The sequence below is a fragment of the Zingiber officinale genome, chromosome 6A, assembly GCF_018446385.1.
Source record: "Zingiber officinale cultivar Zhangliang chromosome 6A, Zo_v1.1, whole genome shotgun sequence".
Classification (NCBI taxonomy): Eukaryota; Viridiplantae; Streptophyta; class Magnoliopsida; order Zingiberales; family Zingiberaceae; genus Zingiber; species Zingiber officinale.
In genome coordinates, this window is record NC_055997.1 from 110,176,531 (window position 1) to 110,248,619 (window position 72,089).

The following is a 72,089-nucleotide window of genomic DNA, read 5'->3' on the forward strand; positions in this document are numbered from 1 at the left end:
AATAACTAAAATATCTAATTTCTAGTAACCTAGTGTAACTATCATGCTTCCTTTGTGCAAAAGCCTTGGTCAAAGGATCCGAAATGTTAGCATTGGTCGATACTCTACATAGTCTCACATCTCCACTATCGATGATCTCTCGAATGAGATGAAACCGCTGTAGTATCTAATGCCCAACACCACCATTTAAGTAAAATACATACCCTAACTGTGATTTGAAATCATCCTTATTAGTTTGGAAGCTTGCATCGCTATAACCCTTTACAGCGAGATCCTCATCACCTCCAAATATCAATAAATAATCTTTCGTTTTTCTCAAGTACTTAAGAATATTCTTGACTGTTGTACAGTGACCTTTAACTGGATCTGACTGGTATATACTCGTCATGCTTAATGTATATGAGATATCAGGGCGAGTACAAAGCATGACATACATGATAGACCTTATAGCAGATGCATAAGGAATTTGATCCATATGGTCTCTTTTCCCCCTAGAAGAGGAGGATTGAGCTTTCGAAAGACCCATACCATGTGACATCAGTAAAAATCTCTTTTTGAAATTCTGTATGACAAAATGATTTAGCACTTTGTCAATATCAGTACTCTGACTTAGACCAAGAAATCTGTTAGATCTATCTCTCTATATCTTGATGCCTAAAATGTAGGCGACTTCACCTAAGTTTTTTATTAAGAAACAATTTCTAAGCTAAGTCTTGACAAATTACAGTATAGGGATATCATTTTCAATGAGAAGTATGTCATCTGCATACAAAATGAGAAAAATGTGTTGATGCAATCAACCTAGGTTTGATCGATACGATCATGGTTTTGATGTGTGTGTCAAAGAGTTTAAGTTAAGCTTTCATATGTGTTTAATATGTGCGTTTGAGTCTTGCACGACTTGGTGAAATACACATGAGAAGCTTGGTGCATGCAGCTAAGCTTGGGAAGCTCATCCTAGGACTTGGATCTTTGAGTCGGTGAAAGATGGTGTGGAAGACATCCGAGGGACCGTCAGACGAGGAGCAACAGAGTGGAGCCGAGGGAAGCAGACTTCAAGACAGCGAGAAGGATGACACGAGAGGAGCCGCGGGCTCGAGTGCATCTGAGGGACGAAGGTCGAGGAAGGGGACTTCAAGGGCGACTCCGGAGAGGATGAGTGTGAGTGTATAACCAGGTGCAGTCGACTGGCAGCGAACAGAAGCATTCTGTTCGCTCAGCCAGCAGCGACCGGTCGACTGATAAATGACCGTTGGCATACCGTTGGTTCTGAGAAGTAGCCGTTGGCTACTTCCAACGGTAGCAACAGTCGACTGATGGTTTTGCCAGTTGACTGGTGCCGAGATGAGTTGATATGATGATCAACTCTCTCCTCTTATTTATAGGAAGCTTTGGGGCTTGAAGGAGGGAACATATACTTATTGAATAACTCCTAGTCTTTGCCCAAAGCTTCCAAGTCTACTCTCTTCCTCCCAAACCTAAACTTCATCATTGTAAAGAGGAAGAGATCCTTTGTGAGAGGTTTGCTCCACCGAGAAGGAGAAAGCTCTAGCCGGAGATGGTCGGGGATTGATCCACCGAAGGATCAAGGGTTCGTCCACATCAAGGACACGTCGTGGAGTAGGAGCAAGCAATCTCCGAAGCACGTTACATCGAGTTTGTTAGCGATTTGGTATTCTTTCTTTATTGTTTTTATTAGTTAGTTGTATTCCTCTTGCGCACTAACTTTGTAGGAGAAGCAATTGATTTGGGGGTGACCTAGCTATCCAACCCCCTTCAAGTCGGTCACCGATCACCTACAAAATAATTGTGCTTCCACTAACCCTTTTGTAGACACAAGGTTCATCTTCGTTATTTATGAAACCAAACGTATTGATTGCATCATTGAATTGAAGCTTTCAACTTCTAGAAAATTGTTTTAATCCATAAATAGACTTTTATAACTTACATACCTTTTCAGCATCCTTTGGATCTACAAAACCCTCAGGTTATATCATGTACACATCCTCGAGTAGATTTCTATTCAGAAATATAGTTTTGATATCCATCTATTAGATCTCATAATCATGATAAGCTGTAATAACAAGCATGATCCGAATAAACTTAAACATCGCAACTGGTGAAAAGGTTTTATTATAATATATACCATGAATCTACTTGAATCTTTTAGCTCTCAATCACCCTTTATAGGTATGCATATGACCATCCATGTCAGTCTTTTTCTTAAAGACCCACTTACACCCAATGAGTGTTATCCCTTCAGTTGGATCAACCAAAGTCTATACTTGGTTAGTGTATATGGATTCCATTTCGGACCTCATGATGTCTAGTCATTTCTCAGAATCTAGGCTCATTACAACTTCTTAATAGGATGTAGTCTCATTGAAATCAACAAGCATTACATCACCGTAGTTAGACAAGAGAATAGGATCTGTGTAGAGCTTGTTCTACTTGAAAAGGTTGTTGCTCTACAACTTCTTACGGTGTAACAAATTCATGATTCACAACACTTTGTGGTGCTTGTTTAATTTCCATCAAACCCTTAGTGCTAGTTTGTGCATCTTGAATTTCTTTAAGATCGACTTTACTCCCACTAGCTCTTCTAAAAATAAATTCTCTTTCTAGAAAAATATCATTTTTGGCGACAAATACTTTGTCTTGTGTGAGATTATAAAAGTAATATCCCTTCATTTTCTTCAGATATCATACAAAATAGCACTTATCAGATTTGGGTCCTAGTTTCTTTGAGACTTGACGTCGAACATAAGCCTCACAACCCCAAATCTTCATAAAAGACATCTTGGAACTCTTCCCAATTTATATCGTATTTGGTGTTTTTATAACTATCTTAAACAAAACATGGTTAAATGTGAAAGCAATAGTCTTTAGAACATATTCCCAGAAAGAAGTAGGAAGATCTATTTGACTCATTATTGATCGTACCACATCTAATAAAGTATAATTTCTCCTTTCTGATACACCATTCCACTGTGGTGTTCTAGATGGAGTGAATTGATATATATAATCCCACTCAATGAGATGATCACGAAACTGTTGGCTAAGATATTCCCCGTCTTGATATGATCAAAGCATTTTAATACGTTTTCCAAGTTGGTTGTGTACTTCATTCTTGAATTTTTAGAACTTTTCAAAGGATTCAGACTTTTGTTTCATAAGATACACATAGTCATATCTACTGAAATCATCAATAAAAGTAATGAAGTATTGATATCCTCCTCTAGATGCTATATTGAAAGGACCGCAAACATCAGTATGTATGAGTCATAACAAATCATTAGCTCTTTCGTTGTATCCACTAAAAGGAGTTTTGCCATCTTGCCTATTAGATAAGATTTGCATACCTTATATGATTCAAAATTAAATGAGTTCAAAAGTTCATCTTTATGGAGTTGTGATATGAAATTTTTATTTATGTGACCCAAGCGGCAATGCTAGAGATATGTTACTAGACTTTTTCTTCTTAAGATTGAGTTCAACAGTTCTCAACATGTTTAATATCTTAGAAAACAACTTGTCAATTTCATTAATGTTATAGTTCATAACAATTTGACTATAACCTTCTGGTAACGATTGCAGAACAAGGTCAGTGGTCAATTCTTAGCCCAATGAAAATCTCAATCTTTCAAGGTTCTCAACATGTCCAATCATTTTTAAGTATATGAGTTCATACAAGATTTCCTTCTTGCATTTTGCATAAAAAACAAAGTTTTAGATATCTCAAATCTCTCGTGTCTTGCCTACCTTTGATATAGTTGATTAAGATGTTCAACCATACCATAAGCATCCATGTTCTCATGTTACTTCTGAAGTCCATAAGCATCCATGTTCTCATGTTGCTTCTGAAGCTCAGAGTTCATGGTGGCAAGCAAAAGACATGACATATCTAATGCATCATCTTGATGCTTCTTATAAGCATCATTATCAGCACGAGTAGCAGTGGCGGTGGGTGGTTCAGGAATAGCTTGGTATAGGACATACAATTTTCGTTCTTGCTTAAGGACAATTCTTAAGTTTCTATACCAGTCCAGGAAATTAGCTCCATTAAGCTTGTCCTTATCAAGGACAGATCGCAAAGAGAGAGTATTCGACATATTAGACGACATGATGATATACAATAAGAAATACAAAAATAAGCACCATATTTCAATCATTTAATGAGACCTTTAATTAAATAATTCTCCCATTGAATTATAAAGCTTGGTAGGAGTAAGTCATAGAGATGAGCAATCGTAGTTTACTCACACTACTGGTTCCTTACCCAAAAGCAATAACATTCAAGTGGGACAAGATCCATATTATACCTTATCCTGAGTTTTCTTTAGCTAATCGTCCAAGACTTGTATAATTTAGATAAGCAACGTTTACCAATTACATCATATGCAACTCTTGTATAGTTAGGTGAACAAGACTATTTGTTCGTTTCCCATCGTATGAGATATGCCTCTAAGTTCTCTATCTAATTGAGGTAACTTAGTTAAGTCACACCCAAAGTCTAATAGTCATACATCATAATTGTCCTGTCACACTCTACCAAGATAAATCAAGTCACTTTGCTTTGACAAACCTGACTACAATTGATTGAGCTAGTAGTGAGTAACGAACTTTAGTAGACATATGAAAATGACCTAATTCTGATAAAACTACTAAACATGCATCACATACAAGTATGACATACAAGTATAGCTTGTATTTTATGATTTTCTCAAGCCAATGAAAAGATCAAATAGTCAACCTAGGGAATTACATCTTCTCCAAGCGCTCTCTTAGTTGTAGTGTGTCGTTGGCCTCCTCCCTTCTCAATCATTGTCCAATAGACTATCACTATTCTTAATTGTACATTACAAAATAACAAACCTCGAGTAACATTCGCGGGTAGTCTAATTTTACAACTGGAAATATAAAAAAGTGAAAGGTATGACTCACATGTCGTATTATGAATTACAATATTCATATGCACACAATCATCCAATTACATTAGGGTAAGGGGTCATAACTATGCACCATGGCTTACAACATTTGTAATAGATCTACGAAATAAATTTTATTATGATACTGAACACGATTTATGAGTCGCAATCCTACAGCAGTCCAGCTGTCAAAATTATTTTATCAATTCATTGAATGAGTTGTCGCTCTTAGTCCATAAAGATGAACCCGTGACCCTTGTAGCCATTGTTCAAAGTCATAATCTTTGTTGTTCTGAACGTGAGTTGCTTTCAATGTTTAGAGCAACCATCAAGTTGCTGTGATGAATTGTTGTACATGGATCAACAACCGTTTGCTATCCACAATTGGAGCAAACGTCCAGCAATAAATTGTCCACGGATCAACAACCGTTTGCTGTCTATAATTGGAGCAAACGTCCAGCAACAAGCTAAGTTGCTATTCACATTTTTTCAGGATTCATTCCCAATAAAAACGCTCATATAATCATGCAATCATAATAAACACATGTATATCACATATAAAATAGATCTACAACGAAATATACATATACGCAAGTGGCTTTGATACTATAATAGGAATTTTATGCATAAAATAACACATAACACAGTGGAAAAAGGATTCCTCCAAAGATCCTTGTGAATATCATATACTATATTTTTCTACATATTTCTATTCTATCAGATAGAATGATTACATTTGTTGTGTGGCCAAAGTAATCCCGGCAGCAACTTGTCTTTGGATACAAATCTCATCATGATCAAGTGTTCACACATCTACGGAATCCACACGAATACATTTCCCGTTCGTCGCACCAACACAGCTTCGAAGAAGAACCACCTTCAAGAAAATACAAAAGAATAGGAGGAAGAAGACAAGCAAAAAAAAAACTCTTCAAGAAAATACATAGCCAATTCCTTTTGTACTCATCCAAGGAATACAAAAAGTCTTTTGTCTTTTGGTCTTCTTTTGATTAATGCTCCATTAAATTTTTTAATAGACATTAATCCTAATGAATCATCATTAATTTTTTTAATGCATAATTAATCTCCATTAATCATTTTTAATGGGTTGAATTTTAATATAGTGGATTAACCATTAACACAATAAGTTAATCCATATCCATTAACTCAATAAATCTAATCATCTTATAATTGGCTCTTAGGGTTAATACTAATAGTAACATAATCTACAAGCATAAGACAACATAATCATATAGCAAGAAAAAAGATCTATCATGATACTAAAGATAAGCGACAATAAAGTCGCCCATAAAAGAGGAAGATGAAGGGTTGCTTATAAAGGAAGAAGAAGAAGAAGAAGAAGAAGAAGAAGAAGAAGAAGAAGAACTTTCATCTTAATAACTCTTACATGGAGAAAATCCTAAAACGTTGATTGCGGAACGACGACCATTTGCATTTCCGATTTAATATTGGTAGGTGGAAAACCTTCCTAAAATCGAGCAGGTCACCTCCATAGTTGGATTAGCAAATAAAAGTAGGCAGGTCTCGTCAGCTTTATCGACGACATTCAAAGAGATCTTCCTCAGATCCAATTCCAAAGCACTTCAGCAGCTCCTGCAATTGACAAGCCAGAGTTCCAATCGACGGTAAGAAAATCCCTAGATGTAAGGACTAGGGTAAGCATGAAGCTCCGAATTTATCTAGCGCAAAGTGGAGTGGAGTGGAGTGGAGTAGAAGAAATAAGAAATCAGCGAGTACATTGTCAATGCGTGAAGCTCCGAATTTATCTAGGGCAAAGTGAAGGACATTGTCAATGCTTGTTTGCTTGTCAATTCCTAGCTTATGTGGCTGAACGACATCCTCACCGTCGCGTCGAACTTATGTTTTATGATATATACTTAACGTAGTAGCACTTTCCGTTCTTTCTATCTTTATGATTTATACAGAAACAAGACCCATGCATGTTTTCATTTTGCTTGATGATTGGTATGCAGATGTTATCTTCACCGATCATGGAAGCAATTCCCATATCTCCTCTCTTTTAACGACTATCTTATTGATTATATTGTTGTCGTTGTTGCTTGTTTAGCTAAAACAGTCAAATCATGGCTGAAACAATGTGTCGGAGTTACTGGAGTACTTATTGAATTAAAATATGTTTATCCTCTTTAATTGCAAGTCTTATATTGGAGCAACTGGACGACTGCATGCAGTCCTATTTACATTAGACTGAGATTCTAACTCAGGCTAAGGGTGTGCTTCCAAAGCGAAAGAGAATTAAAGTTTGTTGTTTGTTCTCTAATTTGAATTGCTCAAAGTTGAGGTTGCTCCCTGCTTACATTTCTTTCTTGAATTAGAATAGAAAACATAAAAGAAGAATATATATGGAACTCAATAGAACATAGTTGCCTCAAGGTTTGCTTAACTTTATAGGGTAGCAATTGTGCAGGGTTATCCACCATTCAGTATTGTAGTTTTCCAGTTTAATTAACAGCTGCAATTTAATTATAGTAGGGGAAAACATATTAATTCTACGGTGTAGTGAATTTTTGCAATTAACCATCAGTTTTGTAACTGTGGCTTAATTACTTGAATTACAGAGTTTAATTAGCAGTTGCTGTTTATCATTCTGAAAAATACATAATACTACTTCAAATTCCACGACTGCGGCTTAATTACTTGAATTCCAGAGTTTAATTATCAGTTGCTGTTTATCATTCTGAAAAATACATAATACTTCTTCAAATTCCACAATGCACTAATAATTCATATATTTGCAAAAAAAAAGTCTAGCAACAATACTACTAATTTGATTAATAGGATAGAGTTGACGAAATCATAGCGTGTTTTACTCATAAAAGAGTTAGTATTATTCAAATGTTAGTATGATCTATATACTCTAAAAACATGTCGGAGAGTATATTCAAATTATAATATAGTTAAATTTAATGAAAAAAAGATTTAACAACTTTCAACATTTCATTTTCACAATACAAAGCTAGTCAAGTTTTCTATACTAAATACTCAACGAAGAAAAGAAAAGAGAAACTAGTGAATGGTTAGTTTATTGAATGAAATCTCGATCGGTGGTAGAAATATTGAGTTTCATTATAATCCAAAATCATAATGCATTTCAGATGAGAAACTAGAAACATCTTGTTTATTCACAAATTCAAGGAACATTGAGTTAATTATAAATGTAAATGTTAGTTATAAGAAATTAGATGATAATTTAGAAACTACTAATGTTGATGATGATGACAATTAAATCATAGGATTAAAACTATGATATAGTAGTTTTTAATAAAATTTGCATGGGATACTCGATCACATGCTATTGACACAAGTATCTAAACCTTGTTTCCTCTTCAATTTAACAATAATTAAGATGATTACTAAAATTGCACAGAAATCTCAATGTACTATATAGGAGCGGAGTCATAGATTCGAAATTATTGTCCCCAAGGTTGAGTTGGTTAGTGGAGAGCAAAATTGTTATCATATGATAAGTGTTCGAATTTCGATAAAGTCGAGTTAAATAAGCCGCCAACTTCATCTAGGCTCCGAGGCATTCAAGTTCTTCATCTAGTGAAGTGCACGAGTTAAAGGCTGATACGAGTGTATTTGTTTACTGAATTGTCGGCATAACTAAAGCGAAAAATATAAACGACTTGAGCTTATGGGATCGATCACTCGATCAACTTTAACTCTATCTGGGTTTAAATTAATCTCGCAACAGCAAGGACAGATTACAGAGCAGGGCTATAAATAGTCAAAGCCCATCGCTTAATCTCTCTCACTGAGCTTGAATGAGTTGATCAATTAACTGATTAATCACTTGCTAAAAGCGATGCACAACAGGCAGAATTTAAGGATGATAATTTTATCCGAATCTGATAGAAAATCTGACATCTAATCCGAATAAAGGATGTAGAAAGACTATTAATACCAGATATTCGACTCAAATATCTGATTAAATAATATATATACATATATTAAAGAAAATTTTTATTTTTATTGATATTAGGAGGAGACTATATAGATGTTTAATCTATTTTTTAATTATATATATATTTTTTAATAGGTTATTAATTTTAATATATTTTTATTAAATAATAATAGTAGGATAAAAAGAAGAAAAATTATAACTATAAAAAATATTCAATCATTTAATAGATATACCCACCGGAGATCCTATATATCTGATGGGTAGTAGAATTCTAACTCCCGCCTTCACCCTGAAGCAATGCCTCATCTTGGCGGTCTTGTTCACTGTGATATCAAGAACTGCTTGGGGGTGCAAGCCAAGTGATCCGGTGGCCATGCCGATGGTGGAGAGGCACGAGTGGTTGATGGCGCACCACGGGAGTGTCTACCACAATGACATGGAGAAACCATGCCACTTCCACATCTTCAAGTCCAACGTCAAGCTCATCAACTCATTCAACACCGCCGGGAAGCACAAGTACACACTGGGCGTCAACCAGTTCGCTGACATGACCAAACAGGAGTTCAAAGCTTCCCACACCGGCTTTAAAAACTATGATCGCAGCAAGGACGATCAGGAAGGGAAGATTCAGGCACAAGAACGTGTCGGCAACACCGATGAGCGTCGACTGGAGGACAGTAGGTGCAGTCACTCCAGTCAAAGATCAGGGGCAGTGTGGTATGCGTCATTTGGAGGCACAATTTAGTTAACTATCATTGCTCGAACTGAATCTGCGTTTGCACGAGGAAAACAGGTTGTGGCTGGGCGTTCTCTGCAGTGTCAGCCATGGAGGTGCCCTCCAGCGAGTTGATCTCCCTCTCCGAGCAGGACCTGATGGACTGCGCCGTTCACGGCAAGGACTATGGCTGCAACAACGGCCTCATGTACAATGTGTAGCAACAGGCGGCCCATAACCCTCCGCCGCCACATCAGTGGGTATGAGGATGTGCCAGCCAACGACAAAGTATCGCTTCGCAAGGCTGTGGCCCACCAGCCAGTGTCGGTGGCGGCGATAGAGGCCAGCGAGTTCCCCTTCCAGTTCTACAACGGTGGCATCTTCGGTACTGCAGCACTGATCTCGACCACATCTACAATTTGGTGGGTTTTTCATTCTGTCTTTATATGATTTTTCAGCACAGTTATATTGCTATGTATCTCATGTATTTCCTGATAATTTATAGTGATAACTGTCCTCACCATTAACATTTTTGGGCGAGAATTGTGCATGACAAAAAGCATCAAACCTAAGGATATCCGTAGTCATAAACTTCTTAAAAAATTTTATGTTCTGTCACATTATTATCACATCAAAAATTAAAAATCTTTTTTTTTTTTTTTAAATCATTCTCTATTATCATAAAACCTCTCTCTTTTAAAAATTTCATTTTTTTAATTCTCTCTTTATCCTCTCTCCATTATTTTTTTTATAAACTGGTACAGATTTATAAAAAAAACTATAAACCCCACCTATGTAATGGGGGAGTAGTTTATATTGAGAGATTTATAACATAAATTACATGATATAAAACTTCCACTGCATATGCCCTAATAATCAGCATAAAAAGATAATACCATTAAGTTTGTAACTGAAAGATAAAGGCCTAGGGTTATCTAAATTAGTCACCAGCTTTCCTTTTTTTTTCTTTTCAGGAAGTCGATAGATACAGCCAAACCCAAAAAAGTTGGCACTTGTCTTTATTGTTCTGGTGTTGTTCTTTGAATTGGGAATACAATGTTTCACATATTACACTTAAGTAACTAACAGATTCTAATGCCGAAAAGTATTAGATATTTGCTTAAAATGAAAAATCCAGAAAGGAAGGCACAATTTTAACTACAAGGACAAGCCATGAACAATCGATAAAATCAATCTGAGAGCCACGAAGTTACCGAATGAGAATTGCAGGTCTCGTCAGCTTTATCGACCACATTCAATGAGATCTTCCACGGATCCGATTCCATAAACGGAAGCACTTCAGCAACTTCTGCAATCGACAAGCCAGAGTTCTAATCGACCGTAAAAAATTCCCTAGATGTAAGGACTAGGGTATGCATGAAGCTCCGAATTTATCTAGGGAAAAGTGGAGTGGAGTGGAGTAGAAGAACTAAGAAACCAGCGAGAGTACCAAAATTTACCGAAAGAAAAATCCAAACTTTAGAGAAAAAGATTGCGAAATTGGGAGTGACCGGGTTCGGCGAGGTCTTGGAGTTGATAAGCAATGGGGAGCGTCCACTGGACGATTGCCCATTACAATTCTCCCCGTTCTTCCCTAAGTTGCAAAGATCAACGAACTAAAAACCACAGCAGCAAATATTCAGATCTAAAGATTTCCAAAAACAGCAAGAAGAAAAACAAAAAGAAGAAGAAGAAAAGCTGTTCCATCTCTGACAGATTGACGAGCTTGTTTACTATCTGGTCAGCAAGTAATTACCGATCTCGCAGTTTTATCATCAGAGAAGTCAAGTGCTTCGACCAACGTCTTCTCACCGTCCGCTCAGCAAAAACTCACTACGAAAACGAGGAGTTTCCACCAAAAGCAGCGAAATGAGAGAGACGGCGCATGGATCGGAAGCCCATGATGTATGATTTGGCTAGTTTGCATCATACCAGAAGAAATGGTTGGAGATTGAAATCCCAATAGAACAGAGGAAGGGGAAGAAGCAGAAGAAGAAGAAGAAGAAAGGAGTGGGCGGCGCAGCAGAGGAAGCTGTTAGAGGAGGAGCGGGAGCCGAGCGGAAGGCTAGGGTAGGGTAGCCGTATCAATGGGGTGGGCCCGGAAAGAGCCCACCTCGACGACCCCGGGTAAGGGCTCGCATGAGCCCAGGCCGGATGTTCTTATTTTTTTGTTTATTTAAATTTTTAATTATAATATTTTTTTAAAAAAAAATACATAATGTTGTTGAAACTCATCATTTCAGTGAATATTATTGAAAAACAATTTGATAGCAGTAATTAATAATGTTTATATTAAATATAATATTTAAATCAGGATAGTAAAAATAGCTTCGCATTAATTGGTTTGGCTCTATGCTAAAATAACCTTTCTAAAGATGGTGTTTTTCAAGAACAAACTCAACAGAAATAGTAATAAAAAATGAGTCTCCGCCTCCAGACAAGGCAAACCATTCACGATCATCCCCGCCGCTTGGCTATATCATCCTCCTCCCTCCCCCTTCCCTTCACTCCCACAAGGCTCTCCATCTAGCCGGCGCACAATGGAGGCCTTTGGCCGCTCTCTCCTCTTCCTCCTCCTCTTCTCTTTCTCACTCTCCGATGCCCTCTCAGACGTTGAAGTCGCCACCATCGCTCGTCGCCAACTCGCCGCCCTCTCTGAGAACCAAGGCCAGCTCCCAAAGGACCTCGAGTTTGACATCAAGATCGGCATTCGGATCGCCAACCCTCGCCTCCGTCGCGCCTACGTCGCCCTCCAAGCTTGGAAGGACGCGATCTACTCTGACCCCAAGAACTTCACCGGCGACTGGGTTGGCCCTGATATATGCAGCTACAACGGCGTTGTATGCGCCTCTGGGCTCGATGACTCCTCTGTTAATGTCGTTGCCGGCGTCGACCTCAACGGAGGCGATATCGCTGGGTACCTCCCCGCCGAGCTTGGCCTCCTGAATGATACCGCTCTGTTCCACATCAATTCGAACCGCTTCTGCGGCGTCATCCCGGAGAGTTTCTCCCAACTCAAGATCCTCCACGAGTTCGACGTCAGCAACAACCGGTTCGTCGGCCCATTCCCTAAGGTCGTCCTTCAGCTTTCGTCGCTCAGGTATCTTGATCTCCGGTTCAACGACTTTGAGGGCGCTCTGCCGCCGGAGCTCTTTGACAAGGACCTCGATGCCATATTCTTGAACGACAACCGCTTCACCTCTGGCATTCCGGAGAACTTCGGCAATTCCAAGGCCTCCGTCGTCGTGCTCGCCAACAACCAGCTCGGCGGCTGCATTCCGAGGAGCATCGGAAATATGGGAGCCACGCTCAATGAGCTCGTCATTCTTGACAATGGCCTCACCGGGTGCTTGCCGCTGGAGATGGGGCTGTTAGGTAATGCGACGGTGGTGGACGTCAGTCGAAATTCTCTCACCGGAGTACTGACGGCGAAGAGCTTTGAGGGGATGAGCAAGTTGAAGCAACTAGAAGTGTCGCATAACATCCTGACGGGGGTCGTTCCGGCAGGGCTCTGCAAGCTGCCCGATCTCGCAAGCTTCGGATTTGCATACAATTTTTTCAAGGGGGAGGCGGAGGAGTGCGTGCCGTCGATGAAGTCCAGGGTGGCGTATAATGATTCGAGCAACTGCCTCTCCGGAAGGCCCGGGCAGAAGTCGTCGAGGTTGTGCACTCCGGTGGTGAATCATCCTGTGGATTGTACTCGCTCCAAGTGCGGATGGCCGGCCGCTAACAAATCGTCGCCTCCGGTGAAACCCAACGCGCCGCCTGAAAGCCCAACTGCAAAGTTGCCGCCGCCGGTACCACGTGGTGCTTCTCCAGTGACACGTTTCCGCTCACCACCCCCACCGTCGATGGTGAGCTCACCGCCGGTACCTCCACCTGTACATTCTCCACCACCACCTGTACATTCACCACCGCCACCAGTCTACTCGTCGCCACCTCCACCACTTCATTCCCCGCCGCCGCCGCCAGTATCTTCACCACCCCCGCCTATCAACTCACCACCACCACCAGTTCACTCCCCTCCTCCGCCGATCTACTCACCACCACCACCACCAATCCACTCCCCTCCTCCTCCTCCTCTCTACTCACCACCACCACCACCCATCTACTCACCACCACCACCAATCCGCTCCCCGCCTCCTCCTCTCTACTCGCCACCACCCCCCGTCTACTCACCGCCACCTCCACCAGTAAATTCACCACCACCACCACCACCCGTCTACTCGCCGCCACCTCCACCAGTCCATTCACCACCACCACCCCCCGTCTACTCGCCGCCACCTCCGCCAGTCCATTCACCGCCGCCCCCAACACCTATCTACTCCCCACCTCCACCGGTCTACTCCCCGCCACCTCCCATCTACTCTCCACCTCCTCCAATCAGCTCCCCTCCACCACCAACCTATTCTCCGCCTCCACCACCAAAAGCTTCTCCCCCGCCACCGCCCATCTTTTCTCCTCCTCCCCCAGTTGTTTCTCCTCCACCCACTCCCACCACCGCTGCTCCACCGACTAACAATGACTTCCTTCCACCGGTAGGCGGATTGAGCTATGCATCACCACCCCCGCCAATTTACGAAGGGTACAATTAGTCATCCTTCGATTGCTTGCACACACAACCACTCAAAACGCGACCGATGTGGACGGCAATATCGAGAGAAGAAGAGAAGAATGCAATGCGCGACAGGCGGCAAGACAACGGAGTGTAATTAATCCATCTCTTATCCTCGTGCATGTAAAGGATTAATAATAACATTTTACATGCTCTTATGAGCACTAATTAACAAATAAATGTGTTTTAAGATATATATTAATTTGTTTTAAAAAATTGGCGAAAGGTAATTTCTTAAGCGTGTAATTTTTCTATCCAACAAGCATTAATCTTCGAGGATTAATAGACAAGTTAAATCGATATGAGAAATGATGTGATAATGCAACAATAACCATGCAAATGTATATTTACCCCTAGGGTGTAATCGAGTCTAATCAAATCTAATTCTTGAATGTTTGAATTTGACTTATTTTTAATCGAGCTGAGCTCGAGTTTTATTTAACAAATATATTCACGTCTCACGAGTTTATTCGAGTTTTTATCAAACCTAAACGAGTTTAATAAATATAAATTATAAATTTAAATATTCATTAAAAACTAAATTATATATTTAGAAAAAATTATAATATTCTTATTAAAATTTATAATTTTATTCTAATAAATATATTTAATATATTTTTCATAAGTAGAGTATAAAATATATAAATTTAATATCAAAACTTTTTTTTTCATTTAAAAGTTGATTTATGAGCTTATTAACGACCATGTTCACAAGTTAACAAGCCGAATATTGTGAAGCTTAAGCTTGTTTTGTTTATCTTAACGAGCCTCGTTAAATGAGCTTTTATCCAATCGAGTTTTGAATAGCTCATGAGAGCTTGGTTCATTTACACCCCTATTTACTCCATGCTATACGGTGGTAAGCATACCTTGGAATTTCCTAAATATCCCGAGTTGAAAACCAAAAAATTGATTTTTCATGTATAAATCATTGGGACCTAGCTGATCTAGAGATAATTTTTAGCCGAAGCTAACAGAATTTTTTTACAATATAATAAATATATTTAATAATAAAAAGTTCAATTCAATATATAAAAATAATAAAATATTAAATTAATAAATTATAAAATTACTATTAGACTATTGCTTATTGAAGCATTATATTAGTTAACACTTGGTAACATATTAACATTGGTTGTGGTTGTCAGATAAGAAAGAGGAGGTAATTATATTATGTGTCTTTTTATCTTTTGAAAACACTATAATATTTACTCATTTTCAATTGTTGAAAAGATATCTTTCTCGATATATATGACTAAATTATCATTCATTCACTCATCTCTCATTCTGTTATGTAAATCAGTCTTTATCATCTTCATTACAGAAAATACTTTTTCAACAAAAAAAAAAAATAGTTGCAACTGGTAAACTTAATGCTATCTCAATCAGACGATAAACTAATGGATAAACTTGATTTTTTAGAGTTTCAATTATTTTTTTAGCAAGACTTCCAAAAACTTCAATTCTAGACAAATTTGGATCTTATAGTATAGTATGAGTAAAATTCTCAGGTTATTGCTCAATAACTATATAATTAATTGTTGAGAAGCCCTCAGGATATAAATCACAAAGACAAACTAGTTTCTGAAGACATATTATACAACTAAGTAATTTTGTGTCAATTCTAAAATGCGAGTATTCATCTCTTTAACTAAATCAACAACCTAACATTGTAATTTGTAACAATAATAATTAATAAGTAAAGAAAATCTTATTGTCGAATATAATTAATAAAATTACATTTTTAGAAATAATGTCTGATAGAAAATCTCCACACAATAATAATGTAAATTGGTGATGATTTGCCTTCTACGTCTACTATGACCACCAATCAAACAATTGTCTTTCATATTCGGCGTTTGGATCTCATTCAACTCACAAAATGTATTGACTTTATTGTATACCATCCTTCTTCCCTAAATATTTGGAATTGATCTTTCACACTCTCAATCAGACTTATGACTTGGACGTATTTTGATCCTTTTGTTGTAAGACAAGTGACAACTCATGTGTCATTTTCAATATCATCTTCACCAAGTGCAAAATGAAAACAAAATCATAAATCTCTATTTTCTGAATCAAACTTTTGGCAACCCCTCTACTATAAAAAAAACTAGAATCAACACAAATATTCTCCAACACTTGTGTCACCGAAGGCCACATAGTCAATGTCAAGTAGTGTGATCCCCAACAAGTATCTCATGGCCTTACTAAATTAGTTTCTTGATTTTTGCCACTGCTAGTATTAATCTCTCCACCCTCCAACATTGCAACAATCCTATCATGTTCAATTTGTTGGTGCAATTTCTCCTGGATCAAGGTTGACCAAGTTAACTAAGCTAGAGTTGGCTTAAGCTTGAGTCTTAATGTTTGAGTTTTGATGTTTAACAATATATGGAGATTACAGGTGCAATTGTCCATATGGGAGATTCACGGTCAAAGGTTGACTAGAAGAATCAAGTAAGTCAAGATTGACTGGATATTTGACTAGGAAATCTTAATCGGAGGTTAGGCAAGGGCAAGACCAATGGAAAGGTTGGCAGAAGATAAAGATCCAAGTGGGTCAGTGTTGATTGGACACCGGTTTAGAAAGCCCCAGTGAGTGAAGTCGGACGGTGAGAAAGTTCTGGTGAGTGAAGCCAGAAAGTTTGGAAAATCTTGGTAAGTGAACTTAGGTGATGAGATATCTTGGTGAGTGAAGCCAGGTGAAAAAATTATAATGAGTGAAGCTAGGTGATGAAAAGTCCAGATAAGTGAAGTCAAGTGACATGTCCTAGTGAGTGAAACAAGGCAGTAAGAAAATCCTAGTGAGTGAAGCCAAGTGACATCTGGTGTTTGGAAGTCTAACTGGGTCATGGAGGACTGGATACTTGACACGAGACGATTAGTCCAAGTGGGTCAAGGTTGATCGGACACTTGGCACGGGGGAAAAGTTTAAGTGGGGCAAAGGTTGACCGAACACTTGGCACAAAGAGAAAAGTCCAAGTAGATCAAAGGACTGACAGGACATTTGGTCACGAAATCCCAGTATGTTAAGGTTGATCAGATGTTAGGCAATGATGAGTCCATACAGGTCACAGTTGACTGGATGCTAGATTTGGGAACCCTAGACTTAAGTTTCAGGAAGTTAGGATTGGTCAATTGATCGATCGATCAATTGAACCAGGTCACAATTGATCAGTTGACCGATTGGGAGAGTGTTGTGAGCAAAGGCAGCCTAATCAATCACCGATTGGGGGAAAATTTCATAAGCACAGAAAGGTTCCCAATCGATCAGCCAATCGATTGGGCTACTCCCCAATCGATCAGTTGATCGATTGTGGATAGATTTCTTGCAATGATGCGAGGAAGCCGAAATTGATTGGTCAATCGATTCTGGGGTCTTCTGTAAGAGCACAAAAGGTTCCTAGATCGATCAGTCGATCAATCCAACTACTCCCGATCGACCAATTGATTGGGAGATGACTGTTGCGCAGGATGTAGGGTTTCGACGGCTGTGATCGCTAGGATCTGACGTGCCAATTGATTAGGAGCAAACTCAATCATTCGGGAGCCCTAAAAAGGCAGATATAAAGGTGACGACGAGTTCAAATGAAAGAAGACTTTAAGTGATTATTCTCTACCATTGTCGTTGGTTCTTAAAGCTTCTTGGAGATAAGTGTTGTTGCACTTCCAAAATTCAAGAGGTGATTATAAGCTACAAGAGAGTAAGTAAGAAGGAGTTTTTATTGTATTTATATACATTTACTGTTGGAGCAATCCCAATGGTCCGTGCGACCATGTGTTTTGGTGTTTGGGCAAAGGGTTTAAGTTAGGTTCACCCTTGTATTTGATATGTGTATTTGAGTTGTGCAGGTTTGCAGGATACACATGTGACTCAGGTTGATGGCTTCGGGTCTGGTGAAGGATGGAGCATCTGAGGGACCATGGACAAGGCAGCGAGGACAAGGGCCGAGGGAAGCGACTTCGAGGCATACGCGAAGGATGGCATTGGGGACGAGCCGCGGGCTTGAATGCATCCGAGGGACGAGAGCCAAAGGAAGTAGGCTTGAAGGTAAAAGGTCAAAGCTGCAAAGGAAGCATCAAGTGAGTCATAAGGGTGAGGGTACGAGTGCACGAGAGATTGTACTCGGAGTAAAATCCTAGTTTTTAGGGTTTTACTGTAGCGCTACTGTAGCAGTACTGTAAACATGCAGTCGACTGGTGCAGTCGACTGGGGCAGTCGACTGGCAGCGAACAGAATGTCTCTGTTCGTATGGAATCGAGCCGTTGGGATGTAACGGTCGAATTTCCACTGAGGGCAGTCGACTGCATGTTTTGGCAGTCGACTGGTAGGCGGGGTTTTCCAACCCGTGGCCTATAAAACCAAAGCTTGGGAGCTTGGTTTGAGTTGACGAAATAGAGGTGGTTAATCTCTATTAGTAGTCTACTTGTGCCCTAGCGTCAAAAGAGTTCTTGTGAGGGTTGTGGTGAGGTTTCTCCACCCACAAGGAGCTACGTGAGCTAGCCGGAGTTTGCCGGGGAGTAATCCACCAAAGGATCGGGATCGTCCACCTTACGGACAGCCGTGGAGTAGGAGCCCTAATCTCCGAACCACGTTAAACGATCGTGTCAATTGGTTTGCTTGTCTTTCTCATTCTTAGTCTTTAGCTTTCGTATTTATATTTGTATTGTTTGTATTCCGCTGTGCTAACAAATACGTAGGAATCGAGTATTTGGGGGTGTCGTCTATCCAACCCCCCTTCAAGCCGGCCGTCCGATCCCCAACATTTACTTCTTGTTTTGAGTTGTATTCTTGTTTTGATTTGTATTCTTGTGTGAGCTTGTACGAGGTTTCTCCACCTCCGGATTATTCCAAGGAGTGTTTTCATAGTGGTAATTGTGCTCGAGTGCGAATTTTTAGATTAGTCACCTCTTCTTAAGGTGGATACCAAGTAAATCCTTTATGTTAGCATTGAGAAGTTTGCTTCGAGTATTTTCGCTGTAAAAGATCATCATCGACGAAGCGAGCGAGCTATTCTCCCCTCTAGTTTCAGAGTGCCCCAATACAATTTGCCTAAGTTGATATCTCCTTTTACATGATGCTCCAGTCGTATTCACAATCATAGAGACATAATTAAAAAAAATACTCACATTGAGATTACTTTTGGCAACAACAACAATAACTAACTGTAATTGGTGAGAAAAATAATGAATATACCTTGCATATGAATTTTCTTGCAAAATGATAGATTTCAACCCATTGAATTCACCTGCATATTTGAAACTCCATCATATCCTTGAACTCTTAGTTTGGATAATGATAATCCATGTTTCACAAATAAAACATCAATATCATCCATCAAAGAATAAGAGTTAGTGTCAGATACATGTACAATTGCAAGGAATTGTTTAATCACATGTCATCTTTTGTTCACATATCTCAAAATAACTCTCATTTGCTCCTTCATTAAAATGTCTCGAGACTCATAATCATTAAGGAGAAAACATTGTTTCCAATATCTTCAATTATGGAAAGTGTGATCTCAAATGCATAAGCACGCGTAAATTGTTTTTGAATTGCTACAGAAATTTTTTGATTGTTTCCAGGAGCATTTTGATTAACAATCTTGGAAACTTCCTCATTTCGTTGACTATACCATTGAAGCAATTCAAGAAAGTTTCCTCTATTTAAAGAACTACTGGACTTATCATGTCCATGGAAAAACAATCCCTACTTCAAAAGAAATCACATAACATCCAACATTATTATTAAACGGGTGTGATGAGAAACCTCCATATCTCGCCCATGTACTCATAATATATTTGAAACATTATGTCTTTGATCCTAAAAAGTTTCAAACTACACTCTAGTATGATTGTGACAACTATCCACAACACCATTATGCAAATTAAATATTTCTAATGTATTTTCCAATTAATGAATCCTATTTTTACAAAAGCATCATCTTTATATCAACCTCCTTTATATGATGGTTTAAAAAGACAACACCATAAGCAAAATATTATATCTTTTGATATGTTATATTCTAGCCATGTTTATATTTTATACCAATTATCATGGAAACTCCTTTCTTGATTACCAAAAGATCTTTTTGGGTGCATATACCCAATTGGTTAATAAGACGCCCTAATTAAGTATTCTCTTCTAACTTGATCTCGAATATAAATATTAAACTCTTTAATTAGTTATCGTAATCCTAGATTACTAACAATATCATTTAAATCTAATTTCATACAAAGAATGATTTTCCACGGTTTCACTAATATTAGGATCATTAGAAGAACCTCACTACGAAAACATTTATGTTTAAAAATCTCTCCATAATCTACATAAATAAATAATTAAAAATAAAGTCATATACATTATGTAATTAAATCAACATTCATAATTAATGTAAAATTAAAATTAAATAAATAAATATAATTGTTTAAATTATAGTTCCCTAATTTCAATTTAAAATTTAAAATTTTTTCAATCACAACAACTAGAAATTTATAATTTAAAATTTTTAATTTCTATATTTTAGAATTCAAACCCTAAGCCCCTAATTTAAATTGAAATAAAAAATTAATACTAAATTTCTAATAACCATATATCCTAAATACCCAACTAACCAAATTGATTTTATGCACCTTTAAATTTAAATACACAATACAATTATTTAATTAACAATATCAAAATGATAAGAATAATAAAAAAATAACCTTAGATTATGAATGAACAATGGGCAATGGGAAATAAATATGAAGTTTTTTTATGAGTCTTGGCAGATTGAGCACTGAGCAGTTTGAGTAGTGGTGGTTGGGCCCGCTAGGCAGTGGATCGATGATAGCAAAGAGAAAAAGATAGTCGAGAGGCAGACAAGGAGAGCACTGGAGAACAGTTGAACATGGGTTCTAAAATCTTATTTTGGAATGATAAATCGGTCAAACTAAGGGAATGAGAGAGTCAAATAGGAATTGAATTGTTGGCCCGGGTGTAACTTACCGACTGCAAAGTTAATAAGATGACCCTTTTTTTTAACATATATAAGGAGTTAGTAGAACGATCCACTAACCCATTATAAAAAAAAAAAAAGGCAATGAAAACCACGAAGACAAAAGCTTAGAACAATCCACTAACTCCTTTATAAAAAAAAAAACGGCGACAAAAAACCACGAAGACAAAAGCTTATTCTTCCCCATGGTCATGGCTCATCGCTCACGGTTGGGACTCCGTCTCTTGGTAAGGGCTGAGGGCAGTCGACCCCACCACAACCTCCATGACTCCTTCTCTAGTGGATCTTCGGTGTAGATTATTGTCATTTGCACTTCTAGATTTATCTTGGTGTCCGAAGGAAAATCTATGTCGGGTTGAGTCGGTCACCTTCAAAACTAGTTGGATAACTTGAATATGTAGAAATTTTAAGGAGGGTATACTCTTTGATTGCAGGCAATTCACCCCAGTAGTAATTTCAGTATGTCAACGATACACATGTATACACGATTTAGAATTATCTAATTATCTAATAGTATATTTGATATACTTTATGTCACATGTTAATATTCACATGCTATTTTCCGTAGATGAAAAGTGAAGGATATATGTTATACTTTGCTACTTTGGTACATAAACATAACATAATATGTGTTTACTTGTGTATCAATTCAATCTAGAAAGAAATTCACAGAATCTTTTTAGGTGCAAAAAAAGATTCTCTTTGGTAAATGTATTATCCTTTTCTATCCAAATCCAATTGAAAATGGTGATATTTTTGATGGAGAAAAAATAGGGCTGGTTTATGTAAAGTGTAGAGCGAAAGACCAGAGGTCACGCTCGCACACAAGTCAACTTAGTTCAGTGCAAATTCGGACCCTGAATTTGCACCCCCTACGCACCCACGCATGAAAGAAAGCCTCTCACCATATATTTGTTCACAACTTCAATGTATGTGAATCAATATAAACCAATAAAAAGACCTTGAAATTTCCAATGTGGGACTAAAGTCTCATTCACAATGAAGCTTCTTCTCTTCCACCTCTTTCTCCATTCACACTTATTCAACATGATCTAGATTTATCATTTTCCGTCCATATTGTTAGAAATTATGTTAAAATCATTCAATTATAATACATCTTATATATTCTTCTCAACAAAATTAAAGTTCAATAAATTATGATTCATAACTATGATTTAGACTTCAAGACAAGACTCCAAAAATTTCAAATAAATATCTACTCTATCATATAAAATTTTTTCTTTCAAACTTACTTTTTCTAGTTTTTGTTGAGTCATAAAACTAAGATTATGAAAGTGTTTTTACTCGGAGAACCCTTTAATTTAGCTTGCCTTTGTTAAATCATAGCGGTTCTAATATGAATATGGAATTTCCATTGATAGGTTCGTAGAATCTGAACAAGTGAATTTCTATACATATAATATAAATATATAATGTATAAATAGTTTAAAATAATAAATAAATAATTAGATAAGAGTCATCTTAAAAAATAAAAATTTGTGTCGATAAGAAAAATTAAAGAAAGATGAGCTGATCTGATATTTTTAAGCATTATCAGACTATCATAAAAAATAGATTTTATTTTATTTTTTAATTCGTATCATTAGGTCAGAGTAAATCAAACACGGAAGCTTTGAAGTTTTGAGTACTTTTTTATTATTTTTACATGTATGTTGAGATCATTTACATGTGTTTCGTTGCTTGAGTAGTACAAGATGAAATTATCATAGGATCAATTTAAAGGAGTTTCTTGGGAGAATATTCAAGCAATTTCAAATGATACAACCAGTTAAAACGTTTAGTCCGAGGGCATCTTCAATAGTTAAATTTCTCCATAAAATATTTTTTTAATTTTTAATATATGACATCAATGTCACATCAAAAATAAAAAAAATCTATTACTCTCCACAATCAAAAAAATCTTCAACTAACTTTTTTATTGGTCCTATATTACAAATCGCATATCTTCATTTATTATTTTTTTTCATTTAATATCTATCTCTATATAATTTTTACTTAATATTTTAATTAATTGATCTTTAATTTAATTTATTTATAATTTTTAATTAATAAATTAATTAACTTATGATTTTTAATTTAATTTAATTTAATTTATATTTTTTATTTAATATTTAATTATCTTATGAATTTTAATTTAATTATAGTCATTTGTATTTTTTAAACTTATCAAATATATTTATTTTCCAAATATATTTATTTTAAAAAGAAAAGAGTACAATTTTCACCATTCATGAAATAAAATATTATAATTAAATACTTCATAAAATTATTTTTTAATTATTTAAAAAGTCAAACATGCAATATTTGTTTTTCAATAATTAATAGCTCAATTTGCAAGAGAAAGGAACAGGTTTAAAAGAACTTGCTTTTGAACTAAAAACTCAAAATCTCACCTCCACACTCGTTAAAGCATTTTTGTTGAGCTTTTTTAATTTTACCAATCTTTTAAAAAATTTACATTGGAGATGCTCTCATGTCAACAAAACATAGTTACGTTATTGTTTAGAGGGATCACTTACTTGTAAAATAGTTTGAAAAAAAATATTACAAATAATAATTTCCTCTTCCATTTCTAAGCTTAGTGAGAGGCCCTCATGAAATATTAATTATGGGATGAGAGTTAATTATACAATGGAGAGCATGTTTCATTACTTTGATATTTCATGTCCTGTCTGGAAATAGCTAACAGAAGGGGACAAAATTATTTATAAAATAAATAAATATCTTAAATGTGTGCAATTAAAAATAATAAAATGAAATAAAATGAAATGACCTTGTATTTTACTGTCAAGAAAAAAAATCACATTTTTCGTAATGATATGATATTTTCTATTTTAGATTAACTACTTATATATATTTATTTCTAAATTTTATCCAAAATACTTTATATCAATAGAGATATCTTCCATCTTATAAATCTACTGATTTAATCATTAGTCGATTGATCAAATCAGTCAAATCAAACAAATGAATCTGACTTGATTTTGTTCAATTTTGATCATCATCAGTGGACTGATATCAGCCCTCTATCGATTGATGTCATCAATTAAGTCTAACAACCAAATCCACTTGCTTCTATTTAGTTTTTAAAGTCATTAGTCGACTAATCAAACCCATCAACCGACTAGTTCCATCAGTCAAGTCTAACAATTAAATCGACTTATTTCTGTTCAGTTTCTAAAGTCATCAGTTGACTGATCAAAATCATCAGTCAACTGATACTTGATTTTGAAAAACATAGATCTTTGAACATGCTCCATTTTGCAATAAAAATTATCTCGTTTTTATATCTGAATCAAAAGTTATGACATTCTAAAGTTTGTTTTGTCTCGTTTCTGTCAACTTCCTATTGGACTTCCGACTACTAAGTGTTTGGTCAACCGTGACCTACTTGGACTTTCTATCTCGTGTCAAGTATTCATCTCCCAATTGATCCACTTTAGATTTTCCATCTCGTGTCAAGTGTTCATCTTCCAGATGAACCATTTTGGGCTTAACCTAATTCCCAACTAGGTCTTCCACCGCCTAGCCCCGCTACGACTTCAATTACCTAGTCCTCAACTATGACTTTTATTGCCTAGTTCTCAACTAGGTCTTCCACCGCCTAACCCCTCTAGGACTTCCATTACCTAGTTCCCAACTAGATCTTCCACCTCTTAGCTCTATTAGAACTTCTATTGCCTAGTTCTCAACTAGGTCTTCCACCATCTAACCTTGTTAGGACTTCCATTATGTAGCTCCCAATTAGGTTTTTCATTGTCTAACCTCGTTGAGATTTCCATTGTCTAGTCGCACTAGAACTTTAACTGTCTAGTCTCACTAGGACTTGCACTAGACTTGCACTGCATATTGATCAAGCTTCGCGAAACCTCAACTCGAGTTAACTCGAGCTTGATTAACTTGGTCAACCCTGACCAAAGGTCGATTGCACCAACAGAGGTCACTCCTCTTAGGTCGCCCTTGACTTACTCTGGGTCTTCCCTCAAGCATTCGATCAATCGATGTTACTCCTCTCCTCTAAGAATTTTTTACTATTTAGGATTCACTCTCTAGGATTTTCACCAAGTATCCAGTCACCTTTGACATATTTGGATTTTTTTTCACTTAGAGTTTACTTCTCTGGGAGCCCCCACCTACTTCGTTCAAGGCCACTATTCCACCTAATGATATTGTCCACATTAAACCTAAGTCCTCATAAATTTTTTTTTAGGATCTACCTAAAAGATTTTATATTAATAGAGATATTTTTCATCTTAGAAATTTATGATTTTTTTATGTATTTCTAATATGGATTTCGATCATATTCCCAACATTTACTTTATTTTTCATTAGCACTCTCTAACTAAAGAACATAAATTAGTAGTAAGCGGAAGGATGAGTTTTTCAAATGTTGAGGGTTCGATTCTTACGCAGCGCAAATAAATGTCTACGGCGCTCGAATCATTCGTGGTGTTGGACCATCCTAGTGGCCCATCTATGCTTCTTGGATTTACCTGGTGGCTAGGGGAAACTTCTGTAGGACCGGGACCACCTCGTAGAAAAATCTGAAGACCTGAATTTGAAAAAAAAAATAACAAGTGACACAAGCTCTTGGTGCTATGATACGATTGTAAGATGTGGAACGAGTTCTCTAGATAACGCGAGGGTTTAAATCTCACCAAAGTCACTTTACAACCGAAGAATTTGAAAAACTTATAATGTTGGACCGTTTGTTAGCACTCATCTATACCTTTTGATTTATTCCGATAGTCAATAAAAAATTCTCAAGGGGCCGGATCAATCATCTCCCGATTATATGCGCTAAAAATTTGAATTACTAAAAAAAACAAGTGGCGCGAGTGCACATTAAAAAAATATATATACAGATAATGTTACAAACAAAAAAAAGAACAAGTGAACAAAAATAAACTCGACCAGCATTAATACAAAGCTTGCTTAGGGTTGACAATGGGCTTAGTGGGATGCATTTTCGATGAGTATTATCGCATTTAAAATTTTGTTAACCCACTGTTCAATATTCTTTTTTAAATATAAAATTATAATTTGACTTTAGAGGAGTTAACTTGAAGGTGTCCAATAAGGTACAGTGGTTGTGTATATATATATAGAGGTCTTGTATTAACTTCTTAAACTTCAAAGAGATCTTCTCATTTAATTTCAATTCGTTGACTAGGAGTGTTTAATGGGGCAGTACGGCGGCGGTTTCGACGGAATGCAATACAACGGCGGAGGCAACGTGGAGGCAGCGGCGCCGCCGAAGGTTCTTCCGCCCAATGGCTACGCCGTAGAAGGATCTCCAGCCATTCTGAAAATCATCGATCTCGTCATCCGCGGCGCCGCCATCTTGTTGACGTTGATATCGGCGGCGGTGATGGGGGCCGCCAAGCAGACGGTCACAATCAACGGTTACAACGGCTACAGAGAGGTCGAAGTAAAGTCAACCCAATCCGCCGCCTTCGTGTAAGTAGTTCACAAAAAAAAAAATTACATTTTACCCCTTGTCTCTTATTAACTAGTCGTGTGGACCTCACTGGACTGAAATTTTCAAAATGAACCTTAAAATATTCAAATTTACTTGTTGCATGCAGATACTTCTTGGTGATCAACCCGCTGGTGTTCGCTTACTCGGTGGGCTCGCTGGTGGCGTCGATCCTCAGGCGAGCAGGCGGAGGCGGCGGCTTGAAGTTGCTGTTGGTCATCGGCGATGTGGTGGCGGTGGCGATGCTGTTCTCGGCCAATGGCGCGGCGGTGGCCATCACCGCGTTGCTGGAGAACGGCCAGAAGAGCGAGCTGGGAGGTTGGGGCAAGATGTGTTTTGCATACGATGGATTCTGTAGCCGCCTCGTCGCCGCCGTCGTCCTCTCCACCTTGACCGCCACCCTCTACGTCGTCCTGGCAGTGCTCGGCGCCGTCGCCCTCCGGGGATCTAATTAATCAATTACGTCGTGTTAAAATCGCTATTGTCTTTTAATTAATTTCATTTTGTGGTCTGTGCGTGGACAATCTTTTAATTGATGTATGGAGGTGATCTTTTTTATTAAAAAATACCTTCAGTTTTCTTATTTTAAATCTGTTATTATTTTACAAAAATTAAAAGGACGTTTTTATTTCCGAAATAGTCAAAGGATTCCTCCTCATTTTATATCAAAAGAGCACCTCAATCCATACAACTGTCCAGTAAGAGGATTCATCTCCGAGTTAAATCTTGAATTGGTCGAGTGTGTTATATAATTACGAATTATATTGTTGCAACATAGATAAATAAATTTAAAATTAAAATTATTGGGAGTCTTTAAAAAAGTTTTAAATGATATTTTTTTAGTATGAAACTATATTGTTATGATTTCCATTTCATAACTAATTATAGATATACGAACGAGGTTCGAATTTATATATTATGTGACCTATGATTTAATCGAGTCAAAAATGATAACTTTTTAAAGTTTAAGATTTAATATTTACGTAGCAGCAACTATCAAATTAGAGATAGATTCAATAATTAGAGTTGAGGGGCTTGAACTTAATGTAATAAATTATATACTATTATGAAAAATATAATAAATTATATAGATATATAACCAAAAAAATCATTACATTATACTATTCAATAAAGTTGTGCCTTATGAAATTTTAAAACATAAAATTCACCTATAATAGAATCTACATTTATATCTTTAATTAAATCTCATTCAATATAGAGTGTCAAACAATCTTCAAGAAAAATCATCTTCCACTTTATTATAAAGTGTCGTCTTCATATGCTTCATTGCTAAAAAGTCTTGCTAGCTCAGTAGTGGCAGTCAAAATAGATAACATCAAAATAAGATAAATCAATCTAGTCAACATTACATATATACCTTTGACCGCCCACTATTAGTCAATTGCTGACACAACTCAATAAGTGAAAACCCCTTAAAGTTTTGCATCATACCAAATTTATAATGTACCAATTCATAAAACTCTAAAGTAATGATATCTTGATTTGTGAAATCTACAGGATAAAACTTCTTGGCAAGAATTTGTAAATATCATCACTGATAATTGAGTTAAATAAATTTATAAGATCTAAAGTTGATCTAAGAAAAAGAAGTTCACTAATGACTCATTGAACTGAATATTTAACTCCATCAAGATAATAAAATCTATTGCTATATTAAAAACATCAAAGTGGTAATGATGTTCAACTATAGTTTGTTAATGAGAATGACTGATCTTATATGGGCAATCAAGGTCAGACACATCAATTTTATTTCTCAAACAAAAAACTTTCACTTTATGAAGAAATTCTTCCTACTTGCATTCTTTAAGTTTTTGTAGTAGACACAAATGTAATAGCAGTTAAAATATCTTGAGATTTTCTTTAAAGAATTTGACAAAGAGTATATGTTGTTTTCATAATTTTATGAATTAAGTGCAAAATGAATATAAATTCAAAACTTGTCATGTTTTTGTTTTTGAACTTCAGTCTTAATTCTTTTATTTGGAGAATATTCACTAAGAACTTCAAAAACTTTACAAGTTGCAACGTACATACCTATCAAGCTTTTTACTAAGTCATATTGAGAACTCAAACGAGTAGCTTCTGTCCATTATAAATTACCAATCTGATTGGCCCTACTTCTAGAATCACATTCTTCAATTACCAATATATGTTATATTTCATTTCTTTGTGCAATATATATGTAACTCAGCAATACAATTAGTAGAAGAAGTGATAATATTAACAATATTGTCCAAATAAGAAAAGAATTCCCAAGTGACACTAACATCCTTGACTGCAGAAACTAATGTTTAGTTGTAGTTGATAGGCAAAACAATGGACATAGTATGCATAAGAACAATCTTTGAGAAATATAATAATATATGAAGTTCATTTCATGTGACATGCATATTGAAAACATCATCATATCCTTAGCCACTAATTTTCTTAACTTGTAGGTCATGAAGCACAAGAATATTTGATATTTCTTTTTTCAGATTAAGTAGTATCACTAACACTTTTGATGACAAAAAAATATTTCTGTGAAAATCTCATGATTGTTCACAAAACTTAAGATAATATTCATTTGCTCCTGTTTAGATATATCTCGTGATTCATCAACAAGAATACAAAAGAATTTATCTTCAACTTTTTTCACGAAACATCTAGCGTACTCTATTAGCCATAATATGTAAAATATCTTTATGAATTTCTGGAGCGATATATTGGCCAATTTTTGGAGTATTATGAAGTACAACTTTATTAATTTCCACACTTATTTTTGCAAAATATCACTAATTTAAAAAAAAAATCTCATGATTAGATAAAGATATAGATTCATCATTATCTCTAAAGGTACAACCTTGAAATGCTAGCTAGGGAATAGTGACAATAGGTCCTCAACGATTTTCCTCATTTTCCTCTTTAGCTTGAATGTGCATCATATTATCAATATGTTGAGAGAGTCTCATCAAATTTTAAGTCTTTCTCTTACACAGTATGAGGTGAAGAAGTTGCAGAACTAACATAGGTAAGAAATGCACATATTTTTTTTTCTTGGTTTATCCTTTTACAATTGTTAAATCTTTAATTGATCAGTGTCAAAATATTAGATGAATTAATATCATTTTGAAAAAGAAAATAATAAAAACAATATACCTTATTTGTGTTAGAATCCTTTGTACGGCTAGAGAGGGGGGTGTGAATAGCCGACCCCAAACTTTCGCGTTTCTTCCTACGATTAGGTTAGTGCAGCGGAAATACAACGTAGAAAGAAAACAGGAGAAGAAAGACAAACCATATAACGAGGTTCGGAGATGATACTCCTACTCCTCGGCGTGTCCGTAAGGTGGACGAGCCCTGTCAATCCGTCGGTGGATGAATCCCCGGAAACCCGGCTAAAATATACTCCTTCTGGGTGGAGAAACCTCGCCACAAAATCTTGCAACAGCAAGCAAGGAGTACACGAGATACAACAAGAAATACAAGACAATATGAATGCAACAACACTAGCTTGCCTTCTCGTTGTCGACTGAAGTCCCAGATGAAGCAACAACTTCACGGACGGATGCCAACAAGCAACTCAGCAGCAGCTGATCCAGTCGTGGAATGAAGCTCACGCGAAGCTTCGGAGAAGAGCTCAACAAAGCTCAAGCACAGCTCGCGAGAAGAAAGAAGAGGATCGGTCGGCTGACCTCCACCCATCCTTATACGGCGGAAGACGATCAGGCATAGTCAGTGGCGGCAGAACCGAACCCGATCGGTCTATGGACCGATCAGGCCGATCGGTCCCCCGATCGACGTTAGTGCACGTAACCTTCAGCGTACTCGATCGTGCGGACCGATCAGCTACCGGATCGGTCCACGCACCGATCCCAGCCTGGCCGTGCTTCCGCGACATCGTCTCGATCGGTCCCGCATCGATCAGATCGATCGGCCGTGGACCGATCACCGCTTTCTTTGCGCGATCGGTCACCGATCGATCGAACAGAGTTTTGATCGATCGGTCACCGACCGATCGTAGCAAACAGATCATCGGATCGGTCTAGTGACCGATCCGAGCTTGGTTTTGCCCAAACCAAGTCCCAAGACTTCAAACCAATATCCGGTCAACCTCGACCTATTGGTACTTCATCCCTAGCATCTGGTCACCCTTGACTGCTAGAACTCCTCGCCAAGTGTCCGGTCAATCCTTTGACCTTCTTGGACTTTCCAACACCGTAAGTCCGATCATCCCCGATCCATCTGGATTTTCCTTGCCGGCTTTACTCACGACTTTCCACCGGCTTCACTCACCAGATTTCCACCGCCTAACATCAGTTAGGACTTTCTCACCGCTGGCTTCACTTACCAGACTTTCCAACCGCCTAACATCCCGTTAGGACTTTCCCAGTCGGCTTCACTCACTGGACTTTCCAACTGCCTAACATCCCAGTTAGGACTTTCCCTCGTGCCAAGCTCCCTGCTTGGACTTCTCCGTGCCAAGTCTCCATACTTGGACTTTTCCCGTGCCAAGTCTCCATACTTGGACTTTTCGCGTGCCAAGCTCCCTGCTTGGACTTTTCCAGAATCAGGTCAACCAGGTCAACCCTGACCTACGGTTGCACCAATAATCTCCCAAACATCTATTCTTGTCCCACATCAAGAATAGAACTCTCTCACGAGTGTCAAACATCAACATGCAACACAACTAGGTCAACCTCGACCTAAGGTTGCACCGACAATCTCCCCAAGTCAAACATCAAAATACAACTCGAGTCACGTCAACTCGAGTCGGGTCAACCAGGTCAACCTTGACCTAAGGTTGCACCAACAATTTGTTGAAGATAAATACTCTAACCAATGAAATTTCTAGAATTATTTTTTTTTTAAATCGATGATTTTGACTTCTAAATTTTGTAGTCGGATACTCCAATATATCAGGTTGATAAGGTCTCATCTTTATATATGAACGTCTTATCTCATCTCATATATTAACATGATATTCACGTATTTATTTTTTTTCTCGAATCTCATTCAATACAAATAGAGGATCACTGATAATCTTCACTAGAAGAATAAATTGAAGTAATTTAAACACTAGAATAAGAAGACTAACTAGATTAATGTTCTATTGTAGTAAGAATTAAAGTGCTTTCATTAATTTTACAATCTCTCTTTTTAAAGAAAGAAGATATTAATGTCTTTAGCTTTTTTGTAAATAGTTCAAATTATATCCCTAAATAAATAATCAAATAATAGTTCATTAATGGCTCAAAGTACAATAATCTTTTGGGTAAATTATAATCTTATTCTAAAATAAAATCCTAAAAGCTAAAGGCAATGGAATTGAAAAATAATGGTATTATTCAATAAAATAATGATCAGGAGTTGTTGGTATATCTTTTTCACCCCACCAACAGTAAGGGCACGAAAAGAAAACTTGATCGGACCCAGAGGGCCGCTAAGGTGGCGGTTCCACCTTTTGCAACGAAAAGAAAACTTGATTGAAAAAGTTAGTAATTTGAGGCGGATAACATTGCAAAGGGACAAGGAAATAATGCACAGGGATCGTGAAATTGGATATTTACGCCGACAATAAGATTTCATAATGCAATATCTTCAATTAAGCTCCACTCCAAGTCAGATTCCTCCTGATTCTGGTGATAGTACTGGTAAAGACGATGATGCTGAGAGTGATGGTGATGGTTCTTCATGATTTTTTTTATGTATGAATGTTATTTGTTTCAAAATTACTATTATTTAGCATTTGTTATTTGATTGAGTTTATAAATTCTTCATTTTTTTTTATTTTTGATTAGTAGTATTAATTCGTTTCAAATAGGATTAGTGAGGCTAAAGAAAACAGTGGAAATTAAAAATCCATGTCGGATATCAAGTAAATCTTTACATATTAAGTTTTATATTAATTTATATGATTTTTTTTTTGTTAAAAATGATATTATTTGTTTGTTTTTTTTCTAATGCGGGAAAAGAAGAAGAGAGTATGGAAGAAGAAGGAAGTGTCTACCATGGAAGAGAGTATGGAAGGAGAAGGAAATGTTTACCATGGAAGAAGAAGATGATCTCCTTTTATATCTTTCCATCCTGTTGAGACTTATTGAATATTTTGGATTATTTTGTGAATTTTATTATAGGATATTTTGTGAAATTGTTTATTATGGCAAAAGGCGAATACGCTCGTTCCAGCGCCCTCGTCAACCCGTCCCAGGATCAACACGGAGGAAGTAAATCACGGGCGACTTCTAACCTTCAAATAGTGACTAATATATACATAAGGGAGGTATTTACCTCACCTTTATCGAGATTCGAACCCCAGATCTTATTGTGTTTTGTGAAATTATTTATGATACATGTAGAAGTTGGTTTGGATGTTGAATTTTTTGCATTGGTTATGTTGTATATGGTTTTGTAACGTGGAATTTAGTTAATTGGATATTTTATGATCTTACTTCGTTGTTGTTACTTGTTTCTTTGTGTATTGTTTTATTTGAAATTATGTCGTACATAGGTTTCTTTGAAAATATGTTATCAATTAATGTAGAAATGGGGAGGTTATGTGAAAAATGTTTTTGTTTTGCGACATATTTTACAACGAATACTTTTCGTCGCAAAATTACCATACCTACAGTGTATCTTAAATTTGCAATGAAAATAGTTTCCGTTGCAAATCTTAAACGAAAAGGGATTTGTCGCTGATTTTCAACGAGAATATATTTCTTGCAGAAATTTGCGACAAATCCCGCTTTCGTTGTAAATCTATGATGAATCTCATTTTCATTGTAAATCTGTGACTAAAAAGGGATTCGACGCTTTGGCAAAACCAACGCTGCAACGTGCAATGCTTTGGCAATTAACAACGGAGCGGTGGCATGCTTTGGCTGCTCGACGGCGACCATGACAACAGGAATTGGGAGGCGATTGCGAACATGATATACTAGAAAAGAGAAAAGAAAATATTATAGATTTAGGATTACCTGTTCAGTTGTCCTGTAATGTCCTCAGAGAGATACGCATGCGTCACGAGGATCAGTGCGACGATGTAGTGGTGGAGTCACTCCACGGTTGGACAGAGCCGAGCGATGCGCCTTCGCGGTGTCGTCGGATGGCACACGCTGCGTGTTGGAGATTAGGAGCGAATCGAGCGACGTGATATACATAAAACAGAGAATAAGATGTTTCACTTAAAAATGTTCTTTCGGCCTGTTGGGCTGGGTTATAGTCTGTGACGGATTCAAGAATTCATGTATAGCGGGATGAATTTTACATGAAATAAGGGATGATATTTTCTATCTCCATCGATAAAACCTCATACTACTAGGGATTCCATCACCAACAAAAGAAGAAGGGTGATCGTCGATACCGCCCCCCTCTGGATCCGCCCTTAGCTATAGTCCAATATAACACTTAAATAGATTCATCTTCAGGAGCCGATCCCTGATAAAAAAAAATGGATCAGGATGAATTACTCAATTATGATCAAATTATGACTATGATTTTTTCTTGAAGTCATCGTCCTGTAAAATTATAATTTAGATTGGAACGGCAGCTCCCGACAATATTAGAGATGTGTTATTTTACAAAACAAATTTCAACAAAAAAAAAAAAAAAACGCCCATTTGGCTTTTGCCCATCATTATTTATTCATCATCAACCATTAACTACCTTCACAAAACAAACCACAATGATTAATTTCAATACAACAAATAATTAATTAATTATTTAGATCTACGTAGGTTGACGGCCCCGAAAACCACCAGCAGCACGTAGGCGGCGGCGGCGACTGTGGAGAGCCCGACGCCGACGTTGACTCTGCTGCAGAACCCGCCGTAGACATGGCATATCTTCGTCCATCCCGCCAGCTTCACCTGCCCGTTCGCCAGCACCACGCTGATCGCGGCGGCCGCCCCGTTCGCCGAGAGCAGCAGCGCCGCCGCCGCCACGTCGCCGACCGTCAGCAGCAACTGCACGCCGCTCAACTCGGCTCTGTTCAGGATCGCCGTCGCCAGCGAGGCCACCGAGTAGACGAACACCACCGGGTTCGCCACCAAGAAGTATCTGTTACAATTAATAATATATTAAAAATATACAATTTTTTTTAATAGATACGAAAGGATCTATGCCCTCGGTGAAGGTTGAAAGAACTCGTCTCACACGAAAGCAGAGGAGTAGGTCGACTTGGTCGTGTAGGGCCCATTGTAGACCGTGGCGCCGATGATAGGGTCATAGTTGACGACGAGTGAGATATTCTCCCTCTCCCTGGCAACGCCCATCACCACCGTCGATACGAACGTCAGCACGATGACGAGGCCACGGAGGACAAGGCCGATCGTGAACAACGTTGACGTCGGAGATCCGGCGGCAACGTACCTGGGAGGAGGAGTCGTCATTTGCTTCGCCGACGAATACTCCACGTTGCCACCGCCGGACTCGTAATGCACTCCTTCGAAACCACCATTAGGTGTGTATGACTGGTCCATCAAGTAATGGAGAAATGAGAGAGAAGAAGACTTATGGTAAAGTATACTCGATGTCGATCGAGGCACCATCAATTAATATATAGAGGCGGATGCATTGACTTAAGGATGAAGTCAAAGTCAACCTTGCATCATTCATGCGCTCTTCCATCTCGGGACGGACTGTCGTTGGCCTCACGTTTTTGGAACCCTTTTTTTTCTCCACTTCACAACCAACGGCTAGTTTTTTCATTATTTTTCACGAAGAAGAATATCGTGATCTGTAGACTGTAGTTGATCCATTTTTTTTAAAAAAATCTTCCGTTATTGTCAAAGTCAACCAGTTGACCCAGCGGGATGCCAGCTGCAATTAAGTTCCAGGTAATTAATGCCCATCGTGTGTATCAATGCACCTCGACTTGAGTTTGTGTAGGAGACGATTAAAAAAATGTTCAACTTAAATTAAAATATTTAAGCTTCTTTCAATTTGAATGTTGACGAAATCATGCATCGGATCTAAGATGATTTAAGAATAATTAATTTTGATCATTAATTAACTAGTGATTTACATCAATTTCACTTACAATTTAAATGCTATTGCAAGGGCTCTTCATGAAAAACACTATTACTTTAGTTGTCACTGCCAAGTGATTAGTGTGGGAGGAGTTTTTTTTCTAGAATATACGTTCATCGAAAATTAATCTATGATCTATTGTAATAAATCTGTTACCCTCTAGTCAACTGAATATCCTCATAGGTCATGAAACATGAGACATCAAACATTCAAAATATGATTCTATATATTTAGATCGAGCTAAGACCTTACCAATGTTGGGATGTATACTATAAATCTAGCTTTTTGTACGAACATCTGTTTTGAAATATTTTGAAATGAGAATTACTTTGGTCAAATGTCTACATTTTATATTTATATTTATGTCAATGCAGTTATCCATTTAATTTATATTGTAGATAATATGGTGTGTGATGTCACACAGAATATCATGTTATCGGTTCCTTATAAATTATAAATAGTAGCTTACAACCAAGATGGATAGGGACAAACCATTGAAACGGTTGTAGTGTAATTTGGTATTAGTTTGTCTTAACTATAAAATTATACTAGTACACTATGTGTGTATTGAGCAGGACCATTTGAGGTTGTTCGATTTATACTGACTATATAAAAGAACAGAACCTCAATTATTATGAATGTGCGTGCTCTTAATCCCTATATAATAACAAGCACATATACTTAGTATTTATTTCTTTAACTTATCAATAGGTGAGATTTATCCGTTAAATCAATAGACTCGATAAGTTGGAAAATAATACTCTTCATATGGTGTGTTGTTGATTATAAAAGGAAATTGTGTCCTAATTATTTAGGTTACGTTGATGATGTCCCCTTGAGAAGCTCATAAGGATTATCATGTAAATCATGTAGATGGACTTAGTCCGGCATGATAATAAAGTTGAGTGGTACTACTCTTGGACTCAGATGTTAATTAACTGAGTTATCAGTAACTCATTTAATTAACGGACATATGATATCTTAAACACGGGGACATTAACACATTCATAATAAGAATGAGCTCATATTGTAATATGAGGTTTGTGCGGTAGTTCAATGATAACCCTTTAGTGGTATGAGTTATTATTGATAGACTTGAGTTGGATGTTCGGGGCAAACACGGGAAATCCAAGCCCATCGAGAGACCTAAATCAATTCCTCCTCTAGGTCCCTGTTGTAGCCTCTATATATAAAATATCTCATCCACCCATCCATAACCGGGTTTGGTTTAACTTAACTTGGTTTGGTTTAACTTAGTTTGTTTAGATTTTTTCTAAACAAAATTTTGTTAATTTTTCTTTCCTGTTAACCGACGGCAAATCTATAAAAAGGAGTAGTATGTGACCCCTAAAACCTAACTTTCTAATTCTCCACAACTCCCTTCTCTCCTTGTGGTTGCCGCCCCTCTTCCCTTGAAAGGGCCGACGGCACAACCAATTCTCTTCTCTCCTTGTGGCCGGCGCCACCTTCTTCCCCACCTAGGGCCGGCGCCAACCTCTCCCTTGCAAAGGGCTGGCAGTTTCCTCCTCCACCTTGGCTAGGGCCGATGGTTCCCCTTTTCCCTTGGTGACCAACGCCTCTTCCCATCCATTGGTGGCCAGCGACTTGAAGAAGAGGAGGAAGAGAAGAAGAAGAAGAAGAAGAAGAGGAAGAAGAAGGAAGAAGATTAGAAGGTGCCCCATCCTAGAGACTCCTTTTGTGGGCGACGATTTGGAAGAGAAGAAAAGAAGGGTGGTGTTGTCTTGGTAGATCGTCACCCATACGACGTCCAAGAAGAGGAGAGAAATACGACAGAAAATCAAGAGGTCTTTAGCTACGAAGAAAGGTACAACTAATTCTTTAATTCCGCTACGTAATTGTTTTTGTTTTCTTCGTGTCGATTTTGGATATCGATTTTGAATACCAACACAAGAGGCCAACGATCTTGTACTTCAATCAAGGTGTGCTTTGATCATTCAAGAACTTGCTTGATTGATCAAACACATGTTTGATCGAACGTGCGAGTTGCTAGGAATAGTTTTGTACTTAGTTTTTTGTATGAAAAATTTAAACAGAACGAAATTTCAGCACTCTTCAGCCAATCCGTGATGAGCAAGCGTCACTAAAACATATAAAATATTTTGATGACCCAAAATCGTTAAAAGAAAATAAATGAAGAAAGACAACAAAAGAGGTAAATTGCGTAATAAATGAAGACAAGACAAAAAAAAAACGCTTAAATTACAAATGCTTAGGGTTTATCTTATTAAATTATACTCAAAAAGAACAATCTAGACTTACTAGTAATCAATCATTGATAATATAAATTATGAAAAAATTAAAATCATTTAATCTTATGAAGGAAGACAACGAAAGAGGATTGAAGACAAGACAAAAAAAAACACTTAAATTACAAATGCTTAGGGTTTATCTCATTAAATAATACTCAAAAAAACAGTATAGACTTACTAGTAATCAATCATTGATAATATAAATTATGAAAAAATTAATAATTATAATTTCAAGTATATCTCTTGCACTTCTAACCTGATATAGTTATGATATAATTATAGCTCCAAATAGTTATCATCGGTTTCCAAGGAGTAACTCAAATTCCAAGAATCACTTTAATTTTCAACACCTCACACATCAACTTTTCCGTTAACTTGTCAATAAGTTAAATTTAGAGGCCCAATTTGAGAAATTTGACATGTTTTTTTTAAAAAAAATTACATATATTATTATTAATTAAGATAAATGGCTATTTGCAATTTTTTACTTTTGATATAATCAAGCACGCAAGTGTCCTATAATATGATATAAGAGATAAAATTCTATAATAATCAACTAAATTGCAGAGGTAGAATCTTATCCTCTTTTTTCAATCAATTTTTATTTTATTTTATGTTTGTTTTTCTTGATAAATTAATTATTAATTTGATTGTTTTATTATTTCAGTTTAATCTTTACAAAGGCCCATCTTACTATATTGCTTTCCTATCACGTCTTTGCTCACCAAATAATTTTTAATTTTTTTTCTCTGATATGTGTATGTTTTTTTAAATAATTAATTTATTTTTCAATAATAAATTTTCTCATTGGCTAGGTAGTCGGCGGTTCCTTGCTTCTTCATCTTACCAATCTTTTTTTTTTAAATAATAAATGCTTTCTTTACTTCTACGTCTTCTACCCGTCGTTTTGTTTCATTTCTTTGGGGCCCGGAAATTATTCACCAATAGCAATTTAGATAAGCCTCTGAGAAAGAAATGAAATCCCGTTAAACCGTTATTAAACAATTCGAAAGATAACAACGAAATTTCACTCTGCCCCTCACCATTTATTAAATTTGCCCTTCACCTATGGCTTCATAAAGATACCATTTTACCCCTATAAATATAATATTATATATATGTATATATTCAAATTTGTTTATTTATTTATAATAAATTATTTAATTGATACATTGAATTAACAAACAAAGTTTAAGTAAGTCAAATATTAAACTTACCCACAAATGTTTAATTTATTTAAGGTGGAATTAGGAACTCTAAGTGTGACATTGATATATTTTAATCTACAAGAGGTGAAGTAAAAATTTAATGAAACTTTAGTGGGCAAAAGTGAAAAATTCTCAATTAACTTTTTCCAGCCTTTTGTTTGTTTTTTCCAGCGTATAGCTACGAATTTATAAATCTCGTGATAATTGAATACTTTCCCCACCGGCGCGTTCTGCTGCTCCGTCGATCCATGGCGAGCGCTGCCGCCCATCCCGACGACTCCCGCCTAGGGTTCGGAAAGATGGAGTTCGGGTATTGATTCTTCCTCCTTCCTCGATTTAGCTTTGTCCCCTTGTGGCTTTTGATTTGAGTTGATTTGATCGATTCGATTTATTTTTTTGGGGAAAAAATGGATTCCTTGCAGGTGCATCCACTACAGGAGGCGATGCAAGATCCGAGCCCCTTGTTGCAACGAGGTTTTCAATTGCCGCCACTGCCACAATGAAACCGCCGTAAAATTCGGTCTTTTTGCATTATTTAAAAATTGTATTTTTCTCGATCCGTCCCATTTTGATTTATTATTATTCGCTGGCCGCAGAGACACGAACTTTGCCGTCAGGATGTCCAGCAAGTAAATGTCTATCGTCTTCTCCAGTGTATATGTTGGATTTTCTGTTTGTTGTTTGAATTTGGATTGTGTTTTGTAGGTTATTTGCTTGGTCTGCGACACCGAGCAGCCGGTATGGGATATAGATTTAAAGTTACTTTTGATTGAGCTGAAGAATGGTATAAGCGCATGCTTGATGCTCTCTTTTTGTTCAGGTTGGACAAGCGTGCTCTAACTGCGGGGTCAATATGGGGGAATATTACTGTGATGTGTGCAAATTCTTTGACGATGATGTGAGATTCAATTTTGTTGCGTAAACATTAAGTGGAAAGCAGCTCAGGCTTGACAATGTTTGACCCTTGTTGTTGTAGGTGGAAAAGGGTCAATATCACTGCAATGATTGTGGAATCTGTAGGTAGTAAGTAGTGCTGTAATGTTTCATATTGTATTTTTTTTTCCCATTCTTTCTAGTGTGGTCGGTTGATGAAATTTTGTTGAGCAGAGTTGGAGGTAGAGAGAATTTCTTCCACTGCAAGAAGTGTGGTATGCTAGCACCATCCAATATTTTGCAGCTAGCTTATTTCATTGTTTCATCGTGATTAATGGATCAAGAATGCTGAGTCTTCACTCTTCAGCTCCAGAAAAAATGGACTTGAATGGAATATGTATTGGTTGGGAATAAAGTTATAGAAACCCATTTGACCTTGAAACCCAAGCCTATTTTTTTAATTCTGTTTCTTCTCAGACAGCTATATTGTATTTCAAATTTGACCATAATAGACTAACAAGAGAAAGACACTTTTGACATCAGCCTTGGAGCATACATTCCTTCCCTAAAGCCACTATCGTGCTTAATAAAGACATGCATCTTAACTAGATGTGGCTCTTCTACTTCTCACGAACAGTAGTAGCTACATATTTTGATTTGAAACTAGATTATTGTTGCTGTGCCAAAATGATTTATTGTCCATTCCTATGTTCTATGCTCTCTTTGGAGAGTAGTAGCTAACAATTAGTTCCCTGAGGAATTCTGGAAGAATTTGGTTGGAATTTGAATTCACATTTGCTTAGAGAAAAACAAAATTTTTGAGGCCTGCAAAACATATAAAACAGCAGAAAAACTCTTATATTTATTTAGAAAATATAAACATGAACACTCCATCAGTCATTCGAGTATAGTTTACCCAAGTAATTAGCTGTTTGGTATAATATGAGCTGGTTGTCTAGTTATTTTGTTGTACTTCCTTAAGGTTTTTGAGGAGTTCAGAGAACATGAATTATATGGGTTCTACAACAATCAGTAAGAGTTTTGTGGGGTACATAACTCGTAGACATCATCTGAGAACTTGTCTCTGGTACATACACATCTTCTGAGTCAAGGTGGGACAATAATTGCATTGAATCAGTTGAAAACTTTCCTATAGATTATGTAATGTGATGCACTACTTCGTACAACTGGAGTTAATCTCTTCACCATAACACTGAGATTATTGGATCAATCTAATAAACTATATGCCATTTTGTATCGTTGCTTGAATTACATGATGCCAAATTAACTAGTTTAAAAATACTAATTCGTACATGCAATTTTGTCTGTTTGTTGTATGCCCACGTGATAATAGTTTTAATGTTTGTGGTAGTGGTTCCATGCTTTTAGTTACAATGTGAGTTCTTTGCCTAGTTGTATGAGTTGTTTCCTACTAAGAAGTAAACTGATGCAGGATCTTGCTACTCAACTGAATTACTCAATAAGCATTTTTGCATAGAGAATTCAATGAGGCACAATTGTCCCATCTGTTATGAGGTTTGTGAACATGCGGTTTGGGACAAACCAAAATTGTCACTCAAAAACCTTAGTTGTGAAATATCCACTACATTTGTTAATATTTTGATAATTGAATCTGCTTTGCAGTATCTTTTCGATTCATTGAAAGAGACAAGAGTTCTAAATTGCGGGCACACCCTTCATATGGACTGTTATAGTGAGATGTTGACACATAATAAGTATGCCCCTCACCTCTTCTCGTGCCTTGCGCTCAGTTGCATTCTTTTTAACTAAGATACTAAATCTGTTTGTTTCTGACATGTCACTAGATACTCTTGTCCAGTATGCTCTAAGTCAGTTTGCGACATGTCAAAGTACTGGAAAAAATTAGACGAAGAGGTATGATGATGACATTTGATGTTGTACAAGTTTTCTTCCTACATCCTTTCCACTATCTAAGTACATCCTATGTCGTGTGTAGAATTCACTTAATTTTTTGCGATATTTGTTAGTCAAGTTTAAAACTGTCTTAAAAAACATAACATAGAAGCAAATAGTTTTATTGGATTGATGGTTGTTTAATTACCATACTCCATGTGGAAAGGCACTGAAAAAGGCATTTTTTCTTGTTCTCGATGTTTTAATTTTGTTACTGCTTTGGCTTAATGATTTAGGTAATTAGTATTGATTGGGCCCATAGGATTCTCTTCTGGTGCATATACTTTATACTTATTTTCTAATATTCATTTTATTTGATGGTTTTGATAAATAATGTTTCTTCTTCTCCTTTTGCATCAAAAGCTTAAAATGTTTTTACTGGTTCCTTGTATTTTGTGTCTAGCTTGAGACACTGCGCATATTAAAGCTGAAACAATTTTTACTGCTTTGAGATTTCTTTTATCTGGGCTGTATCTTTTGCTTGTTATTTTTTCACTTGTGTACATGTCTGGAACAAAAAAAAATTATTTTGGGGATCGACAATTTTTGTCTCCATATGTTTGGTTTTTATCACATAAACATTATTTGTATTATTGTATTTATGTCTCTTAATCTAGAATAAAATCTTCCTATGAGCTCTATTAGTAACTAGTCCTGTGGAAGTACACTATACTAACAAGGGAGCTTCTACATTTTGCAGATAGCAACAACGATCATGCCTGACGAGTATCGCTACAAGGTTCATTTTTGTTATATCTGCCACAACATAGTTGAATGTTCCTTTTTGTTATAAATGATAATTCTTTTTTTGCCACCTTTTGAGGATGCCTACGGTGTTTCCATAGATTCCCTACCCATTTAAATCAGGTTTAGGTGTCCTAATAACCCGAGTTTGAGTTCGATTTGAATAGTGATGTTATACACACATGCCAATCTAGAGTCTGATTAAAATCACAGAATTCTCGTGTTCGGTTTCCTATTTACATAAATGGATAAAATCATATCTGCGTTCTGATAGTATAAGAAAATGCTGATACTCGTACTCATATGATTGTCTTCGCCTACAGTAGCCTGTTATTCTTTCACCTTTTCAACTTCTGCACTACATTGCTGCTAAAGGGAAAAAAATAATGCTGGATCCATCCGGCTATTTGCTCTCATACTTTATACTTGTGTTGGTTAACACCGACACTTTGATTCAACGTTCATCTCATCTTTCCAATTTGCAAGCTGTTATAAACTCTACATTGCATATTTGTTTGTGGAAGGTATTGTAAGCTGTGTTAAATTTCTCAACCTGCATAACAATAATACCTGACTCCCTTTTTGAGTGCAGGTTTGGATTCTTTGCAATGACTGTAACGATGTTTCGGAAGTGCTGTTCCACATCGTAGGACACAAGTGCAACCACTGCAAATCCTACAACACCAGGACAATCTCTACTCCACCTGTTCCTGCTCTGTAGCCTCTCCTTCCTCATCATAAGCACGAAGAATTTAAGAACATTTATTCAAGGAATTTTATCCCTTGATACAAATCAGAAGAGGCCATTCCTTTATTCTGCCTCCACATTGAAACTACTTCTGTTTGAATTTGATTCCTTTTTTTTAAAAGAAAAAAGGATTAATTTTATATTTTCATTACTAATTCAAGTGTCTCTTTATTTTGCATCTGATTTTATAGGTTGCACTTTTTTTTCACCGGGATTTTAGTGCTGGGTAATGAAGAATACCATTTTCACTTTGCTCTTGAGGAGTTCTCAATTTATCTATTTATTTATCATTTCCACTCATTAGAATTTAACAAATTCCACATAGATAAGTGCAGCTGATTAACTTAAAAAAAAACTAGTGGCGAAATTGGTCGTGATCTTCTCCTCTCCTTCCAAGTAAACAACGTCAGTGTAGAAAAAGCAACCCAGCTGCAATTTATGATGCAGCATTTTTCTTCTCCACCGGTAATTTTTTTTTTGGTAATTTAAATATCCAGTTAGTCTAGAAATGATCGACTTGATTCCAAGGCTATTAGTATAAATTAAAACGGTAAATCTAAATGGTTAGTGGTCGGCTAGAAAATAAATCTAAAGGGTAATATATATCATTTTAGAAATATAATTAATCATTAATATATATAGAGAGATAATTTTTAAAAATTAAATATGAAATTAGGTGAGAAAAGATATAATTAATTTGTTATAATATTATTTGAATATCTTTCATAATAATGACCTTAAAAATTATAAAAAAATTCATTATAACTAAACATATTTTAAGCATTTGGCAGTGTCCAAATTAAAAAGCGTATATGAAGTTCCAACATCATAAAATTTTCAAAACTCAAATATAATATGTTCATAAAATTTAAACTCTTATTCGATAGGGAACTCGATCACATGCGCAGAAGTTTGCCCTTCGATAATATATTATAGTTTATGTTACGGCCTACGTTTTATATTTATTTTAAATCCATTAAACCAAGTCGAGTTCCGGCCGGTTTTATGAAGTTCAGTATAACAGCAAATTACCGAATAAATTTTTAAAAGATCTAAATCCCGTATTCTAATTTTAAAATTATTTTATGTTTAAAAACTCACTGTTTTTAATATAATTGATTAAATTTATGTTTAAGATTATAGATATAATAAGTAAAATTAGACTAACACATAAAACTTAGTTTTGTATCATTCTGAACTCTTTAAATCTATAAATAGGTTTCAGCCAAATCCAAACTAAAACTGACTAATTGATCTAAAGAACTCGGAATAATATGAAATCAGATCTCATCAAGTACTTTTGATTATATACACGCTTTCAAATATTAATTTGACATACTATAATGAACGTAATGATTTTTTCATTATGAATTGATTCGATTCATGTTGAAAATACTGCTTTTAGTATAGTTTGTCAAATTGATATTTGAGGATATGAATATTATTATAAAAATTAGACGAACACATAATACATAATTTCATTTCATTCCTAACTCTCTAGATCTATCAGTCGATTTTGATTTAGATTTTGTCAAAATCGGCTGATGGACCTAGAGAGTTTGAAATGATATGAAACTAAATCTCATGTATTCATCTAATTTTTAATTATATTTATGTCATCAAATATCAATTTAGAATATTATATTTTTTTCAAGTCGAATCAAAAATTTTAATTATTAAAAAAAATTAATGGATTGCTAATGTAGCAATGGATTAAATTTTTTAATAATTAAAAAATTTGATTCAAATTGAAAAATATAGTGAATCAAATTAATATTCAAAGATACAAATATAATTAAGAGAATTAGATGAATACATAGAATTTAATTTCATATCATTCACTCTCTAAATTCATTTGTTGATTTCAATTAAATCTATGTTAAAATTAATTAATGGACTTAGAGAATTTGAAATGATGTGAAACTATGCCTCATAATTCATCTAATTCTACTGATTATATCTATTTTCTCAAACATCAATTTGACACGTTATATTGAGAGTAATATTTTTTTTTTTTGAATACGAATTACTTTCTAGATCTATAAATCAATTTTTGTCAAAACTTACTAATAAATTAAAGAACTCGAAATTATATGAAATCGTCAGATTTTTTGATTACATCAATCATACTACATTGATAATAATAATTTTTTAAAATATAAAATAAATTCTTAACTGATTACTACGTTGTAACAATGAATTAAGAAATTTACTGTGTTGATAAATAATATCCCAAATCGATTATTATAATATAGTAATCAATTGCTACACTAACAGAGATAAAAAATAGTATCGAATATGTGATTTAATAACTTTAAATTAAAATTCGTGATTTAAATATTTTAGAAACTTACGTAGTAATTTGCCGGTATCACTATAACAGAGATAAAAAATAGTATCGAATATGTGATTTAATAACTTTAAATTAAAATTCGTGATTTAAATATTTTAGAAACTTACGTAGTAATTTGCCAGTATCAACCATAGTGAGAAACCGGACCGGTAGGTTCGTTGCTTTATCTCCTCTGTTGGATTCAAATTTCAAATCTGGAAGCAAACAAACAAGCGGAGAAACTGCAGGGCGTTGCGGCTCTTCGTCCTCGACGCTCACATTGGAAAGACGGCGAATCCAGCGGACGAGGGATAGGGCTTATGGAGATCGGGGCGGAGGCGGCGGAGGGGCTGGGGAGATCCGATATCTTCCACGTCGTCAAGGAGATCCTCGGGTTTGTTCTCTACATCCACCACCAGATCCCCTCGTAAGCTTCCGAAACCCTAAACCCCCTCATTTGTTTGCTTCTTATGGTTCTTTTCGCTTGCAATTTCTTTTCCTTCTGATTGTTGTTAGAAGGGATAGTTCGAACATCTTCTTTGATCGGGATAACCAACTAACCAAGTGTGCAATCGGGTGTAGGATTGTCGAACGTCGTGTATATTTGTGCGGAAATTTCATAGTTTTAGCCTTCTTTTAGTTCTTGATTGTGATTAGGTTTTGCTGCAGAGGTTGGGGACCTTTCTTCAATTCAGGATTGGGTTCCTTGGAATCTCTTTGGTTTGCGGAGATTTGTGCTGTAAAAGTAGAAATTTGAAAAGCTGAACTGTTCCCTACTATGCTGTGTTTGAAGACTACAACTAATCACCAACACCATCCTATGTTACTGGGTTACTGGTTTCGTAATCCCTCTCACCTAAAAAGTCCACTCAATGATGATGATTTACTCCCTTCATCTCATCCTGAGGCTGGGGTGATTGGGTGATCTGTCACCATTTACCACATGGGTTACTGATTTCGTTCTTTTACATAAAGCATGAAAATATCAACTAGGTTACAATTTTTGGATTACAAAGAGCTACTGGGTGGGTGAGGGAGGGCATGGTTAAGAACCTTTCATTTCTATTCCATTGTATGATAACTTCTGATACCACCATCACTTTTTTTTCCTCTTTGAATATCTTACGTGGACGAAGAAATTTCTTACAATAAACACACAAATGCAACTAAATACAAACTAATGTAGTAAACAAAATTATAATCAAATATCTCTTGTTTGTTTTGTTATATAGGATGCTCAATGTAGCCCAACAATGTAACAATACTTTCTCTGGATCCACTAGTGAACGAAACTTCGATAAAACCCATCCACCAATTAGTTGACTATTTTGTTATCTTCCAGTTGACTACTTGTTGCCTTCTACTCCATTGCTCCATTATAGCCCTTCAAAATTCAAGTGTTGTTATAGCTTTATCCGCATCTTAGGTCATTCACAAATACCTATTTTAGAATTGCTATTATCATTTTCAGTCGACTAGCAAACATTTTGGTTGTTGATAAATAACTTAAGTCGATTGGTTAGTCGATTGATAAATATTATATTTGCTTGCAATTAACCTGAGTCGATGGGCTAATGGACTCTACCAATTGATTGATATCCTCATCAGACCAGTCAACTACTTCAAACTTTATATTCATCCAAACTACAACTTTGTAGTTTTAGGTTCTTCAATCAACTACAATTACACTATCAATCGATTGCAAATACCCCAAATTTGTCTAAACAATGCTCCTCTTCACCAGTTGACTTGCACTCTAATTCTATTCATACCAAGGTTGAATCCATGTCGTGCCAAGAGACTCTAAATCTATGGGACTTTCACATTTGCTTAGTACAAGTCAACCTTGACTTATTAGAACCTTCTTGTGCCAAGGGATTCCTTGTTTTCAAAATTTCCAATGCCTAGAAACTATTACTATGGGACTTCAACTTTGTTTAGCATTCAATCACTCTTGACTTTCCAAGACTTTCATCATTATCAAGTTCACCATTGTCAAGCATCTAATCCTCCTAGACCTGCTTAAATTTCCTCACTTGCTCAACATCCGGTTCTTCTTAACCTCTTAGAACTTACTTCACTACTAAGCATCCAGCAATTTTTTCACGGCTTGGACTTCTTTACTTGCCCAACATCCAATCCTCTTTGGCCGTTAGGACTTCCTTCGTCGTCAAACATCTAGTCAACATCGACCCACTTAATTTTTTTTCCAAATTCAAGTATCCAATCACCTTAACCTACTCGTCACATCTTCTCTAATCATCCATCATATTAGTCAAACACAAATATATTGTTCGAATATCAAAATCCAATTTGTACCATTGTTAACTTAAACCAAGAGCTAATTGCACCAACAATAATGTGCTATTGTGATAAATCAGTTAGAAGAAGGCCAGAGATCTCTAGCAAAGTTTCATATTTTCTTTTTATTGCATAATAGAAACTATACTACTTGGCGCAGAGTGTTAATCAGGATGAAGCTTAACCTTTTGTAACTCTACACCAATTGAACATCCTTGTCTGTTATTTGGTGTGAGCATGCGGACCACTTAGCATTAGATAAATGATATGTTTTGTCAGTTTTGCTAAAAGTGGATTTGCAACTTTACAAGACTTAAATTCCTTATCAATTGAACATGAATCAAAAAATTTCTTGATGTTCCTCTTCCTGTTCAGGATTCTGCAGCACATTGAAAATGAATATGAAGCTCTGAAGGAAGACTATAAAACTTTGGTAGGTGAAATATTCAGTGTGTGCTGGACAGGTTCTCATGTGGTCAATTTATTTCATCTGATGAAGCTTCTTATTTTAGGAAGAGACATGTCTTTCACCAAATGCAACAAAGGCATCTGATAGGCGGAAACATAACCTAAGGAAAAGAGAGATTAAGCAAGGGATAAGAAGGATGGAAAAAGTGACATGTAAAATTTCTGCTTTACTTTCAGCACTTCAACTAGCTCTAGACGAAATGCCCGACATACAAGAAGTTATTTTGGTTCTTGGAGGAAGTCTTATAAGGCCTCAACATGTGTATCAGCTAGTATTCAATGGAGGAAAACTTGATTTTGGTAGAGCTACTGAATCCACCAAGAGTAAAGTTGCAGATTTCATTGCCAAAAAGGTTGGTCTTTTGTGTAACTATATAGCTAGTTGTTCATTTGCATTTCTTAACTCTGCTAACTTGATTTTCACGACCAGTCTATTAGAGCTTTAATATCAGCTGGTGTAGGAAGCTTTTCTTTAATAGGTTTGCCACTTAATTTGCCTATTTTCTACTCTAATGAAGATAACAGTAAGCACTCCCACTTAGCATCAACTCTGAGTTCTTTGTAGGCCCATCTAAGCTGTTCTTGTTGGTCAGAAGTTACTCAACTTTCAGACTGCCGCTCCATTTTTTGCCTAAGCGTGATTTTAGATTTAGCAGCAAGGTAACTCAATATCCTATACTATTGATAATATGCCGATATTATATCCGTCAATTCTGTCTCAGATTGTAAAAACTTTTAACTTGTTTGCATCATTACAGGTAGTACCGCTCAAATTACATATAAAGTGCAAGGTTCCAATACCTCCCACTAGCAGTTCAGACAATACATCACTAGCTTCTATCTCTACATGTCCGAATTCAAATGAAAATGATGTGATGTGGTAAGTAGACCCCAACTTGTTAAGCATTTGTTTTACCTGTAGTTACGTGAAGCATCAATCTCATTTAGTCATCTTTTCCTCGAATTTATAAGATTGACATCATACTTTTTCATGAAGAGAAACTTAGCCACTAGATGATTGCCGCTAGTGTTAATTCTAATGGAAAAAACGTTAACAGTATTAAAGAGAAATTCAACCCACACCATCTTCCTACTCTGTGCTGATTGCGTTTCTCTGCATTCCATTGCAATTGTTCATCTGCAAGTTGATCTGACAAGTTCATCTTTTATAGGTTTCAGTGCAAACATGCTATCAAGGGATTGGCATGCAGGGTTCCCTCAGAATGCTAGAAGTTCAATTTCTTTCATAACAGACACATCTGTATTTTTTTTCTCTCCTCTGTCTTGTTGTCCCTAGAGCCTTGGATGAACGGGCATAAGAATTCTCTGGCTTCACTGACCCCATCTCTATTCGTAGCTACATGTTCATTCTGGATAAAAATGAACTATAATTACTCATATTTTTGTAAATTGAATAACAGAATGAATGATTGATGAGTCAAGGAACCAGGATAGCATTGTAGATTGCATATTAAACCAGTGTGTCTTGTCCACGAGAGAAGGTTTAAGTGTTTTTTTACCAATGGTACAAAATGTTTTGATGCATGGACAACCTTTGACAAATAAATAAATAAATAAATAAGAATTTGAGCAATGGAATTTCTCATTTCAAGGTTCAAAATAAATCTTCATCCTCAACAACTTGAAGCAATTTCCCTTAATCTATGGTTCAGAACAGTATTGGAATAAAACAAAATCATCACCAAATAAGTTTACCAAAAGAAGGTTTTCTTGCTGTATCTCTCAGTTCTAGCCCACTCTCATCATCCAAATCAATAAATAAAGTGTAACAGTTCGCAGCAACTAAACATTAAAAAACTCCCGGCAATAAACTAAAACGTAAAAAATCATTGATTTTAATATAATTTATTAAATCAATATTTGAGGGCATAAATATAATTAGGAGAACTAGTTGAAAATATAAGATTTAGTTTCATGTCATTCCAAACTTTCTAGATCTATCAAATGATTTCAATCAAATCCATATTAAAATTGGCTAACCTAGAGAGCTCGGAATAACATGAAATTAGATCCTATGTACTCGTCCAGTTCTCCTAATTATATCCATGTTCTCAAACATCAATTTGGATAATAATATATTAAAAGCAATGATTTTTTGAACAAAAATCACTCTCTAGATCTATCAACCGATTTTGATCAAAACAGATTGGTGGACCCATGGTTTGCAAATCGCGATCCGAATCGTAGGATTGTACGATCCTACGATTCGGAAACCCAAAATCGATCCAGGATTGTGCAGAATTAAGTTTTGAGTAGGATTGCAGCAAGATCGGTAGTATCGGAACAGAATCGGTAGGATCATAACAGGATCGGAGTAGAATCGGAGCAGGATATGTGGAAGCTTTAAGAGATCATAACTTTTGACTCGGATTGAACTAGGGGGCCTATAATATATCAAATCAAAGCTCGTTCAGAGATCTTTAATAAATTTCAAAGTTTATCCTTAACCACCCTATTTCAAAATCAAAAAAATATTATTTAAATCCTTTTTTAATGCTCAGAAGATTTAATCTTTTTTTATTATTTTTTTTCCTTCTTGTTAGGGTTTTAAATTATTTAAACATATGTTTAATTATTTTTGAGTTAGTTTTTTATCAATAATATTCTATCAATTCTTTTCCCCAAAATGATGAGTTTTTGGATGTATATTGTCTAGTATTGTGTGACATCAATCAGTCTTTAGAAGATTATTTCCGACATTCATATTTGAATCAAATGATTCAATATCTTTCGTTATGTATGTTAGGTGCTTTGTTGGTTTTTAAATTGGATCACCTTATAAACCAAGGAAATATTTTTGACATTGAATGTGTTATTATTATTATTTTAATAGAAATTTTATATTCTTTTATTTTATAATATGAAAATATAAATATTATTACTATGTGAGAATGGTAGTTAAATTACTAGTTAATTTAAATTTGTACATATAGTAATGTAATGTGAGGTGTTGAGTGTAAATGATTGTATATATATGCAAAATTAGTTATCTATTTATATGTAAATGAGTTTTTTATGTATTTTTCTAATTATTAATCATGCATGATAAGATTTTAAGGTTTTTTGGTAGGATCATACGATTCTACGATCCGATCCCGACCGATCTGATCCTGACCCTAAATCGATTCTGCGTAGAATCGTTATTCAACAAACTATGGATGAACTTAGAAAGATAATAATCATATGAAATCAAGTTTTATGTATTCATCCAGTTTTTTCTGATTATATCCATGTCCTCAAATATCAATTTGACATACTATATTAAGAATATTAATTTTTTGAATACAAAATGAATTCTTAATCAATTGCTACATTGTAAGGGACTTATAATATGAATATCCTGAATAGATTATATACTGTAGCAATGAGATATGTAACAGAGATAAAAATGATAATTGAATATGTAATTTTAAAATTAAAATACATGATTTAAATATTTTAAAACTTTACCGACGTGATTTGGTAATTTGCCGATATAAATCATAATGAGAAAACCGGATCGGTGGGTTTGTTGCTTCATCTCCTTCATTGGATTTAAATTTGAAGTAAACAAACAAGTAGAGAAACTGCAAGGCGTTGCAACTCTTCATCCTCGACGCTTACATTGGAAAGATGGTGAATCCAACGGACGAGGGATATGACTTATGGAGATCGAGGCGAAGGTGCCAGAGGGTTGGGAAGTAGGGATGACAATTTCCTCTGACCCGACGGAGGTTCGATACTCAACCTGAATAGAGGAGGGTATGGAGGGATTTTTTTAAACTCGATTAAATAATTAGGTAATCGGGTATGAAGATTTTCAGGTTCAGATATGAAGGCGGATATCCTGACGACTTATCCTGAGCAACAGTGGGAGACATCCAACGTGGATGGTCTGACAAGGCAAAATTGATTTTTTTTATTTCCCTCTCTCACCTGCATGTAATTTTTTCTCTCCCGCATGGACATTGGTGTGGTTTTTACAAACCAGCACCAACATATACATAAACACCAACACAAAGATCAGCATCAACAGTGGTACAAACCACGCAAATCAGCATCATGTTGGTGCTAATCTTTAAAGATCAACACCAATAGTGGTGTTGATCAACACAAATCAGCACCATGTTAGTGCTAGTTTTTAAAGATCAACACCAACAGTGGTACAAACCAGCGTAAATAAGCATCATGTTGGTGCTAGTCTTCAAAGATCAGCACTAACAGTGGTGTAAACCAGCTCAAATCAGCATCATGTTGGTGCTGGTCTTTAAGGATTTGCACCAACAGTGGTGCAAACCAATACAAATTAGCACCACGTTGGTGCTAGTTTAAACAAATTAGTACTAACGTTGTGTTGATTTGCGCAAACCAGCACCAACAGTGGTGCAAACCAGTGCAAATGGTGCTGGTTTGCGCAAATCAGCACTATGTTGGTATCTTTAAATATCAACACCAACAGTAGTAGAAATCAGTGCAAATCAGCACCACATTAGTGCTGGTTTGCTCAAATCAGCACCACGTTATTGCTGGTCTTTAAAAATCCACCAACGGTGTGCAAATCAGCACCATGTTGGTGCTGATTTTAAAGATCAGCACCATGTTGGTACTGATTTTAAATATCAACACCAACAATTGTTCAAACCAGTGCAAATCAGCAGCACCTTGGTGCCGGTCTTTAAAGATTAGCACCAATAGTGGTGCAAATTACACCACGTTGGTGCTAATTTACGTAAACTAGCACCAACGTGGTGCTGATTTGCACAAATCAACACCACGTTGGTACTGATCTTCAAAAATCAGCACCAACAATGGTACAAACCAGCCAAATCAGTATCACATTGGTGCTAGTCTTTAAAAATCAGCACCAACAGTGGTGTAAACCAACACAAATCAACACCATGCTAGTGCTAGTTTGAGCAAATCAATACCAACGTGGTGTTGATTTGTGCAAACCAGCACAACAGTGGTGCAAATTAGCGTAAATGGTGCTGGTTTGCGCAAATCGACACTATGTTGGTGCGATCTTTAAATATTAGCACCAACAGTGTGGAAACTAGTGTAAATCAGCACCACATTAGTGTTGGATTGCTCAAATCAGCACCACGTTGGTGCTGGTCTTTAAAGATCCACTAATAGTGGTGTAAACAAGCATAAATTAACACTATGTTGGTGCTAGTTTTTAAAGATTAGTACCTACAATTATGCAAACTAATGCAAATCAGCACCACGTTTGTGCTGGTCTTTAAAGATTAGCACCAACAGTGGTATAAATTAGCACCACGTTAGTACTGGTCTTTAAAGATCAACACCAACAGTAGTGCAAACTAGCGCAAATCAACATCGCATTGATACCGGTCTTTAAGGATCAACACCAACAGCGGTGTAAACTAACGCAAATCAACACTACGTTTGTGCTAGTTTGAGTAAATCAATACCAACATGGTGCTGATTTACATAAACCGACACCAATAGTGGTGCAAACTAGCTCAAATGGTGCTAGTTTGCGTAAATCAACACTACGTTGGTGTTGATCTTTAAATATCAACACCAACAGTAGCGGAAACAAGCGCAGATTAGCACCACATTAGTGCTGGTTTACTCCAATCAGCACCCCGTTAGCGCTGGTCTTTAAAGATTAACACCAACAGTGGTGCAAACCAGCACAAATTAGCACCATGTCGGTGTTGGTCTTTAAAAATCAGCACAGACAATTGTGCAAACTAGTGCAAATCAGCATCACCTTGGTGCTAGTTTTTAAAAATCAACACCAACAGTAGTGCAAATCACACCACGCTTGTACTGATTTTTAAAGATCAACACCAATAGTAGTGCAAACTAGTATAAATTAGCATCATGTTGGTGTTGCTTTACGCAAATCAGCACCACGTTGGTGCTGGTCTTTAAAGATCAACACCAACAGTGGTCCAAACTAGCGCAAACCAGTACCACATTGATGTTGGTCTTTAAAGATCATCACCAACAGTGATGCAAAACAGCTCAAATCAGCAGCACATTGAAGATCAACACCAACAATATAAACCAGCGTAAATCAACACTACGTTGGTTAAAGACCAGCACCAATAGTGGTACAAACCAGCGCAAATCAGCACCAACACATTGGTGCTGATTTACACAAATCAACACCATTTGGTGCTGGTCTTTAAAGATCAGCACCAACAGTGGTGCAAATCAGCGCAAATCAACACCATGTTAGTATTGATCTTTAAAGAATAACACCAACGATGATACAAACCAGTGCAAATCAACACCATATTGATGTTGATCTTTGAAGATCAACACCAACAGTGGTGTAAACCAACACCACATGTTGCTGGATCATTTATATTGGCTCATTTTTTGTCCATGGGACTATCTATCAGGCTTTTAACTCTTTGTGTACAATAATGTGTGATCCCGTCCGGAGGCTGAGTCGGACGGAGGCTGGTCGAGGTGTCCCGATGGTTGACGAAAGGTCGTAGAAGATGATTCGGCTCCCACGGGTAGCTGACGCTGCTGCAAGACCCTGCACACCAGGGCCGTCTCAAGATTCCTTGAGGCCCTAGGCAAAAAAAAATAAAAAACAAATTTTTTTAATATATTTTTAATTTTTTTAAACATTTTTCATTTAGATTTGGGACCGAAAATAATAATTAAAAAAAATATTTTTAAAATTAGTTATTAAAAAGAATTAAATATTATTTTTTAAAAAAAGATAATTTTTTATATAAAATTTAGTTTTCTGATGGGTATTTTGATAATATTTTTATTTTTTATTAATAAAATTATTAAATTATTTAATCTTTTTAGTTAGAATGTCAAATAGATTTTATTAATTTTAATTTTAAAAAATTTATTTTTGCTAATGCATTTTACTTTGTATTTTATGATAAAAAAAATCTCTAATTCATATTATTATCGAGAAATAAAAAGAAAGAGCGAGAAAGAAATATTATCGGCAAAGGAAGAGAAGAACGTTCTCTGCAAGTATCATCGGTGAGGAAGGAGAAACATGCAAAATCGCTGATGAAAAAAGAAAAGGGCGCAATGCACTGATGATAGAACTATTAAGATTTTTAAGAAATATTGAGAAGAAAAGAATTCATTAGGTTTTATAAGAATAGTATTACTAATTGTAAAATAAAATGGGAATCGGAGTAATAATAAAAAAAGAAAGAAATATGTCAATTTAAAAATGAATTATATTTAAGGTAGAATAAAATCTCATATAAAATTATGGTAGACAATTAATGAGAAAATAAAGATAAGTACAAGGTATAAATAGGAAGTGGAATCGATAATGAATTAATTGATAAGGTGTCATTAATGAATTAGCAAGACATTTATAATTAATTAATATTAATGATGCTAATTTAATTTTTTAAATATCTTTAATTAATTAATCAATTGGCCCCATTAAAATTGGGGCCCTAGGCATAGGCCTTAATGGCCTATGCCTTGAGCCGGCCCTGCTGCACACACTCAGACAATCTCCCCCCTCACGTTAGAGACCGAAACCCAGGGAAAAAGTCCCCGGATCAGGCCTTCCGACGCTCAAGTCAGGTCCTTTTCCCCCAGAAAGAACAGAGAGAAGAAGAAGGAAAAAAGTGTGGAAAAAATTGACCAGAGAGTGTGTGCGCATACCTGCATACGAGGGATTCTTCGCCTTTTATGCCTCCCCTTTTTGGAGCCTGCCATCCTGTCAGAAAAAATGTTAGACGCTGGGCTTTGTCGCCTCATTCCGGACACCTGTCGTGTTGCTATTTGTTGTGCGAGCATGTTTCCGTTTTGGAACCTCCGCTTTCGTACATGAATTTTGTCTTGTAGTGGGGGACAGCTGGCAGGCTACTACTGGTTATGAGGGCATCTTTTCGTTTTAGGAATCTCCGCTTTCGCCCGCAGTGTCGATATGCAATGACTCTCCTCGGTGAACCGTTGAGATTCTCCGCCCCCGTATTACTCAGCTCTTCCGATCCATGGTGTCCCTGCACCGGCCTGCACCCGTGGTTCGTATTTCCGGGCCTGCACCCGTGGTTCGCATTTCCGGGCCTCACTTCCAGTTCTTTGAATCGCAGGCCGGTAGATCGGACTTCCCCTAAACAGCCTTGCCGATGCCGACCTGTATCCTGCGCTTTGTACTTCCCGGCCCCCAACCGCAGGTCTGTAGATCGGGCTGCTTCTGATCAGCTCTGCCGCTTCCGACCCATTGGCCTATACTTCCAGTTCTTTGAATCACAGGCCTGTAGCTCGGACTTCCTTTGGACAACCCTGCTGATGCCGACCCGTGACTTGTGTTCCGACTGACGTCTTCCCTTGTCTTCCGCTGCTTTGCCCCCTTGATTGACCAGCCTGCCTGACCTCTGACTATCACACCTGCTTGCCTTTAACCGCCCCGTCAGCCTATCCATTGACTGCCGCATTACCTTACCTATCGACCACCACGTCCTCTTGACTTTTGACCGCCATATGGCCTTGACTCTTCTAACCCTTTCCTCATGGGCCCCTCCATTACCAACTGTATCACAAGCCTCCCTCACAAGTCTAGTCGAAGGAGGACGACAGTCTGACTAACTAGACCTTCGCACCTCTCTACGACGTCAGCATATCTCTGGGACCTCAGCATATCTCCGTGCTTCTACCTCAGCGCATCTCTGTGACCTCAGCATATCTCTGCGTGCTCTGCTTCCTGCGTCACGCACCAACTCTTGCATCGCGTCACCTGGGCTTTGACATCAACCTTTGTGTCGTGTCGCCTGAGATACCATGCCTCCTTAATTGCATCGGCAGTCGCCTGGGGCACCGTCCCCATGTTGGTTGCTACTCGGAAAACCTAGAGGTTCCACTGTACAAAAATTTTATACAAAGATCTGAACCTTTTCCTAGCTACCATGTGTTCTTTTAAATTAAATTTTGGATCGCCTGCGAAACTTAACACGTTTGATCCAAAACTTAATCTATTTGTTCTTTTAGGTTTTGACTTGGATCTCCTGCGGAACTTTACACGTTTGATCCAAATCACCTAAGTTATTAATTCCATTAAATATTAATTTCCATAATTGGTTCCCAGTACTGACGTGGCGAGGCACATGGCCTTCTTGGATATGAGAGCAACCACCACCGACTAGACAAAACCTTTTATAGAAAGCTAATATTTAATTTCCTAAAATAACTTTAGGTTAACCGAAAGGAACAATCAAATCACAAGGAAAAGAAAAACAAAAGAACACTATATCGAAAACAAATTTGAAACACTAAAATCGTATGCCTCTTGTATTTGGTATTATTTCCAAAAATAACTAGTATGATGCGGAAAGGAAAAATACTAATTATATCTTTTAGAAAGACCTCTTGATCTTCTACCGTATTCCTCTTCTAACCTCGGACGTTGTGTGGGCAACGATCTTCCGAGATGAGAACCACCAACCACCTTCTTCTTCCTTACAAGTTTCGGCCATCAAAACTTCTCTTAGGATGAAGAGGTTCGACCACCACCACCATGCTCCAAGGGATGCTAGAAACAAAACTTTCTTTCTCTCCTTCTTCTCTAGACTTGATCCGGCCACCATATAAATCTCCACAAGAGGATGAGGTTTGGCCATCAAAGAGAAGAGAGGAGGATGGCCGGCCATACCAAGGAAGAAAAAGAGAGAGGAAAAATAATAGAATTCTTGTCATGAAGGCACCTCTACCCCCTCTTTTATAATCCTTGGTCTTGGCAAATAAGGAAATTTTAATAAAAACTTCCTTAATTCCTTTGTCATGAAAAATAAATTTAATTGATATAAAATCAATTTCTCTTTTATTAATCAACATGGCCGGCCACAATAATCTAAGCAAAGGAAATTTAATTCAATCAAGAATTAAAACCTTCCTAATTTGTTTCCGAAAATTTTAAAAATAAAATTTCTCTAACAATTTATCCCTTCATGGTGATTTGTAAAAAAGGAAACTTATAAATTAAAATCTCTCTTTAAACATATGGATATTTATAAACAAGGAAAACTTAAAATCTTTCCTTTAAAAATAAATCTCCATGACAAGAAAGATTTTAATTAAAACTTATTCTCCTCTTAATTCCATGTTGACACATCATCAAACTTCTCATGTTGATTTAAATTTGCAAGCAAAACCAAACGTGAACAGAACTTATCACGTTTGACTTAATTGCCAAGCAAAACCGTGAACAAAGCTTTCTCACGTTTTAAGTAATTCATGTTGACTTAATTGCCAAGCATAAAAACGTGAATTGCTTCTCATGTTGATAAGCAACACCAACATAAGTTGATGTTTTGTTCACGTTGATTTCAACAATGTGAAGCTTACTTAGATAGCAACATCAACTACATGAATTAGAAGATGGGCTTAGATGGATACAAGATTTTATATAGAGGCTACGATAGGGACCGAGAGGAGGAATTGGTTTTGGTCTCCCGATAAAATTAAGCATCCCGTGTTCGCCCCGAACACACAACTTAATTTTATCAATGATAATTCATTCCACTAGAGAACTATCATTGAACTACCGCACCAATCCCAAATTATATTTTTGGGCTCCTTCTTATCATGAGTGTGTTAGTCTCCCTGTGTTTAAGATAACAAATGTCCACTAATTAAGTAAGTTACTGACAACTCGCTTAATTAATATCTAGCTCCAAGAGTAGTACCACTCAACTTCATCAACATGTCGGACTAAGTCCACCTGCAGGGTTTAACATGACAATCCTTATGAGCTTCTCTTGGGGACATTCTCAACCTAGATTACTAGGACACAGTTTCCTTCTATAATCAACAACACACACTATAAGTGATATCATTTCCCAACTTATCGGGCTTATTGATTCATCGAACTAAATCTCACCCATTGATAAATTAAAGAAATAAATATCAAATATATGTGCTTGTTATTATATTAGGATTAAGAGCACACACTTCAATAATAACTGAGGTCTTTGTTCCTTCATAAAGTCAGTATAAAAGGAACGACCTCAAATGGTCCTACTCAATACACTCTAAGTGTACTAGTGTAATTATATAGTTAAGATAAACTAATACCTAATTACACTACGACCTTCCAATGATTTGTTCTTTTCCATTTTGGTCGTGAGCTACTGTTTATAATTTATAAGGTACTGATAACATGATCTTCTGTGTGTGACACCACACACCATGTTATCTACAATATAAATTAATTGAACAACTACATTTATCATAAATGTAGTCATTTGACCAATGTGATTCTTATTTCTAGATAAATGTTTATACCAAAAGCTAGGCTTTTAGTATACACTCTAACAATCTCCCACTTATACTAAAAGACTAAGATGTCATATCTGCTGCCATACATCTGATTCCCATCCCTTCAACATGCCCATCAAAAGCTATTGCCTTAAGGACCTTAGTGAAAGGATCTATAGGTCATCACCTGATGCAATCTAGGCGGCAACAACTTCTCCTCGTTTATACGATTCCTCGTATTGGGTGGTACTTGCGCTCTATTGTGTTTACTTGCCTTATAGACTTATGGTTTCTTCGAGTTTGCTACTGCACCAACATTATTACAATAAATTGTAATAATTTTTGGAAAAACCAGAAATCATATCTAAGTCTATCTTGAGGTTATTGAGTCATTCAGCTTTTATGGCTACCTCAGAGGCTTGCCATATACTAAGCTTCTATGGTGGAGTCCAGAAAAACACCTATGCTTATCACTCTTCCATAGTTATGACTTTACCTCTCTAAAGTAAACACAAAACCCCGAGGTTGACTTATTATTGTCCCTATCTGATTGGAAGTCAAAATCCATGCAACCCACAAGGACTAAATTAACTGCCTTGTAAGCTAGCATATAATCTCTAGTGCCTCTAAGGTACTACAATATATGCTTTACTGCAGTCCACTGTCCTTGTCCAGGGTTACTTTGATATCTGCTAACTATGCCCTTGGCAATACAGATTTCTGATCTCGTGCATAGTATACATTAGGCTTCCAACAGCCGTAGTATAAAGAACTGCCTTTATTTCCTTTATCTCCTTTGATGTCTACAGAGACATATCTTTAGATAAAATTACTCCATCCTGAAAAGGTAAGAAACCTTTCTTGGAGTTTTGTATGCTTAAAACGAGCAAGGATTTTTCCGATGTATGAAGCTTGGGATAAGTAAAATATTCTTTTCTTGCGATCCCTTATTACTTTGATCTCAAGAATATATACATTCTCCCAAGTCCTTTATATCAAATTGTTTGGACAACCATACCCTTACTTCTGACAACATTTTAATATTGTTTCCAACTACCAAAAATGTTATCTAAGTATAGTACAAGAAATACCACCACGTTTCCATCACATCTTTTGTATACACAAGACTTATCCGGTTACTAAATCCATAGATCTGGATTACTTTGATAAACCGGATGTTCCAAGACCTTGAAGCTTTGCCTCAGTCCATAGACTGATTGAGCTTGCACACAAGATGCTCTTAGCCCTTTGCAATGAACCCTTCTGGTTGCTTTATATGGATGTTTTCTTCAAGACTTCCATTAAGGAATGCTGTCTTGACATCCACTTGCCAAATAGATAAAAGAATCCGGATAGACTTAAGCATGGCTACCAGTGAAAAAGTTTCCTTTTTCATCTAGCCTTGCTTTGAAAGTTTCTACCTTCCTGTCTATCCCTCTTTTCCTAATATAGACCTTTTTACACCCAAAGGCTTTTATACCATTTGGTGGTTCTATAAGCTTCCAGATTTTATTAGAATACATATATTCTAATTCTGTTATTCATTACTCTTTGCCAAGATATTGCATCTTTATCTTGGAGTGTTTCGTCATATGTCCGGAGATCAGGTTCATGTCCTCCAGGGATCGAGTCCAAAAACTCTCCTAAAACATGAATCTTTTTAGGTTGCCTAACAACCCTCCCACTACGATGAGGCACTTTCTGCAATTGTGTATCATTTGTGATACGTGTTGCAGTTTCCTTGTGGTATCTCATCTTGTACAGTTGGTACTAGATTAGACATGTCTTTTATTATTTCCGTAAGAACAAATTTACTTATGGGCACTTGGTTTATTACATAGTCCTTTTCTAAAAATCGGTCATTGATACTATCAATGACCTTCTGATTTTTAAGACTATAAACCTACTTTCATTTCTCTAGGATAACTCACAAACAAGTGAATTCCTGTCCAACTTATCATTGTCTCTCTTCAGCATATGTGCTGGACTACCCGAGCCCGAATATGCTTCAAAATAGGCTTACGGCTATTCAACAATTCTATATGAGTAGAGAGTTCTGACTTTAGAAGGTACTATGTTCACTTCCGTTTCCAGAGTATATCCTTAAAATGAATTTGGTAATTTTCTAAATAACTCATCATTAATCTACTTATTTCCATAAGAGTCTTATACCTTCCTTTTTCTACACCATTCTGTTGGGGTATACCAGGTGTTGTTAGTTGGGATTGAATCCCTACTTCCGATAAGTGACTCCTAAATTCTCCCAAAAAAGGTACTTGCCACTACGATCTCACCGTAGTGTCTTGATACGTTTACTTTGACGTTTCTCTACATCAGCCTCGTACTTCTTTGAACTAATCAAAGCACTTAGACTTGCGGCACATCAAGTAAATATATCCGTATCTCAAATAGTTGTCTATAAAATAGACGAGATATTTGAAAATAACTTTTGTCTGGATAGTCATAGGATCATACAAATCAGAATGAACCAATTCCTATATATCTTTGGCTCCATACTCCTTAGACTTAAAAGCTCCTTGGTTATTTTCCTTCCAAGTAAGACTCGCAGGTTGGAAAGATTTCCACTACTAATGAACCCAAAAGATCATCAGCTACCAATGAATCCTACTTAAGTTAATATAACCTAGCCTTAGATGTCAAAGATATAATTGGTTCATTTTCGAAGGTTGCTTTCTCTTAAGTTAGAAGATGTGTTATTAATTTCCATTTGTTGCATCGTGGGAGTTATTGGATTATAAATTGTCAACCAACATACCAGAATAGATAACTTGCCTATTTTTCTTGATAACAACTTTGTTATCAAAATAGACACAATATCTATTCTATAATAGTTTAGAAACTGAAATCAGGTTCTTTCTAAACTTAGTATGTAAAGACAATTTCTAATAATCCAAATTTTATTCCTATTAGAGAATAAACCTCTCCCACTGCAACAGCTGCTACTTTTGCAGTAGTGCCCATGTGGATGATGTTTTTTTTATTTTCATTTAGTTGTCGGGTTTCCTGGAACCCTGCAATGAATTGCAGACATGATTAGTGGCTCCCATATCTACACACTAGGTACCGGTAGATAACTCCACTAAACATGTATCAACTAATGAATAAAATACACCTATATTGTTCTTAGTTCTAAGAGGACAGTCTACCTTAATGTCCAAATTCTATTTCCAATCAATTATAATTGAGACCACTAAGTCTATCCTAAAGTATATCAGCTAGGGATTGATCATCATCCTAAGAATCACAAAAATATTTGGTTAAGACCAACTCCTTAAAAATTCCTATGAATTTTGTATGCCACGTTAGTGTGAACGTATACAAATTCAAAGAGGAAATTTTATCATTTAATTTTATTATCTCGTCAACCTTATTTTATGACGAATAAAATTAATAGTTGGTCTATCTTTAATCAAATATTTGGTCAAGACTCTAAATTTAAAATAATATTGATTCCTCTAACAATACTATTTAAATTTACCAACACCTCAAAACACCGTGAATTTTGCATGCCACGTTAGTGTGGACGTATACAAAATCAACATTTGTAAGAGGAGGGTTTTACCCATTAACTATCTTGTCAACGTAACTTTATGGCAAATAAAATTATCTCAAACACCGTTAATTTTGTATGCCACGTTAGTGTGGACGTATACAAAATCAATCATTTGTAAGAGGGGTTTTAACCCTTTAATTTTATTATCTTGTCAACCTAGTTTTATGACAAATTAATAGTTGGTTTCATTTGGTCACACAAATAATAGCAGTGACTCCGATGGGGAAGATACTATTAGATGTGTCTAAGTGTATACCATTACTTGACACTAAGTCCATTAATAAGATTATGCCCCTTCCGTTGGGGAAGATCACACGCTCTTAATTAACTTCCTATAGTCATCCAAAAATGGAAGTCTGTTCTAGTGATCTGCAAACAAGCTCATCCGTTATGGAGGAAGGCACTCAGAGCCAACGCGCAAGCTTGTTTGCATCACTTACAAACCAGTAATGGAGACCATGGGATTTACTTAAAAATCCCTCTCCCACTTAGTTATTTATAAATGAGGAATTTTAAACTATGCTAGCCTACTAAACTTGTAAACTAACATGCACACACAACACAATATAAAAGCAATAAATAGAAAATCTAATTTTCAACTATTATGACTTTTATCTCTAGTTGTCCTCCGTGTGTTGTCATCCCAAGCTGCTGCCATATTTGGCCACCGCCACCGGGTCTAGCTGTCGCCTCCATCTTGCTCCTAGTTCCGCTGCGCCTCTGGTCCTTAGAAAGTTCCACGCTTTGCAAGATTCGATCCGCGACATAAATAGAATTTTACATTTTGATCCTATATTCCATAAAAGGAATGTACATATATCTAGATCAAAAATAAAATCCTAATAAAACTAAATACAGCTCCTGCTGTATTTTAATACAATCATGCACACACATATAAATGCCCTTGACATGTCCAAGGGTCCAATCACACACATAATAATTAAAAGCCATAATAGTTGGATCCTGCATCCACAAAGTTAGCACATCCTACTATTAACCTGCCTAAATTATGTATGACATGTGCATAATTAACCTAATACCAAATACACAGAGGCAAAACCCTAGCTCTGATACCAATTGTTGGTTGCTACTCGGAAAACCTAGAGGTTCCACTGTACAAAAATTTTATACAAAGATCTGAACCTTTTCCTAGCTACCATGTGTTCTTTTAAATTAAATTTTGGATCGCTTGCGGAACTTAACACGTTTGATCCAAAACTTAATCTATTTGTTCTTTTAGGTTTTGACTTGGATCTCCTGCGGAACTTTACACGTTTGATCCAAATCACCTAAGTTATTAATTTCATTAAATATTAATTTCCATAATTGGTTCCCAGTACTGACGTGGCGAGGCACATGGCCTTCTTGGATATGAGAGCAACCACCACCGACTAGACAAAACCTTTTATAGAAAGCTAATATTTAATTTCCTAAAATAACTTTAGGTTAACCGAAAGGAACAATCAAATCACAAGGAAAAGAAAAACAAAAGAACACTATATCGAAAACAAATTCGAAACACTAAAATCGTATGCCTCTTGTATTTGGTATTATTTCCAAAAATAACTAGTATGATGCGGAAAGGAAAAATACTAATTATATCTTTTAGAAAGACCTCTTGATCTTCTACCGTATTCCTCTTCTAACCTCGGACGTTGTGTGGGCAACGATCTTCCGAGATGAGAACCACCAACCACCTTCTTCTTCCTTACAAGTTTCGGCCATCAAAACTTCTCTTAGGATGAAGAGGTTCGACCACCACCACCATGCTCCAAGGGATGCTAGAAACAAAACTTTCTTTCTCTCCTTCTTCTCTAGACTTGATCCGGCCACCATATAAATCTCCACAAGAGGATGAGGTTCGGCCATCAAAGAGAAGAGAGGAGGATGGCCGGCCATACCAAGGAAGAAAAAGAGAGAGGAAAAATAATAGAGTTCTTGTCATGAAGGCACCTCTACCCCCTCTTTTATAATCCTTGGTCTTGGCAAATAAGGAAATTTTAATAAAAACTTCCTTAATTCCTTTGTCATGAAAAATAAATTTAATTGATATAAAATCAATTTCTCTTTTATTAATCAACATGGCCGACCACAATAATCTAAGCAAAGGAAATTTAATTCAATCAAGAATTAAAACCTTCCTAATTTGTTTCCAAAAATTTTAAAAATAAAATTTCTCTAACAATTTATCCCTTCATGGTGATTTGTAAAAAAGAAAACTTATAAATTAAAATCTCTCTTTAAACATATGGATATTTATAAACAAGGAAAACTTAAAATCTTTCCTTTAAAAATAAATCTCCATGACAAGAAAGATTTTAATTAAAACTTATTCTCCTCTTAATTCCATGTTGACACATCATCAAACTTCTCATGTTGATTTAAATTTGCAAGCAAAACCAAACGTGAACAGAACTTATCACGTTTGACTTAATTGCCAAGCAAAACCGTGAACAAAGCTTTCTCACGTTTTAAGTAATTCATGTTGACTTAATTGCCAAGCATAAAAACGTGAATTGCTTCTCATGTTGATAAGCAACACCAACATAAGTTGATGTTTTGTTCACGTTGATTTCAACAATGTGAAGCTTACTTAGATAGCAACATCAACTACATGAATTAGAAGATGGACTTAGATAGATACAAGATTTTATATAGAGGCTACGATAGGGACCGAGAGGAGGAATTGGTTTTGGTCTCCCGATAAAATTAAGCATCCCGTGTTCGCCCCGAACACACAACTTAATTTTATCAATGATAATTTATTCCACTAGAGAACTATCATTGAACTACCGCACCAATCCCAAATTACATTTTTGGGCTCCTTCTTATCATGAGTGTGTTAGTCTCCCTGTGTTTAAGATAACAAATGTCCACTAATTAAGTAAGTTACTGACAACTCGCTTAATTAATATCTAGCTCCAAGAGTAGTACCACTCAACTTCATTATCATGTCGGACTAAGTCCACCTGCAGGGTTTAACATGACAATCCTTATGAGCTCCTCTTGGGGACATTCTCAACCTAGATTACTAGGACACAGTTTCCTTCTATAATCAACAACACACACTATAAGTGATATCATTTCCCAACTTATCGGACTTATTGATTCATCGAACTAAATCTCACCCATTGATAAATTAAAGAAATAAATATCAAATATATGTGCTTGTTATTATATTAGGATTAAGAGCACACACTTCAATAATAACTGAGGTCTTTGTTCCTTCATAAAGTCAGTATAAAAGGAACGACCTCAAATGGTCCTACTCAATACACTCTAAGTGTACTAGTGTAATTATATAGTTAAGATAAACTAATACCTAATTACACTACGACCTTCCAATGGTTTGTTCTTTTCCATTTTGGTCGTGAGCTACTGTTTATAATTTATAAGGTACTGATAACATGATCTTCTGTGTGTGACACCACACACCATGTTATCTACAATATAAATTAATTGAACAACTACATTTATCATAAATGTAGTCATTTGACCAATGTGATTCTTATTTCTAGATAAATGTTTATACCAAAAGCTAGGCTTTTAGTATACACTCTAACACCCCACTCACTTGCTTTGACTCGGGCACCCGCCTTCTTTATAAAGAGCCTCACGGTTACTCTTTTATCCTATCCATCTCCATTCTGGCTCTCCTACTTGCTTTCTTTCTCCCCTTAATATGCATTCTCCTTCTTCTGACGAAGTTGATCAACCGCCCTCCCAAATGCAGATAAATCAGCTCACCTCGCTACTTGTCGCGAGAGAACGCGAATTGGAGCGCGTGTCCTAGGATCGGGATCGCCAGAAGGCTGCCCTGCGTTCCATGGAAGATCAGTACCGTCTGGCGAAGTACTGTGTGCATGCGGAAAAGGCGAGGAAAGAGGAATGCCAGGCTAGCGCCAACTTAGCCTCCGAGAACGCTTGACTCAAGAGCATGAGGCGGAGTTATCCCTTCTTCGTACGTGCCTTGATGTCAAGCAAGACACGATCGCCCAGCAACAGGCGGTCATCGACTCCTTACGGGCAGAGCTGGCACGGGCTCAGAATGCCCCTGAGTCTCCCGACAGGTATTCACGTGGGAGTGCTCATTCTCCATGGCCAGTCCCTTCCACGAGTTAAAGCTGGTCTTGGGGATAGTTGTCTCAGTGACTCCTTTGTCATACGGCGTTCCTGCTTGTGGCCTTGGTTGTATCATCTTCTTGCTGAACTATGCTGCTACCCTTGTATTTTGTCTTTTTCCGGCCTGATCTCTTCTGCTCAATTTTAATCCAGGCAGCATTCATAAAAAACTGGCTTGTATGTAAGAAACCAAAGTCGCGTCATGCCTCGTCTTTATGTATGGATTTTGAGTAATAAAACAGATACAAAGCTTTAAGAATTAAAACTGTGATGAACGCGCAGAACCTGATTTCGTAGTTAATACTGACGCTCTAGGAGTAGGGTAGATGACGTTCCGCATCCTTTGCCCTGCGTATTTGCTGCATATTTGAAATTTGCGTAAAGTAAAGCTGACCTGATTATGGAAAATGCTCCGCTCAAGGTGAGGCATATCCCTCAGAAAGGTAGTCAGGCATAGGCACCGAGCTGGCTTATGATTTTCGCAGAGGAGTTGATTTTTGATCCCCGAGTGGGGGCCGTTCTGAAAGGTCGTTGAGCGTGAGGACAGAGCTCACTTTCGATTCTCGCATGGGAGCCGACCTGACAGGTCGTTGGGCGTGAGCACAGGGCTCACTTTTAATTCTCGCATGGGAGCCGACCTGAAAGGTCGTTGGGCGTGAGAGCAGAGCTCACTTATAACTCGCACTGAGGCGAGAGTCTGGGGCTACCGACCTGAAAGGTCGTTGGGCCTGAGCACATGGCTTACTTTTAATTCTCGCATGGGAGCCGACCTGAAAGGTCGTTGGGCGTGAGAGCAGAGCTCACTTATAACTCGCACTGAGGCGAGAGTCTGGGACTACCGACCTGAAAGGTCGTTGGGCGTGAGCACAGGGCTCACTTATAATTCTCGCATGGGAGCCGACCTGAAAGGTCGTTGGGCGTGAGAGCAGAGCTCACTTATAACTCGCACTGAGGCGAGAGTCTGGGACTACCGACCTGAAAGGTCGTTGGGCGTGAGCACAGAGCTCACTTTTAATTCTCGCATGGGAGCCGACCTGAAAGGTCGTTGGGCGTGAGAGCAGAGCTCACTTATAACTCGCACTGAGGCGAGAGTCTGGGGCTACCGACCTGAAAGGTTGTTAGGCGTGAGCACAGGGCTCACTTTTAATGCTCGCATGGGAGCCGACCTGAAAGGTCATTGGGCGTGAGAGCAGAGCTCACTTATAACTCGCACTGAGGCGAGAGTCTGTAATAATACTCCGGTCCGAGACCGGTGGCGATGGCGCTGGTCCGAGACCAGTAATAATACTCCGGTCCGAGACCGGTGGCGATGGCGCTAGTCCGAGACCAGTAAGAACTTCAAACGACACAAGCCTAGATGTACTCCCTTCATCCGTCCTGCCTGCGCCGCTCCTCTTGCTTTAGTTAATCTGGTAGTTATTGCTAGCTTTGGCCTTACTCATTTGCGTCGCGTCTTTTCCTGCAATTGCATCACGCACGGTATAGAATTAAGAATGAGAGGGGGAGCGTAAAAACCTCACTCCACCCTTGGGCCACAATGCCCTTGCATCTTATGATGACTCCGCAGTTCTCGTGACGCGCCTGGTCAGCTGATCGGATCGGGGCTACCTATGCAGAGCTGCTTGCTCGGTCGAGGAACATCCCCACAGACCTGCTTGCTATTTTTCTGGTCTGGCAATCGCTTCCAATGCCCTGTCTTACCTGCGACCCTTTTGAATTGCTTGGCTTCTGCAGCTTCATGAGACTTCCCGCCTAGCCTCGAGCTTTTCACGAAGAATGCTTCTTTTTTGAGGCCACATCCCTTCATGATTACCTTGCCTTGTCGATCTTTAATGCGTTTCTTCTTACGATGACACCTGTCCGACGCCTTTACTGCACACGCCTCCTGACGCCAGCATCTGGCCCCCTTTTGCACCCTTCGGCGCTTGTTCCTCATCCGACGGCGTTGAGGCACGTTACCCCAAAAAGATATTCAGCTCACCTCTCGATGTTTCCTAGGAATGAATGGGCTTTATAAACCCTAAAGGCAGTCCGCTTTCCTTACCCCGATGCTTCGCCTTCCTCCTCCCTTCGTTTGCGGCCGTTTCTAGCAGTGCAGCTCCTCGTCTTCCTGCTTGTGCCTGACCTGTGACCCTTCTTATCTTCATCCCTCTCGCCTGCTTGCTCTCCACAGCCATGGATGGTAAGGACCCCCTCTGGTATTCACATTACATTTCTGATTTAGACCATCACGACCTGTTTTCACTGCAATCCCACTTGGGGCTAGACGCCACATATGAGTTTCGCCTTCCCACGACAGACGAACATCCTTCTTCTCCCCCCGAAGGGTTTATCACAGTCTTTAAGGATCAGGTCGTAGGCGGTCTTCGCTTCCCGTTAAATCCTTTTCTCTCTGAGTTGAGTCAGTATTGCAGGATTGGTATCTCTCAATTTGCCCCCAATGTGTTCCGAGTGGTCTGCGGAACCATCATCTTGTGCCGCATTTACCAAATCCCCTTGACCGCAAGACTATTCCATCACTTTTATTCCTTCCGGCGAGCCGAAGCGGGGGTATTCAATGTTCAGGCTAAGCCGGGCCAGAGGTTTTTTGATGACCTACCTTCTTCCAATAAAGGCTGGAGGTCTCGCTTTTTCTTCCTCAAGCCCCCCGTCCCCTTAGTCGGGCCTTCCCAATGACGCCCCCTCCTCGCTTCGGACTTCCCTTCGCATGTCCATGAACCTGCCTGCTCCGCTGCTATGGATAAGCTGAAATGTGTCGTTGTTCGCCTGTCTGTGCTGATGCTGGAAGGCATCCTACATGTTTTTGGCCTTAGTCCTGTCCCTACCGAAATTGGAGCTCCTTTCGGTAAGTCATTATCTTTTTGTATATTGCTCTTCGCTAACCGAGGTGCTTTTTCTTCTTATTTTTGCAGTGACCGCAATCCTCCGTTCCTTCGCCAGTCGAGAGACACCCGCGGTGGCCGTTCTACAAGCTCTGAATGAGGAGCTAACACTGGGTCTACCTTCTGCTCCCGCCGTCGCCGCCGGTCTGCAACTTTCAGAACCCCGGCTTTCTGATACGGAGGAGGCTCCGATGCTTGTTGAGCCACCTGCACTTAATCCAGCGGACTCAGCCCTGCCTTGCACCTCTGACCAACCTACGGCCGAGCTATCGCCTGCAGAACAAGTGCCTTCTCTTCCTCCGACTATGAAGCTGCGCCTGACACGCAAGGGCAAACGGACGGCCCCAGTCACTCCAACTTCTCCTCCACCTCCTCGCCGTCAACGCGTGTTGAGCATCTCTTCTCCCGCCAGGTTCTCGGACATGAGCTTGCCCCAGGAGACAAGCTTGGCCCGGGAGAAGGCCTCCGATCCGGAGGTGACACACCAGCCATCGGAATAGCTCAGTTGGTTAGAGCGTGTGGCTGTTAACCACAAGGTCGGATGCCTGGGGCCATCGTCTTTTCGGCTTTCCTCCTAGCGGCCTGCGCTTCTTCCACCTTGATGTAGGAAGAAGCTTTTTCCACCATGTCATCAAAACTCCGGGCGGGGTTTTTGATGAGGTCTCTGAAGAATTCCCCTTCTCGCAATCCGTGGGAGAAGGCACTCATCAATATTTCGGAGGTGGCGGAGGGGACGTCATTGGCCACCTGACTGAATCGATTGATGTAGCTCCGCAAGGGCTCGGTTGAATCCTTCTTGAGAGCAAACAGGCAGTGGTCGGTTTTCTGATACTTACGACTACTGGCGAAACGGCGTAGGAAGGCCGTTTTGAAATCCATGAAGCAATTGATGGACTCTGGGGGGCAATCCGTCGAACCACTTCTGCGCCGACCCAGACAGGGTGTGTAGGAATACTCGGCATTTGACAGCATCACTGTATTGGTACAAGATGGCCGCGTTTTTGAACTTCCTCAGGTGCTCTTCCGGGTCCTTGCTCCCATCGTATTCTCCAATGTTCGGGGCTCGATATCCCTTGGGCAGGCTTTCCCTCAGGATCTGAGCCGAGAAGGGTACTTTGTCATCTGGCTCTTCAGGCATGTCTCTGGCGGGGATTATCGCTTTTCCCTTTCCTGAATCCCGCGGGGGATGTAGAGAGCTCTCCGCTACCGACGCCGACGGCTCCTCTTTCTTTGGACTATGCTCAGGGGCTTCGGCTCGATGATAGTTGCGGCGAGGTTCCCGAAATGAAGCACGAGGGAGCTCTTCCTGCTGCTTCCTCTTTGAGCCCCTGTCGGAGGCAGGAGCTGGCTCTCTAGATGCTTCGGGCGCCAAGCGAGGTCGTGAAACCGTTCCTTTTTTTTCAGAGGCGACCTGCTTCCTGACCTCCTTAAAGAGCTCGTACTCCCCGACGGTCATGGTGACGTTAATCCACCTGCTGGAACTTCGACCAGAGTCCTCCATCTTCACGCTCCGGATCAGGCTGTTGTGTTTCCCACAGACGGTGCCAAATTTGATCCCGTCCGGAGGCTGAGTCGGACGGAGGCTGGTCGAGGTGTCCCGATGGTTGACGGAAGGTCGTAGAAGATGATTCGGCTCCCACGGGTGGCTGACGCTGCTGCAGG

At 37.5% G+C, this 72,089-nt stretch overlaps 6 protein-coding genes across 6 annotated transcripts; 5 read left to right on the plus strand and 1 right to left on the minus strand.

Annotated features, from left to right (window-relative positions):
* Positions 1-9,133: 9,133 nt before the first annotated feature.
* On the plus strand, positions 9,134-10,042 carry LOC121995141 (senescence-specific cysteine protease SAG39-like). Its single transcript, XM_042548961.1, has 3 exons — positions 9,134-9,594; positions 9,671-9,769; positions 9,814-10,042. The coding sequence occupies exons 1-3, from the start codon at positions 9,134-9,136 to the stop codon at positions 10,040-10,042; spliced, it is 789 nt and encodes a 262-aa protein (XP_042404895.1).
* Positions 10,043-12,126: 2,084 nt separating this feature from the next.
* On the plus strand, positions 12,127-14,187 carry LOC121997412 (pollen-specific leucine-rich repeat extensin-like protein 3). Its single transcript, XM_042551808.1, has one exon. The coding sequence runs from the start codon at positions 12,133-12,135 to the stop codon at positions 14,185-14,187; it is 2,055 nt and encodes a 684-aa protein (XP_042407742.1). The 5' UTR covers positions 12,127-12,132.
* A 12,224-nt stretch (positions 14,188-26,411) lies between these two features.
* Positions 26,412-27,163, plus strand: LOC121995142 (CASP-like protein 1E1). The gene is made up of 2 exons (XM_042548962.1): positions 26,412-26,689; positions 26,818-27,163. The coding sequence occupies exons 1-2, from the start codon at positions 26,412-26,414 to the stop codon at positions 27,161-27,163; spliced, it is 624 nt and encodes a 207-aa protein (XP_042404896.1).
* Positions 27,164-34,363: 7,200 nt separating this feature from the next.
* LOC121994304 (CASP-like protein 1E1) lies at positions 34,364-35,216 on the minus strand. The gene is made up of 2 exons (XM_042548388.1): positions 34,863-35,216; positions 34,364-34,766 (listed from the first exon to the last, which is right to left on the minus strand). The coding sequence occupies exons 1-2, from the start codon at positions 35,186-35,188 to the stop codon at positions 34,427-34,429; spliced, it is 666 nt and encodes a 221-aa protein (XP_042404322.1). The 5' UTR covers positions 35,189-35,216; the 3' UTR covers positions 34,364-34,426.
* A 4,175-nt stretch (positions 35,217-39,391) lies between these two features.
* LOC121997414 (E3 ubiquitin-protein ligase MIEL1-like) lies at positions 39,392-43,671 on the plus strand. Its single transcript, XM_042551809.1, has 12 exons — positions 39,392-39,526; positions 39,639-39,726; positions 39,813-39,845; positions 39,922-39,954; positions 40,037-40,114; positions 40,193-40,236; positions 40,324-40,364; positions 41,543-41,625; positions 41,734-41,825; positions 41,916-41,985; positions 42,725-42,763; positions 43,361-43,671. Exons 1-12 carry the CDS (start codon positions 39,465-39,467, stop codon positions 43,487-43,489), a joined length of 792 nt encoding a protein of 263 aa, XP_042407743.1. The 5' UTR covers positions 39,392-39,464; the 3' UTR covers positions 43,490-43,671.
* A 745-nt stretch (positions 43,672-44,416) lies between these two features.
* LOC121995143 lies at positions 44,417-50,080 on the plus strand. The gene is made up of 8 exons (XM_042548963.1): positions 44,417-44,426; positions 46,023-46,275; positions 48,525-48,582; positions 48,662-48,970; positions 49,048-49,096; positions 49,183-49,277; positions 49,376-49,497; positions 49,790-50,080. The coding sequence occupies exons 1-8, from the start codon at positions 44,417-44,419 to the stop codon at positions 49,845-49,847; spliced, it is 954 nt and encodes a 317-aa protein (XP_042404897.1). The 3' UTR covers positions 49,848-50,080.
* The last annotated feature ends 22,009 nt before the right edge of the window (positions 50,081-72,089 follow it).

Bases quoted from the DNA above. Each gene is read 5' to 3' on its own strand.
- LOC121995141 (XM_042548961.1), top strand. From the start codon at position 9,134: ATGGGTAGTAGAATTCTAACTCCCGCCTTCACCCTGAAGCAATGCCTC. The intron at 9,595-9,670 runs GTATGCGTCATT...CGAGGAAAACAG, and splicing joins CAAAGATCAGGGGCAGTGTG to GTTGTGGCTGGGCGTTCTCT. The intron at 9,770-9,813 runs GCAAGGACTATG...TACAATGTGTAG, and splicing joins GATGGACTGCGCCGTTCACG to CAACAGGCGGCCCATAACCC.
- LOC121997412 (XM_042551808.1), top strand. From the start codon at position 12,133: ATGGAGGCCTTTGGCCGCTCTCTCCTCTTCCTCCTCCTCTTCTCTTTC.
- LOC121995142 (XM_042548962.1), top strand. From the start codon at position 26,412: ATGGGGCAGTACGGCGGCGGTTTCGACGGAATGCAATACAACGGCGGA. The intron at 26,690-26,817 runs GTAAGTAGTTCA...TGTTGCATGCAG, and splicing joins ACCCAATCCGCCGCCTTCGT to ATACTTCTTGGTGATCAACC.
- LOC121994304 (XM_042548388.1), bottom strand. From the start codon at position 35,188: ATGGACCAGTCATACACACCTAATGGTGGTTTCGAAGGAGTGCATTAC. The intron at 34,767-34,862 runs GTGAGACGAGTT...TAATTGTAACAG, and splicing joins ACCTACTCCTCTGCTTTCGT to ATACTTCTTGGTGGCGAACC.
- LOC121997414 (XM_042551809.1), top strand. From the start codon at position 39,465: ATGGCGAGCGCTGCCGCCCATCCCGACGACTCCCGCCTAGGGTTCGGA. The intron at 40,115-40,192 runs GTGAGATTCAAT...TTGTTGTTGTAG, and splicing joins GCAAATTCTTTGACGATGAT to GTGGAAAAGGGTCAATATCA. The intron at 42,764-43,360 runs GTTCATTTTTGT...TTTTGAGTGCAG, and splicing joins CTGACGAGTATCGCTACAAG to GTTTGGATTCTTTGCAATGA.
- LOC121995143 (XM_042548963.1), top strand. The intron at 46,276-48,524 runs GTAAGCTTCCGA...CTTCCTGTTCAG, and splicing joins ATCCACCACCAGATCCCCTC to GATTCTGCAGCACATTGAAA. The intron at 48,583-48,661 runs GTAGGTGAAATA...TTCTTATTTTAG, and splicing joins AGGAAGACTATAAAACTTTG to GAAGAGACATGTCTTTCACC.